Raw genomic sequence first — 70,743 nt, forward strand, 5'->3', positions numbered from 1 at the left:
CGTATTGTTTGGAACTATAGTGAAAGGAAAGAGGTATAGGGTGCGATAGAGGCAGGTAGAGAATAATAGTGGACTGTATGAAATAATAAATAATGTATTAAGAACAAAGCGGAGAGTATACAAGACAGCGGTGCAGTGCAGAGGTACAAGACAGCGGAGAATTTATAGCAGTCGGAGATGTAACGCGCAAATCGTGAAGCGCACGATTTGGGAGAGTGAAGTGTCGTGGAGCGCACGAATAAACGAAAGTATAGCGAGACTGTGATCGAGCGATCGAGCGTGTCTAAAGACCTCGTTTCGCGGTTATCGCGGGTTATTTATATTGTGCGTGGCCACCGGCATCGGAAGGAATAAGGAGTGGGGTTTTTGAAAATGACAAAGGATTTGGCAGTGTCGAACGTTAGCTAGCGCACGAGGGCAATGCCCTAACGGCCGCTACTGCAGGAAACAAGGACGGTAGGTGACGGATTTGATATTTTGGAATATGGGAACGGTGGCTCACGCGACAAGTAAACGTTTAGACGTAAACACAAAGTTTACGTCTGAGTGCGTTCACCCGGTCTCGGCGCCGAGCTCGATCAGCTGGCTATTGTCAACGCCGAGACACGGTCGCACCGAGGCCGCTCGTCTGCAGATTAGGTCGCAAAAACTATGTGGCACGAGAAATGATGTTTGCGTTACCGAGTTTCTCGGTAACGCCTGCAGCGATTTCGAACACGTATAATATTTCGCTATCAGAAAAACCTGAAAGTAAATAAAAGTAATGAATTAATTCGAAAAATCTTTTTTTTTTAATTATTTATAATGTTCAAAACATTCTATAAGTGGAACCATACAATGCTTGTTTAGCAAATTGTAATAATACTAAAATTTATTTTCAGTAACGTTATACTAGCTACACCAATCACTTGTTTTGTAGCAGATCCTTCTGATGCTTGCCGTGCATCTTGGAATTATCCTTTAGTTTTGTTGTCCGATATCAGTTATTTTGTTACAAATGATTGAAAGTGCAATATCTATATTTGATACTACGTGCTCTACATAAAGATATGATCAAACAATATTTTTTCTTATGTGCAAATACTTGTTCTAAAAGAAAATTGATTTTTCTTTTTTTCATACTGTTTTATATGTATGTTATTCTTATGATTTTCAACAAATATTGAAATACAATTAGTGTAGGAATTGTTTTTGGAAAGATGACCAAGCGGTGGGTTTCTCCAGTGAAGTTGGCCTAATGATATTTATTTCGACGTTGACAATTATTACATTCAAGATTTAAACACTCTCTCACGCGTTCTCTCGCTTCCCCCCCCCCCCCCCATCCCAACCATCGATTTCCGACCGCTGTGCGTCATTGAGGTTCTTTGGGTCGCTCGATTCGCCCTATCTCACTCGCTCTCCATACGTCTCCTTCCCTTTCTTCGTCAGGCGATTTGATTAGTGTGTGTGCTCGCCTCGGCCAATACAACGCTCTAGTCGAAAATGCGTACGCCTTCGAAATCAACCAATCGGCCCCGACTGTGAGCGCGTAGGTTCAGTGGATGCAAAGTGGGAGAAGCGTGGTACTTGCACGTACGATTCTGGCTTATCTGTCAGTATTCGATTGTCACTTATGATCCTCGTTTCATTGGGGAAAATCACCCGAATTTGGGGAAAATCAATGTAAGTAATTCATTCTTCGTTTCACTTATTCTTATGTAGTAATCGATTTCGTATGTAATAATTCTTATCCACTTCGTTCTCACAGACGTGTTATGTCGCGCCGCCGATACTGTTCGTACAGATCACAGACGTGTTATGACGCGCCGCCGATACTGTTCGTACAGATCACAGACGCGTTATCACGCGACGCAATTACGCTTCCGCGGTGCCACGAACGTGTACGATACCGTACGATGCACGCAATGCCGTTCGTACGATGGTACACACGACATATGTCGCGTGTTTATTTACATCTCGGCACTGATTGTGGTCTATCGTAGGCAAGAAGTTTCACCGTTCTCTCTTGAATTTGACGGACTCATGTTATCCTACGACGTACAGTGTCAAGCAAAATTAATTGAAACAAACTTGCCTTCCCTTTCATTCAAATCAAATTAGAAATATCGCAAGAAGTAACACTGTTAGACTGCTATAACCTTGGTTTTTGGGAAAAAGTTGGATCCAAATAACAACAAAGAAGGTATCTCATTCAATTTCGTGTGACAAACGGTTACAAATATATGTACTTAAATATATGTACTTACTTTCAGACGACTGTGTTTATCACATAGACCCCACCTAGTGTTCAACGAGGCATACAAAGGCTGGCCTTGATAGATTCCAAAGAATTAATAAATACTATGGGCTGTATAAAATCGTGCCTTAAAAACAAGGAACCAGCTAATATGAAACCACTACTGTATAAGGCTGAGGACAAGGAAGTGAAAAAAGTCATTGCTCAGCCTCTTAATAATGTAACTGTTTTGAAAAGGCCTCCTTGCGACACTCTGCGGAAAATAATGTTTTGTTTCGGGTGACTTTTCGTTGTTGGCGAGAATTGTTCGGATCCGTGACAATTGCTCGTCCTGCATCTGTGCCGACGTTATCCATTCCGCCTCCGTAATGTCCACGTAGGCGATCTCAAGAGCGATTGGTTGAGGATTTCGGCTGAGTGCATCCACATGTGCCATCTTCGTCCCCGGTCTGTACAGAATTTCGAAAGTGTATTCTTGCGCTTCCAACCACCATCGTCCTATGCGTGGCAATAAGTCCTTCTTCGAAAAGGTTGTCCTTAACGCGTTGCAGTCCGTTACGACTTTAAATTCTATTCCCAGTAAATATACCCGGAAATATCGCAGAGCAAAAACTACTGCCATTGTTTCCAATTCGTAAGAATGATAGCATCTTTGGTCCGATGTTGTTTGCTTACTGAAATAAGCAACCGCTGCCAACTTTCCATCTTCTTGTTTTTGCAACAATATTGCTCCGACACCCAGAGAACTCGCATCAGTATGAAGTTCGGTAGGTCGAGCTGGATCGAAGATACATAACACCGGTCGTGCTGTTAATTTCTTTTGCACCCGTCGGAAGGCGTTTTCCTGCGGCTCCTTCCATTGCCATGGTACACTCTTGGGTGTGAGACGCGTTAAAGGTTCCACAAGCGTTGCAAAGTTCTTGATAAATTTCCTGAAATAACTTGCTAATCCCAGGAATTGACGTACCTGTTTTACCGTTTCAGGCGGTGGCATATCTTTTACGGCGTCTATTTTCCGTTGACCTGGCCTTACCCCCTGTTCGCTTATTTCACGACCCAGGTACTCAATCGTCTCTTTGAAGAAAGAACATTTCTCCAACTTAAGGGTCAGGCCATGTGTTCGAAAGGCCTCCAAAACTTTCCGTAATTTTTCGATGCCTTCTTCTACCGTTTTCGAGGGTATGATGACATCGTCCAAATAAGGGAATGCCGCTGTGTCCTTCAAATTTCCCAGAACCTTATTCATTAGCCTTTGAAAAACGGCTGGCGCGTTTGTTAAGCCAAAAGGCTGCGACGAAACGGCGAAATTCGCGTTCCGTCGCGAGCTCGCACAACGGACCCAAGTGGGAGCCAATCCGCAACCGTCCCGAGCGCGAACCAATCAGAGCACGCCGCCGCTTCGCGAACATTTCGCGAGGCGGCGCGCTCTTCGTAGTCCGCGCCTTCCCAATAAATATCGGAGCAAACCGCGATTAACTCGGAGTTGGCTGGGAGCTGGTCACCGGGAACCATCCCGAGATCCTGACCACTCGCAGCCGCGTGTGAACACGCATACTACGGCTTCTTCCGTGTGTGTGCGTGCGAGCACGCTGGTGCCAGGTGGAACGCGTACTACGGCTTCTTCCGTGTGCGTGCGAAACCAGTACCGCGAGGAAGTCTCGAGCGAGCAGTCGGACGGGAGCAGTGCCTCTAGGCACTACTGCTCGTCGCGCGCTCCGGCTCTCTCCCCACTACCCGATTCCTTTCCGTCGATCCTGCGAAATTCGCTTACCGGCCCGCGACCAGGCGTCTCGTCACATTCGTGACAGTCCTCGTCGGATCGCAGCCGCGTTCGGAGCTCGTCCTGTACGAGTGACGACGCTGGTGACGGGAGCTCGTTCTCTGGGAACGTCCGGGTGCGAGCGACCCCCACCGCGATCTGACTGGGGGCGACGGGTGGGGCGTCCCGTCGGTCCGGAGTCGGAGTGGATTCGCGGCCACGGTGCGCTCGGCCGCCAGCGAGGAAACACCAGTTCACTAGTATCTCGCCGAGCCGCGTGGTTCCTACCGACCAACCGTAGATCCGGAATCCCAGGAATCCACCGAATCGGAGAAACGCCGTATTACGATACCGCTCCGCGTTCCCGCCGTAAGAGCGAGTCCTGATCGCTCCGTGTTCCCGCCGTAAGAGCGAGTCCTGATCGCTCCGCGTTCCCGCCGTAAGAGCGAATCCTGATCGCTCCGCGTTCCGCCGTAAAATAGCGAGTCCTGATCGCTCCGCGTTTCCGCCGTAAGAGCGAGTCCAGATCGCTCCGTGTTTCCGCAGTAACAGCAGTCCCGATCGCTCCGTATTTCCGTCGTAACAGCGAATCCCGATCGCTCCGCGTTCCGCCGTAGAATAGCGAGTCCCGATCGCTCCGCGTTTCCGCCGTAACAGCGAATCTTGATCGCTCCGCGTTCCTCCGCTACTCTCGCGTACATTAGATTTAAGATACCATTTATAATAACGTGTCGCCTCCTCGCGCTGATTGCAGCCAGCCGTCGCACCGGAACCCGCCAGCCGGGAATCACCATCTCGACCCGGGGCGAACCGCCGCCGGCAATAAAGCTTATGTTTTCATAAACAGCCTCCGTTATTTCACCTGCCGTCCTCTCCGCCGACCCTGGCCGCTGAGCGAATCCAGGAGAGGACAGAACGAACCTTCCTTTCGCGGTTAAACGCTCGCGTAGGAAAACGCAACCGTTACAAGGCATTCGTAAAAACTCGTAGTGTCCTTCCGGTGTGACAAACGCCGTCTTCGCAATGGAATCTTCTGCAACTGGTACCTGGTAATACCCTGATGCTAAATCAAGACCCGTCAAATACTTATTGCCTCCTAGCTTGTCGATCTGGTCGTCAATGAGGGGTAAGGGATATTTGTCCTTTATGGTTATCGTATTCAATTTGCGATAATCCACGCACAACCTTGTATCCCCTGTCTTCTTCTTCGCCAGCGTGATTGGGCTCGCATACGGCGAATCAGATTCTCTAATAATTCCATTGTCTAATAAATCCTTAATAATTTCGCGAACGACCTTCTTCTCCGGTTCCGCGAGACGATACGGGTGATATACTACCAGTTCGTCCGTAAGACATTTAATTTCCATTGCAGCCGTATTCGTTTTCCCTAAATCTCGCATTGACGACGATATGCAATCGCGAAATTCTTCGATCAATGTGACGCAAAGTCTTCGCTTTTTTTTCCCCAATGTTCCCTAAAAATTTGGGAAACGCGACGCCAACTCATTCACGTGGCGAACCCAATTCTCAATCGAAAGTTCCTCTTTCGATGGATCGTATATCGGGATTAATTGTTCATCCCCGGGACGCACATACTGCGGTGACTTCGCGCGCGACGCGGAGCTACGCGTGTTCAGGCTGTCTTCTTCCGCACGATCAAGCCAAACATTACGCGACGCAGAGCGTCGTCTTTGCGGGCTTCGCGACCGTACTTCGGGGCTACGCGAACGAGAGCTCGAATCCCGCCGTCGGGACACACGCGACCGTGTACGCGAACGAGAGCGTTTTAAAAACTCCTCCATCAGATTTTCCAATTTATTAAGACGCGACTCCAAGGCGTCGGGTGCCCTTTCGTCACCGTCACGGCTACACGATGCACGCTCCATATTCGAATTGTCTTCTCACGTACAAGAAAGTTCACAAAAGTTCAGAGTTCAAAGTTTAAAACGTCTATACTTAATACTAGTTACTCACTAACCCTTACACTAATTGCACACTTTATAGTCTGGAGCACTTAACAGTTTGTACACAAAATGCACGTAAGTGTACTCCAAAAATGCGCACTTCACACACGGTTAATCCCGCTTCTGATATGTAAGAAAAGTACTAAGGAGATAGATAACGCGATATCGTTAAATTAAACAAATGTGGGCGTATTACAAAATACTATGAATCTTTATTCGCGACAACCGTACACGACGACAGTCGGAATAAGAATATCCGCCGTCCCAAAAATCCGCAGCCGTGAGGACGCGCTCGACAGTATGCCTCTGCTGCAGTTGCGAGGGGCAACGCTCTGACAAAAGACACATGGTCTGCCTCGACCGTTTGTTTACTTCGATTTTTCTAACATAAAAAATTAATAAATCAGATGCACTTCACATTTTTCTTTATTATTTAGAAATATCCCTAAAAAATTTCACCTGAAACATCAAATAATCGTGACACCCGCGCGATTGATTCTCGGAAATTTCGAAAGTTGATATTTAAACTTCAATTGCGGCGAAAGCATCTCGAAGTATCTCTTAAAATTTTGCACAAAGCTAGATCAATATTATAACTTGCCAAAACGATTAATTCCAGATCGAAGGTATTCAAAGGATTTTTTGTATTCCTCCATAAATAAAAAATGAGCGTAACGCAAAGGGGCTTCAGGTTAGTCCATATTACTTAATGTTAAACAACTTTTTTTGGAAAATTTTTTTTGCCAGTCAATAGTTGAAAGCATTTGCAATAACCCATATGATTTGTAGACCCCTAAGTATTCAATTATAGACGGAGTAATTACATAACTATCGCACTGAAAACTGATGAATTCCCAGGAGCGAGGAAATGGCTATTTACCATGCGTATATCTCCGTAGACAAATTTTTTTCAAAAATCTGACTTTGGCACATCATGCACGCACTATTAGGCTATACAAAAATAATTTTCTTTAAATAAAAATCGAAAATTTATAAAAAGGATTTTTTGCCGCCTTGGCACCACTGTGCGGCGGCCCGTGGGATTAGTCCAACGCCTGCACGAAGGCAACCGATTTTCGGTTAACCGATTACTACATAAGAATAAGTGAAACGAAGAATGAATTACTTACATTGATTTTCCCCAAATTCGGGTGATTTTCCCCAATGAAACGAGGATCGTAAGTGACAATCGAATACTGACAGAGATAAGCCAGAATCGTACGTGCAAGTACCACGCTTCTCCCACTTTGCATCCACTGAACCTACGCGCTCACAGTCGGGGCCGATTGGTTGATTTCGAAGGCGTACGCATTTTCGACTAGAGCGTTGTATTGGCCGAGGCGAGCACACACACTAATCAAATCGCCTGACGAAGAAAGGGAAGGAGACGTATGGAGAGCGAGTGAGATAGGGCGAATCGAGCGACCCAAAGAACCTCAATGACGCACAGCGGTCGGAAATCGATGGTTGGGATGGGGGGGGGGGGGGGGGAAGCGAGAGAACGCGTGAGAGAGTGTTTAAATCTTGAATGTAATAATTGTCAAAACGTCGAAATAAATATCATTAGGCCAACTTCACTGGAGAAACCCACCGCTTGGTCATCTTTCCAAAAACAATTCCTACACTAATTGTATTTCAATATTTGTTGAAAATCATAAGAATAACATACATATAAAACAGTATGAAAAAAAGAAAAATCAATTTTCTTTTAGAACAAGTATTTGCACATAAGAAAAAATATTGTTTGATCATATCTTTATGTAGAGCACGTAGTATCAAATATAGATATTGCACTTTCAATCATTTGTAACAAAATAACTGATATCGGACAACAAAACTAAAGGATAATTCCAAGATGCACGGCAAGCATCAGAAGGATCTGCTACAAAACAAGTGATTGGTATAGCTAGTATAACGTTACTGAAAATAAATTTTAGTATTATTACAATTTGCTAAACAAGCATTGTATGGTTCCACTTATAGAATGTTTTGAACATTATAAATTGTTCAGGACTCCAACGTTCAAAATTGCCGGTAATCGGGTGCGAGTTTACATATCGATCACGCGCTTCGATCGATAGCGCCGCGTTACGATTACAAACGTTCCTGCCGTTGTCCTTCGTCTTCTTGATCCAGACCGCGAACGATCAACACGTATATTATCTCCGCGCCTATCGCATTCTTGTAACCGTCTCGCGCAAAACCTTTCGGATTCGACGCTTATCGCTACCGTGCCTATCGCGGGATTATCGTCTCCGTAGTGAACGTCTGGTATCGTGAAATAAAAAAGGGTTCTTTTTCGTGACCGAACAAGTGGTAACTCTTTAAATCCCGTATACCGCTGTATATCCTCGACAGGATAGTTCCACTATCCAAATCAACCTCGCTGCACGAGAAAACATAAATAATTAAAAAAAAAAGATTTTTCGAATTAATTCATTACTTTTATTTACTTTCAGGTTTTTCTGATAGCGAAATATTATACGTGTTCGAAATCGCTGCAGGCGTTACCGAGAAACTCGGTAACGCAAACATCATTTCTCGTGCCACATAGTTTTTGCGACCTAATCCGCAGACGAGCGGCCTCGGTGCGACCGTGTCTCGGCGTTGACAATAGCCAGCTGATCGAGCTCGGCGCCGAGACCGGGTGAACGCACTCAGACGTAAACTTTGTGTTTACGTCTAAACGTTTACTTGTCGCGTGAGCCACCGTTCCCATATTCCAAAATATCAAATCCGTCACCTACCGTCCTTGTTTCCTGCAGTAGCGGCCGTTAGGGCATTTCCCTCGTGCGCTAGCTAACGTTCGACACTGCCAAATCCTTTGTCATTTTCAAAAACCCCACTCCTTATTCCTTCCGATGCCGGTGGCCACGCACAATATAAATAACCCGCGATAACCGCGAAACGAGGTCTTTAGACACGCTCGATCGCTCGATCACAGTCTCGCTATACTTTCGTTTATTCGTGCGCTCCACGACACTTCACTCTCCCAAATCGTGCGCTTCACGATTTGCGCGTTACATCTCCGACTGCTATAAATTCTCCGCTGTCTTGTACCTCTGCACTGCACCGCTGTCTTGTATACTCTCCGCTTTATTCTTAATACATTATTTATTATTTCATACAGTCCACTATTATTCTCTACCTGTCTCTATCGCACCCTATACCTCTTTCCTTTCGCTATAGTTCCAAACATTGGTCCTTCGAGCCGGATTCCTTTACGTACCATCTCCTATAAATTCCCAAACTCATTCTCTCACCGTATCACTCTAACGTCATGGACGCACTCGTCGCGAATCAACACGTGTTGTTCGGGCGCATGGCTCGCACCGGCGACAACCTGGAGAAGCAAGGAAAGGCGAACCTCACCATCGGACTCCTCCAGAGCACTCTGGCCACCCTGGAGAAAAGATGGCAGCAGTTCGAGGAGCAAGACGACCGAATTCGATCCACGGCCACCCCCGAGGACCAACAGAGCGATTACTTCACCCTGGACATCTTCACGGAAGGCGAACAGGCCTACTCGCTGCAGAAGGGGCAGCTACTCGACGCACTGGCGCGCCTCGCACCCACGTCGACCCTTGCATCGCCGAGCATCCCGCCTCCTGCAGCGTCCGGACCCAGGGCCCGGTCCTCGCTCCCGCGCATCGACTTACCGGCCTTCTCGGGTCAGTACAGCGAGTGGACGCGGTACAAGGACCTATTTTCGTCACTGGTCCTTGACGACCCGTCGTGGAGTGACGCCGAGAAATTCCACTACCTGTCCGCCAGCCTCATCGGAGAAGCCGCATCGCTGATCCGTCGCATCCCGATGTCAGCTGATAATTTTCACCAGGCCTGGGAGCTACTGGCGCACAGATACGAAAACCGCCGGCTCCTTGTCGATGCCCAATTCGACATCCTCTACGGGACGCCAGCCTGCACCACGCACACCGCCGGAGGACTGAAGCAACTCCTCGACACCAGCTGTAACGTGGCATCGGTGCTGAATGGCCTTGACATTCCCGTCGACGACACGGCCTACTGGATGGTCCAACACGTCGCGCGGCGCCTGGACGCAGAGACCTTGAAGCACTGGGAGACATCGTTGGGCAGCAGCACTGATCCACCCACGCTCTCCGAGCTGCTAGATTTCCTGGAGACGACGATCCGCACCCTGGAGGCCTATTGAGAGTCGGCATGGACACCTCGTGCCCATTCGGCAACCCCCAGCGAAGGGAGTCGAAGCCGTCCACGTCGCCGCCGACCAGCCCTCCACAAAGTCACGGTGCGGACTCTGCCGAGGTACGCACCTCTTGTGTTTTTGTGATGCTTTCAGAAGTAGGACGCCGCTGGACCGCCTCCGGGTCGTGACCTCCAACCATCTGTGCCACAACTGCCTGGAACAACACGCCGTCGCAGCCTGCCGATCCAGCAAGACCTGCCAGCGGTGCACGGAGAGGCACCATACCATGCTCCACGACGCTCTCGCGAAGGGCAGCCGCCCTCCGCCAGTCAACTCCATGCACGTCGTCAACGGCTCGGAACACTCTGAGGAACCGCTGTCGGTGCTCCTCGCCACTGCCCTCGTGTCCGTTCGGTCAGCAGGCCAGACCGTCGTCGCCAGGGCGCTGATCGACCCCTGCTCCGAGGTGTCGCTGGTCAGCGAGTCGCTGGTACAGCAGCTACGACTCCACCGGAAGCCATGCTCACAGGTGGTGGTGGGTGCCGGTGCCAAGGCCACGTCGACCGCAAGAGGGAGAGCCTATATGGACGTCGCCTCAAGACACCAAGCGGACCTCTCCTGCGCAGTGGAAGCGCTGATCCTCCCCCGGTTGACGTCATACCGGCCGCGCTGCCGGACCTTCGCTCCAACCTGGCCGCATATCTCGGGCCTCACTCTCGCAGATCCGTCCTCCACGTCATCCACCCCCATCGACCTACTCCTGGGAGCGGACGTGTACCCGCAGGTCCTGCTGGCGGGCATCAGCAGCGGAGGGCATCGAGGTCCGGTCGCGCAGGAGACCATCTTCGGGTGGATCCTGTCAGGCCCGATGACAAGTCCTGGGCCCTCGACACCCACGGCAACCAGCCACACCTGCACCTTCAACGATCTGGCCACTCCAGCGTCCGAGGTCTAGACCGTGCAGCCCGCCGGTCACCTCCACCACGCCGGGACACCGGACATCCCGGCGGATTGCGCCGTACACGGCACGTCACCATCCCAGCTGCCCAGCCATCCGCTCTGGTGGCTCGGACCTAGCTGGCTTACCAACCCAGAGGGGCCAAGGAGCAGCACACCTCCGACGAGCGCCGCATCTCCCAACGACTCCGGTGCATCCGATGGCGGGCGGCGCCAGCGACGCAGGCACACCTCTGGCGACATCCCTCAGGGTCAGGGACCTCGTCGTCGACAGATCGGAGCTTACGCCCCCGTCCAGATGGCCGCTGGCGCGCATCGTCAAGGACCACCAGGAGCCGACGGACACGTCCGCGTCGCCACCATGACGATACCGACCAGCAAGTGCCAGCGGCCGGTGACAAAGCTCGTTCCCCTGCATCGCGCGGCAGACGCGTAAACGACGGGCTCCTCGCGAACAATATCCTTCCGACAACGTGTACCCCACCGCAACGTAGTATGTAAGCTTACCGCTCTGCATTTCATCGCGTCATTCATTCATTCACTAACGTTCATTAGCATCCCGCTCGCCCGCGCGCGTTCATTTCGTTCGACGATTGTCGAAGGCGGGCGGAATGTTCGAAATCGCTGCAGGCGTTACCGAGAAACTCGGTAACGCAAACATCATTTCTCGTGCCACATAGTTTTTGCGACCTAATCCGCAGACGAGCGGCCTCGGTGCGACCGTGTCTCGGCGTTGACAATAGCCAGCTGATCGAGCTCGGCGCCGAGACCGGGTGAACGCACTCAGACGTAAACTTTGTATTCACGTCTAAACGTTTACTTGTCGCGTGAGCCACCGTTCCCATATTCCAAAATATCAAATCCGTCACCCACCGTCCTTGTTTCCTGCAGTAGCGGCCGTTAGGGCATTGCCCTCGTGCGCTAGCTAACGTTCGACACTGCCAAATCCTTTGTCATTTTCAAAAACCCCACCCCCCTCCTTATTCCTTCCGACGCCGGTGGCCACGCACAGTATAAATAACCCGCGATAACCGCGAAACGAGGTCTTTAGACACGCTCGATCGCTCGATCACAGTCTCGCTATACACTCGCCGAAATTTCTATAAAGTCACTGTGTTTTGTAATGAATTCTTATAATTATACCATTACCAATGAAAAATTTGTATTTGGTAGCATTTCGGGATTACATAAAGAAAGCATACACGCCGATTTCAAAACATAAGTATAACATTTATTGATAAAAGAAAACAAAAATATAATTTTACACAGAACAGACTGCGAAATTTCTATAATGTCAGTTTCGTTTTATACGGATAAAGTTGAAATTAACAATTGTTTTTTTATTATATCTATTTTAATATTTAGTGTAACCTCCATTTTTTTGAATTACATTAAAAATGCGATTGGGCATTGACGAAACTAACTTTTGTAGCGTTTCTGTTTTAACAGACGCCCATGCTTCAGTCACCGCATCCCTTAGTTCGCTAATGGAGTTGTATTGTTTGCAGTTTTTATAAACTTGTCGCGCAATGATACCCCAAACATTTTCAATAGGATTTATGTCCGGAGAACAAGCAGGCCATGGCAAAACATTGATATTTCTTTCAAGAAGCCACTGCTTTGTGTGCTTCGACGCGTGCACTGCAGCATTATCATGCTGATAAATAAAATTGTCATCTTCAATATTTTCTGTAAAGGGTATTAGAACCATGTCTAACAAATCCGTATAATTTTCAGAATTCATTTTGTGTTTTATGAAACACACTGGAGTCCTTTTGTCAGCATTGAACGCAGCCCATATCATTAGGGAACCACCGCCAAAGTTACGACTCATTGTTACACTTTTCTCATTTCTCAGAGCATGCCAATAATATTTACAGCCATCAGGCCCATCCAAATTAAATTTTTTCTCATCTGAAAAAATGACAGACTCCCACTCTTTCGTCCAGGACATGTGTGCCCGTGCGAAATCAAGACGGGCCTGTTTATGTGTTTCTTTAAGGGCTGGTTTACGTTGCATTTTTGTCCACACAAATTGCCCAGAATAATTTAAAAGTTGTTGCCTACGTCTTCTTGTTACTGGGAGCTCCAATTCAGCTCGCAATTGTGCTGCATTTTTCGTTTCCTTAGCCGCAGACCTCATTAATAATGAATGTTGTCTCTTTGACAATTTTTTATTACCACCTTTAAAATGATTTTTTCCGTAATTTTCACGTAAATTGATATAATTATTAATCACAGTATATGACCGATTAATTTTCTTAGCAATTGCGCGATTAGAGCAGCCCATATTTTTATAAGCATCGATCGATGCTTTTTCTTCAATTGTTAGTACTTTTCCTCTCGGCATTGTACTACACGCGAATCAAATTATAAAAAACAGGATTTCTATGAGTTCTAAAACTAATACTTTTAGAATGTTTGCAATTTCCCGTAGTTCTCTGCTCAGAATCCAGAGAAACACTAAGTGACTTTATAGAAACTTCGCACTTGTGTTCTGCACCACGCAGAAATAATTAAAAAAAACGTAAATAGTAAACAATGCGGTCTTGAGTGCGCGGTCCTTCTATCCGAGTGACAACAAAGCACAAGGCCAGATACGATAAAGCAACAGAAATTGTAATATTTTAAAAATATCTATGAAAATGACGATGACTTTATAGAAATTTCGGCGAGTGTACTTTCGTTTATTCGTGCGCTCCACGACACTTCACTCTCCCAAATCGTGCGCTTCACGATTTGCGCGTTACATCTCCGACTGCTATAAATTCTCCGCTGTCTTGTACCTCTCCGCTTTGTTCTTAATACATTATTTATTATTTCATACAGTCCACTATTATTCTCTACCTGCCTCTATCGCACCCTATACCTCTTTCCTTTCACTATAGTTCCAAACAATACGTTTTCCCAGAAAGGAAATTTTTCTTATTGTTAAAAATAAGCTGAAAGGTAGGATAAATACTATCATTCAATATTTGCAGGAGCATATTGTTAAAGGATGCAGTAGGAATCGTGGAGGGAGTTAAGAATCTTCGATGCGAACCCTGTGGTGTTCTAAGTCTATCTAGCGTCTATTTTATTCAAACTTGCGTGAGTCACTTAACAACTAATCCCGACACCAACTTCAGACTATTAGTACAATAACGTAAGAAAACTATAACTAATCGAAGCGCGGAAACCCGAAGAAGCGCAATGAGTTTCCTTTTGTTAAGAGAAAACGGCAAGGCTCAAGCGAAGCGATGCGTGTTAGAAACGAGCAGTTCAAAGACTAATTATAACCGAATTATTGGGAGTCGGTTGCGCTGAAGGTGGTGGGGAGAGGTGACGAGAGGCTCGGTGGTCTAGCGCCTTGTTATGTTTGGGCAATCCCGTCACCTCTCTTGCCCCTGGCCCAGACTTGGGTCTCGTGCCGCCGCGGAGCTCGCGTGATCCGAAACACATATAGTTGAGAAAACTGGATTTTTTGAAGAAGTCACCGATCGGCATCAACCCAGCTATCACCATCCGAACTCCTCAACAAGAATCCCAACTACTCAATTTAGATTATACTGATTTGTAAATATAAATAGTTATTTTTTAACCATTATTTATATTATTCTAGTATTATTAGTTATACTATTATTATGTATGATAATAAAATGGTATTTCTTTCTATTGTTTATCCTTCATTTAATATAATTTTTTAATATAATATAATTTTTACCCTGATTCATAACACTGTCCAACAAAATCAAACTTTTTTCGAGTTTTGCAATACCTGTTGGGTGATTCTTATACACTTTGTCATCCTAAAACCAAATCTGAAAGTAGAATTGCTCCATCACGCAACGTTTTCGAAAAATTTTGGTTTTTGTAAAAATGCCCGATTTTGATACAAAACGATGTGTTACGCAAAAACTAAACACGCGAGAAAGTTCTTTGAGTCAAGAGATGGAGGGGACTCTCCTCTACATATTCATATAGTCAATTATATTTTTATGTACTTCCTAATAGTTGTAACTGGTTGTTAAAGTTTGAAAATGTGCCGACGCGGGTACTTTGTACGCTCTATTTTTGTATTTATGTGAAAAATCCTTTATCTAGCAGAAATTTACTATACAGGAATGCATTCTACAGACATTTCTGGTAAAGAAACCATTCACGAAAAGTATTTGGTTCCCTTAATGTACGAGGAGGTTCAGAAAATGTTAATTGACAGCGTGTGAGCGACGCATTCGCGCCAGACGGCCATTGCAGCCTTTTCGCGACTCGCCAGGGCCGTCGAAACGAACGCTTTTACGAGGGGGCGAAACAATAGTCGCAGTGAAACTTTCAACTTTAAGAATTTCTTCGGCTTGAATCGTGATAGCTGCACGAACCATTTCAACGTAGTATAATTCTGTAGACTCCCCCAAATACAATGGTATATTTTTAAACAAGATTACAGACTTTCAAGTTCGATTAAACAATATTTGAAGCGAGCGCCTTTATGAATGGGAGATCACGAATGATTTCAACATAGTATAATTCTACAAACTCTCGAAAATACCTCAGTGTATTTTCCTGGCAATATGACAAACTCTCTTATAATAAAAACCATGACAAACCTGGTTCGTCTAAGTCGTCTAGTTCCTCCTGGCAAGCCATGGTATCTCAGCCCAAAAAGTCTGCGGTTTAGGCCATCAAGTATCCAATGTAAGAAGTAGCTAGCCTAATCGTATTGACCCTCGATAATTTAGTATCCTGGAGTATGTTCGGCATGCAATCTCTAAGATTCGCGTACGCTTTGCTTATCCGCGAATTCCTCGCCCTTTCCAGTTCACACTGTTTCCTCTTAACATTTTCAACGTCCACCTAGAAACCTCAAAAATTCCATAAAATCGAAGTAAGTTATTTAATGAAATAAAACTTCCAAAAAATTAAATGTATGATGCTGAGTAATCCTCCAACTTTCTTGCACGTTACAGATCCTAATCAAGTTTAGAACAATGAATATATCAACGTAAAAATTCACTTTAAAACCTGCACAAATAATTCCGTCACCCACATATGGATGACGCGGCGACGAACGTGTTAATGATATTGACCTTTTTCTTGACTTTTCGTTGTCTCATCACCAGGCCACCCTCTCTCGTAGCTTCTCTCAGGTGTTGTTGAAAACCGCTCTCGACTTGGCTCATCGCCGAGACACCGGAATAATCGTTGTCCCTTCTGTGGCTTTGGGGATGATGATGATGGTGCAGCAGATGATGATGCGGAACCTCTTGTTGCGGTTGGGGTAGGGTATGGTAGTGCTGGCTTATCGAAGGGTGAGAGTATTGTTGCAGGGGGGAGTAGCTGGTCTCCTGCACTCCGATCTCTTCGATTAGGGGTGGCATTGAAGCGGTTGAGTTTGCTGCTCCGGAACTACCCCCGGAACTCAAAGAGTCCGCGCCCCAGTACGTTGATTGGCTGTCTGCGTCGGACACTGTCAGCGTACAAAAATGGTTCCCGTTTCTTTATTGTGACGTTCTTTTGTCATTCTGTCGCCTAACCGGCTCGCCCGAGACGATTCAACACTAAACTCACCAAGCTAGCTTCTATTCCCTTATAAAAATGGCAACCCTCAATCTATTGAGATTGCCTGTAATTTTCAATACAACAAATGCTCGGACAAGAAAATTTATTCCACTATTTTCCATGAATGAATTTTGATCGTTAATTGTAAAATATAAAACCGGTCATTGTGACCGTGGTGGGTTTATACAGTGATTATGTACGTGTCAAGTATTTTAAGAGATGAGAAAAAAGGCAGAAACTTTGATCTTTAACATGAGCACAGACTGGGAACGCTATACGATTTTTTTACATGGAGTTACAGGCGTACAAAGAGCTTTCACTACACCGTACATCCATTCGAAAATAAATCGCAAATTATTGAAACCCACCGAAATAGCTGGAATTTATCAAATTAGAACGGAACTAATTTTCAACTTACCGCGAAATTTTTTAATACAATTAAATTCACTTCGGGGGCGCCGAAAGTGGAGACCCCACTCTTCGAAATTGTCTATCCATGATAGAACTAATTTTTAACTTTCCGCGAAATTTTTTAATACAATTCAATTCAGGGACGCCGAAAGTGGTGTAACCGTGTCGGTTGCATACACATATACCGCACGTATCGGTCGGCGATACGACCCCACCACCGTACCATACTACGTTGTTCGCGAGTCCGGAGATAGTGAGGGATCGCGAGATATCGCGATCCTTGTCGAGTTGCGCACGCATCGATCCCCACTCGATAATGATCGAAGGAGGTCGATGCGAGCCAGCGATCCAGCACTCTACGTCTGGAAGCGGTCCGAGAAACACGCGTTTAAGAATTGTGTCTGTTCGACGAAACACGGTACCCGTTCGAGGAGTCAAACCGACTCGGCAGAGCAAGGCAAACCGTCCTTCCTGCTCTCAACGCGTACGCGCCTCAAACCGAGGAGTCACGAGCGCAAACCGCGCCGTGACACTGTCGAAACGTTTTATATAAAGCTCCGTGACTCTCGGACGTGACCGCGTAGTAGTCAAACGAAATTACATAATTTTCACTCGCCTAAAGATTGATCGAGAAATGTTTAATTATCAATTCCGAAGTGAGGCGTTACTAGTGTCAGTGTAGATCACTTGCAGCGAGCAAGTCGCGAGTACGATTTAGGAGCGACGGCGAGTGGAAGGCGCCGTGTGTCGGTACGACACGATTTTATAAAATTTAGAGAACTGCGTCGCGCAGCGATAGAAACGCGTCGCGAAGCGTGCGATTATCGCGTCGAACAGACACAGTAGATTCACTTCGTCCTTCAAATATAAATATTAGTATAGGGTACGTATAAGTATTGTTTCAAAGATACGGTACGTACTATACGGGTCGAAGCGAGACAGTCAATCATCGCATGATCGCGGTGGTTCTTCCGAAACCTCAACAGAGCGTACTCTGAGGCTACGAAACGTACCAAAGGGTAAACTCCTGGGTTCCGAGGGACTGCCGAGGTTTTCTGTGAGTCTCGTCTGGATCGAGACTATTTCACTTCGCACAATCAGGGTTCTTCTGCCGTGACCTTAATCGAGGGTACTCCGATGCCACGCACCGTGCCAGAGGGTACTCCTCTGGGTCCCGTGGAATTACCGAGGTTTGGTGTGGGTCTCGACCAGGTTCGAGGCGATTGTACTTCGTACGATCGCGGCTACTCTGTCGTGACCTTATCAGAGCTTGCTCCGAGGCCACGTATCGTGCCGAAGGGTAGACTCCTGGGTCCCGTCGAGCGACCGAGGTTTAGTGCGAGTCTCCCCCGAATCGGTACGAAAGAGCATCGCACGATCCCGAGTATTCTGTCGTGACCTTTGTCCGAGATCACTCCGAGGCCACGTATCGTGCCAAAGGGTGAACTTATAGGTCCCGTGGAATAATCGAGGTTTAGTGCACGTCTCTACTGAATCGAGACGATCGCGCCTTGCACGATCGTGGACGCTCTGCCGTGACCAATATCCGAGAATACTCCGAGGCCATGTATCATGCCAGAGGGTAGACTCGTGCGTTCCGTGGAGTGACCAAGGTTTAGTGTGCGTCTCCACTCAGGCCACTTGTCCGAACATCGTCCAGGTGCCTGGATGGTCTGACGGGTACGACGTCGTTCGATCGCGGATTTCGGGTCAGATAGGAGCGATCGGACTTTGCACGGTCACTGACACTCTGCCGCCGCCTCGCCCGAGACTGCTTAGAGGCCACGATTACGTGCCGAAGAGCAGAATCATGGGAAGCGTGGAGTGACGGCGATTTCGTGTTTGTCTCCATCCTGATCACTCGTACGATTATCCGGCCGAGTGTAGGGACGGTCAGACGGGTCACGAACTGCTTGTCGCGGGGCGCGATCCGTGCTGAGTGATTTTCTAAACCGATTCCGAAAACCGGGCGTAGAGTCGAGCGAGCGTACCGCGAGCGTCTTTCACGCGTTCATAATACTTTGTCGCGAGCCGTCGGCACGGGAGGCCGACCTATTGTTCCACACGGTACCTGGAATTACTGTATCCAAACACACACGATGGTTCTTACGAGAATATATCATCTTTTGTTACCTTATCTGGGCTACGAATATCTCATTTAACTCGTCCATACCTCGCCGCTTTCCAGTGCCTGGAGGCACGAATCCATTCCTGCTCGCGAGCGTGCAAGCTTCGAGAAATTAGGGTAGTAACCGGCCCTGCGAGACGGTTAGGGATAGTCTCGAGACGCGAAATAGAGATACGAGTAACAGCGTACGCGAATCGGTAGAAACGGTAGGAAAGAACGGTTACAGTGGGGACCCTTCAAAATAGTCTACCCATCAAGGTCAATGCATATCTCACAGGCCAGTCCGGCCGGCGAATTTTCCCAGTTAATATAATTAATTATACGAATTTTGGGGTCCAACACAGCCACTTGAGAGCGTTTCCCCTGCTACCAGAACCCCTGGCGTTCCCAGGCCAATGCCAGAGCCTGACGGCTCGTGGCGTAGTGGCGCGAAGGCAGAATGAACATGCTGTATTTATTTAAAAAGCTATCAACCAGAACTTTTCAAAGTTCGTAGTGGTAATAGATGGGGAATACGTTGTCAAGGAATTTAAACGTTATATGAAACAAAATAACAATTTATTACTATGCTAACAAAAGAAAAAGAATATCATCTGACAGTCTGTGCGGTGAAACAATTCGTCATAGCGGGGAACTGTCAACGCGCTCTCGAAAGGCCATGTGGAGAAGGCCCGACAGGCCAGAGAAGAAATTCGGTTTCAAAGCCTGGCACGGACGCCGGCCCCTAAACGCTACGGCCAAAACCAGGGTTATGATGCTGAGCCGGCCGGACTGGCCTGTGAGATATGCATTTACCTTTAAATAGACAACCCATAGAGATTTAGGGTAACAACTCACCGTATGGTTGCTGCGTGACATAGTTGTCGGGTTGATCCCACTGTGGATAATAATCGGGCTGCGTCTCGTAGCCACCCAGCATCATCTTTCCCTTCGATCTTCTAAAACCACCACAGGAATCACAAAAACCAACTGCAACTCTCCCCCTTCAACGAAGACGTCAACCAAATATAGTTCAATAAAAATCTTAAAACAATACTTTTAAATCCCCAAGAGATAATAACTGCGAAAATCTCCAAAGACAGCCCCGTTTCAAAAAGATCTTTTTTTTTGCACAATGCAGAATCAAGGAACCATGCGTCTCAGCAATTTTTCAAGGTTGATATATTTTTGGAGGCTCGAACGGCGATTAGGTCGCGAGGATGACGGTGCAGGACACGCACGACACTGCAATGCGGGCTCGATGCGTTTCCGTATGCGGTCCAAGTGCCACTGACAAGGGTGATTTCGATTTTGACGGGGTCGCACGTGGCACGTGTTGCTCTCGCGTTCGTGGTGGGCGGGGCCAAGGCGTGAGGGGGGCAGGCGCGCGACGGGCCACGCCCACCCGGGCTACGAGCGACTCAATTAGTAAATTGAACGGGAATCGGTGTCGGCGACCCATGATTTAGGGTGCAGCACCGCCATCCTATCCTCCGATTCGCGATACACCGCGAATCCCTCGATCTCGACGCTCTTAGGCCAATCAAATACCACCTGCCTCTTCTCCCGTCTCTCTCTCTTTCTCCGATCAAGTTCTCGATGAGCAGATTATGGCATTCTCCGCACGGTGAGTAAGATTCCCTTATATGGGGCTGCGGTTTTGTTTTCGTTCAGATGAAGATCTTGAGCTTTCATGCGAGGCTGTTGATGTTTCAGGGTTGTTGAGATTATTGTCAAAGCGATAATCATTTTGTAGCGAAACATTTATTGCTGGAGTGTGTACAACATTTTTTTTCTTAGCATTACGTGAGGATAAGTTTTCGATGTTTATTATTTCATTACGTAGATTAACCCTTTGCACTTGATGCTATTTCCGTTCTAAAACTAAATTTTTCTTCCGTCAGAATATTTTTTATTTATTTTATATATTTTGATCCGATTTTATATAATATTTAAATGCTTAGTAATCTATTAACAACGTATTTCAAGGTCATCAAAATCGGTGAGGAAGCCCCTAATGTAAATGTTTACCTTCAAATCTAACTCACACCTACTCGGATCACTTTTTGAGATGTTGAAACTTTTTTGCGAATATCTCGGAAACTAAAGCTGAGCGGCGGTAACATGTATAGGAAAAAGTTGTTCAGAATGATGGCCTTGACAACATATTTCAAGGTCATCAAAATCGGCGGGGAAGCCCCTAATGTAAATAATTACCGTTATATCTTTTGTATTTTCGTTGAAATAATGCCACAACAATTTCTAGTGGTGCTTCATTTTCTGTTCAAAAAAATTCTAAATTGGAGGGTAACAATTTTTGACCGATTTATTACGGATTTGTGTACGTGTAACATTTTCTATTCTAATTGAGGCGTCCGAAATGTCGTGAGACCGTATGCCGGACTCCGCGGGGTCGTAAATCCCGTTTCGCTTGCTCGCGAACGATATTCAGGGCCGTGACGAAGTTACGGGGTAATCACGTCTATTTAAGTAAAATGAATTGGGTGCGAAGGGAAAGATGGTCTGAAAAATGAAGTGTTTGTATATGGCCCTTTCAATGGGCTCGCTCATGGTCTCGAAGTGGTGTCCGGGTCTACTTGAGACCGAACACTAATTTTTGTGTAAATCATAGAAAGTTTGTTCGGAAAAGTTTGGGACACTCGGTGGATAAAATGATATAAATCTTAGAACGATTGTGGATCGATGAGAAATTGTGTGAAACGGTGAATGTGGCTCAGGATAAAGGTCGCCCCAAACAAGACGGGCAAGATGCCGAAGTTGTTCGAACGGCCGCAGTCGCTGTCCATAAGGACCGATCGTACTGACAGGCCACTCGAGAGTCGCTCGAAGGTCCTCGCAATAAAGGCCAAGTGCCGAAAACCGTAGAACTGTTTACTCCCCTCTACACCCCCGAGATGCCTATGCTGGAGCGTGTTGCCCACGGGCAACCCACAGACAAGATTGAGCAGCGTTAGAAATCTCTGCGGATACGGACGCAGTCACGGTGCAGAATTTACTGGAAAAATTCAATATTCGTGTATATCACGATATTAAATACATTCCTTCTGCATAGAATGCGTATGACACTAAATGAGTATGTATATGAGAATGGAAATTGTTATTAATAATCATAATAATAATTTCTATGCATAAACAATTTTGCAATAATAATATGTCAATCATTTTTATTTATTCTTAATTTGCTTTTACTATATGTTTCATACCTATCCGAAAATAATAAGAATGTAAAGATAGATCCAGATTGTTTGGAAGAACGTGAACAGGGATCACATTGAAAGTACTGAGAATGAGTCGGATAGCGAATAACATTCATTTATCATTAATTTCGTTTTGAATTTGTTAGTTTTCAAAAATAAATTTTGTTATGAAAATTGTTAATTTCTTGTCAAGTATATTAATTATTTTGGTAAATTATTTATATATGTGTAATTATTCACAGAAAATGAAATTATTAATATACAGGTTGTTCACGCTATTACTAGCCAGCATTTTTCTCGTAAATAGTGAATAATAGAAAAAAAAATGAAAGAGGAAAAAGTGGTACTGTTTTTTATATGCTGTTCGGGATTTACGCGAAGAGGGGTTCAGCCGCCAATAAAGATACGCGCAGAAGACAAACATATTTCTATGTGCACTCAAGTAAAACACGATTTTAATGTTATATGACAGAACCGTATGTACATGTTTTCAATAAATCGGCTCTAACGACTAGATCGACGGCGCGTGCGCGACGTCGCCCCTGCGTCGCACCCCGCGTCCCGCGAGCCACCGGGTGGATCGAGCAGCTTGGTGGACCTCGCGAGCCGCGCGGGGAACGGGAGGCAGGAGCGATCGAGACAACGGTCGATCGTCGCAGTCTTGTCTGTTCAATCGACCATCGGTGTTTTTCTTTACGTGCGTTCCTTAACCCGTATAGCTTTTCCCGATCCGTCGGCTTCTCTATTTCTTCACAAGATCTCAGAGAACTTTCAGAACTCTCTCAGATCATTGAGAGATCTGCATTGTTCGAATCATTTGGTCCTTCGAGCCGGATCAACGTGCGAGCGGGCTCTTGAGCATCGGCAACGATCCACCCCCTCGTTTATTCCGCGCCCCTGTTTTTTGTGCTTCTCTTCACGCGGCTCGTGCTCCAGTCGGCGTTCCGTCGGTTTTCTCGTCTGGAAACGAAGCAACAGTGAGAAAAGTGCCGAGTTTTTCCGTTAAGAACGTGTTTCGAAAACGGTTAGTTTTGAATCGTCGACGGTTGTCTCCTTTGGTGACCCGTACCAAGGCGAGCTCGTCCGTCCGACAAACAAACAGTTGGAGCGTTTGAGGTTGCCCGCAAGGCCAAACTCGGTGTGTTTCGGTTTCAACTCACCTTCAACTATCTTCGGTCATATCGTGCGCGTGTTCGAATATGTCAACGAAAGTGACAGAGCTCGTGGCCGCGCAAACGGATCTCGGCGGTCGCATCTCCCGCTTCCTGAGCAACCTGCGAAAAAGCGGAGCTGAGTATCTGACTCGACCGAACCTCTTGAGGCGAAGGGAGTTGCTGGAGAGCTACTGGAGACTGTTCACCGAGCGCCATGCAGAGATCACTCGCCAAGCAGAGCCCACGCTCCCGTACCTGTTCACCGACCTTTTCTCCGAGGTCGAGGAGGCTTACATCGAACACGGCTCTGCAATAGACGAAATGTTAGAGGCCAAACCCGCCCCTCCCACGCCCGTGCCGGTGAACACGATGCCGGCGGAGTCGGAGGTGGTGCTGCCGCCGATGAAACTGCCTTCCTTCTCGGGGGACCTGTACCAGTGGGAGAGCTTCCGTGACCAATTCTGCTCTCTCGTCCACGAGTCCACCCGCATCCCTAAAGTGAGGAAGATGCAGTATTTAAAGTCCTGTCTGACAGGTGAAGCCGCCAAAATGTTGGACCTCACGCCCATCACCGAGGCCAATTACGACGGTGCTTGGACGGCCTTGGAGCGGAGGTTTGGGAATCAACGGATACTCACTGCAGCGCACATGAGACGCTTGATCACTTACCCGACCCTGGCGAAGGCCCAGCCGTCAGAGATCAAGCGTCTGCTAGACGAATTTCGGCAGACTCAGCGGGCGTTCCAGGCGTTAAGGAAACCGGTCGCGGAGTGGGACGAGTGGCTGGTGTTTCTCGCGTCGGAGAAGCTCGACCACACGACGAGGTTGGCGTGGGAGATGTCTCTGAGGGACCCCACGGCCACGCCGTGCTTCGACGACTTGGAGAGCTACCTCGAGAATCGCGTTCACGCTCTAGGGTCGGCTCGGCCTCAGGACCCGCCTGCTCCGGTTCCGAAGGGTGGAGGCGCCGTGATCCGACCCATCCCATCTTCTGCGCGTAACATGTTGGCGGTCAAGGTCGAAACGAAGCCCAAACCTAAGGGAGGACGTCTGTGCCCACTGTGTTCTGGAAGTCACGCCCTTAGCGCGTGCAAAACGTACAAGGCTCTCTCAGCTGCGGAAAGGAGACAGTTCGTGCAGAAAAAGGGCCTCTGTCTCAACTGCCTCGCGTCCAGTCATCAGCAGACGCAGTGTTCCTCGGAGTACCGCTGCTGGGCGTGCGACGGGACCCATCATACCACTCTTCACGACTCCTTCCAGCGGGGACAACCGAATGAGGCTACGACGTCGTCCACGTCGGCGGCGTACGCGGTCAGCACCAACCGGGTCACCCTTCTCGCCACCGCCAGGGTCTCCCTAGAAGCGACCAACGGACGGACTCTCACCGTCAGGGCTCTGCTTGATTCTGGATCGGAGTCGTCGTTCCTGTCAGAGTGGGCGGCTCAGTCCCTCAGGCTGAAGAGACGAGCGGTGCGAGTGGAGCTGACGGGATATCAGGGAGCGAACGTTGGAACCGCACGATCCGAGGTCCAGGTAACCCTCCGATCTCCTCTTGATCGTACTTTCCAGGTGGCCGTAGATGCCCTGGTTACAAAGCGTCTCATCGCTCCGACGCCGGCGCAGCGTGTCCTCCCGGGAGACTGGCCTCACGTACAGGGGTTGCCTCTGGCGGACCCGCACTACTCTGAGCCAGCACAGGTAGATGTCCTGCTCGGTGCCGACGTCTGCGGGATGCTACTTCTGGAGAAGAGATCGGGGCCCGCTGGCACACCCGTCGCTGTCCGAACTCCGTTCGGCTGGACTCTGCTAGGGCCCGTCGAACAGCCGGCAGCCGCAAGATCGACACGGATCCTCCACGTGAGTCGTCAGGCCTCGTTACCGGACCTCCAGCTGTTCTGGGAACTGGAGGAAGTCGCCCCGTCGTCACCGATGTCACCAGAGGATCTACAATGCGAGGAATTGTTCAGCCAGAGCACGCGACGCGACCCCACCGGGAGGTATGTGGTTCGCTTACCTTTTAGGGGGGAGGAGCGCCCGAAGGTCGCGTCCTCGAGAGCGGTCGCTCTGAGGATGCTACTCAACGCCGAGAGGAACCGATCCCGCGACCAATCTCTTCGCGAGCAGTACGTGGGTTTCATGGAGGAGTATCATCGTCTGGGACACATGGAGCGGGCGCGGGAATCGCTGATGAACCACGAGCCCGGCTGCTACTTGACGCACCATGCGGTCTGGAAGGTGTCAGACGGCCGCAAGAAGATCCGGGTCGTGTTCAACGCCTCGCTCGGGATGGGTTCAGGAGGCTCTCTGAACGACTCGCTGCTCGCTGGCCCGAAGCTCCAGAGTGATCTGTGGGCGGTGATCACCCGTTGGCGTCTGCATAAGGTGGCATTCTCGGCGGACATCGTAAAGATGTTCCGGCAAATTCTGGTCCACCCCGAAGATCAGGATTGGCTCCGAATCCTGTGGAGGAATGATCCTGGTGAAGCGGTTACTGATTTCAGGCTCTCGACGGTCACCTATGGTACTGCTCCGGCACCTTACCTCGCAAATCGGGTCCTGAAGCAGCTAGCCGTCGACGGGGAGAGTCGATTTCCGTTAGGAGCACGGGCCGTCAGGGAACATTCGTACGTGGACGACATCCTGACTGGCGCAGATGACCTTCAGCGAGCGTTGGAGATACGTCGGCAGTTGACGGACCTCCTCTCCTCCGCGGGTTTCCAGCTGGATAAATGGGCCAGCAACGTCCCCGAACTCCGCGCTGCGTGCGTGGAGGAGAAGGTCTTCCAAGACAAGGAAGTCCACGGCGCTCTGGGGCTCTGCTGGGACGTCCGGGGGGACACGCTAGCAGTCCGCGGACCTCTTTTCTCGGATGCCGCTGCGTCCAAGTGGACCAAGCGGACCGTGCTCTCCGAGATCGCCCGACTGTTTGATCCCCTTGGGTGGCTAGCTCCGGTCATCGTACGAGCAAAAACGATACTGCAGGACCTCTGGCTCGCTGGAGTTTCGTGGGACGAGCCTCTGGACGCGTCGATGGCTGCACGCTGGTCACAACTAAGGATCGAGATTTCCTCATTAACGGTCGTCACGGTACCGAGGTGGGTTGGGTTCTCACCGTGCATGTCAGACGTGGAGCTCCACGGTTTCAGTGACGCCTCAGAACGAGCGTACGTGGCGGTCGTCTACCTCGTGGTCCGGCGTAAGACGGGATCCTGGTCGAACCTTCTGATGGGGAAGACGCGGGTGGCTCCTATCAAACCGCAGACTATTCCCAGGCTGGAGCTGTGCGGCGCGGTTCTGCTCGCACGCTTGTTGTCGTCTCTGCGGTCGGCTCTGAACTTCGACGAGGTCACAACCCACGCTTGGTCCGATTCGACGGTGACCCTGGCATGGATCCGGACGCATCCGTCGAAATGGAAGACCTTCGTCGCCCACCGGGTCGCGGAGATCCAGAACCTCCTACCTGGGGTCACGTGGCGGCATGTGGGGACACTGGACAACCCCGCAGATCTAGCCACCCGAGGGATATCAGCTGAGGAACTGCGTGCCTCACCTCTCTGGTGGCACGGACCCTCCTGGCTGACCGCCGCACCTGGCGAGTGGCCTGCGACCACTACGCTCAGCCCATGCGAGGTCGCACCGGAACAAAGGTCTGTCGCCGTCGCGCAGGTGGTCGTGGCACCGGAGGAAAACTCGCTGGTCCTCAGGTTTTCCTCACTCTCAAGGCTGACGCGTGTCTCAGCCTATCTCAGACGCTTCATCCACAACACCAGGAGGCCAGCTGTCAAGAAGACCGGGCCACTGTCGGTTACTGAATTAAAAGAAGCGCTAACCTGTGTGGTCCGTGTGACGCAGCGCTGCACGTACTCACAGGAGATCAGAGCACTCACCCAAGGTAAGGTAATCCCGACTTCCTCGTGCCTCAACACTCTGGTCCCGTTTTTAGACAACGACGGGGTCCTGAGAGTCGGAGGGCGCCTACGGCTGTCATCGTTGCCGGAGTCACAGCGGCACCCAGTCCTCATCGAGAGGTCGACCCACCTGGCGACGTTGATCGTACGGGATGCACACCAGAAGACTCTGCACGGGAGCCTCTCTACGACTCTGGCCTGGGTCCACAGGGCCTTTTGGATACCCAGGTTGCGACCAAGGGCGAAGCAGGTCCTACGTGACTGCGTCACCTGCACACGGCTCCGGGCAGAAGTGGGACAACAACGCATGGGAGACCTTCCGCCTTCCCGGGTATGTCCGTCAAAGCCCTTTTCTGCAACAGGTGTGGACTATGCAGGGCCAATCCAGATTCGCACCACCAAGGGCAGGGGTCACAAGAGCCACAAGGGATACATTGTGGTGTTCGTCTGCCTGGCCACCAAGGCGGTGCACCTAGATGCAGTGACTGACCTGTCGTCGGAGGCCTTCGTGGCAGCGTTCCAACGGTTCGTGGCGCGTCGGGGGCGATGCAGCAGCTTGCTCAGCGACAACGGGACCACCTTCAAGGGAGCTGACGTCATGCTGAGGGGAATGTTCCGGGAGGCATCGCAATTCCACGCGGCTGTTTCGGAGGAACTGGCCAACGGCGGGACGCAGTGGACCTTCATCCCTCCTTACTCTCCGCATATGGGGGGCCTGTGGGAAGCGGCGGTCAAGTCGGTGAAAAACCACCTTCGACGGGTGATAGGGGAGGCGACACTCACCTATGAAGAGATGGCCACGCTGCTGTGCCGGGTCGAAGCGTGTTTGAACTCACGACCTCTGACCCCGCTGACCGACGACCCACAGGACACTAGTCCACTCACTCCCGGGCACTTCCTAGTCGGCGAACCACTTCACACCCCCCCCGAGCCTCCCCCCGAGGCAACCGCCTCGTCTCTGACCGCGCGGTGGAGATTAATCCGTAATCTCCACGACCACTTTTGGCGCAGATGGAGAACTGAGTATCTTCACCAGCTGCAGCAGCGTCCAAAGTGGCAACGACGGCGAGAAAACATCGGTATTGGCACGCTCGTTCTCGTCGCCGACGAAGTCACCCCGCCAACCCGCTGGCCACTCGCACGTGTCGCCGAGGTGCATCCCGGACCCGATGGGCTCGTTCGTGTGGTCACTCTACGACGGGGAGACCGCACCTTCCGCCGGACCGTCGCCAAAGTGGTCCCATTGCCGGTCAGAGACGACGAAGGAGGAGCTCAGGGGGAAACATAGTCGGTACAAAATCCGATACGCACGAGGTCACTACGCGGACTTGTCATGGCGGGCGGCGCCATTCATCGTTTACGCGACTGAATTAACGCGTAGCGAGGTAGAAACCCCCCACTCCAACTCGCATCGACACATCGATCTCGCGCGCCATCGAACGGTGAAACATCAACGTCGAACAATCGACGTCGAGGCGGGCGGTATGTTCGGGATTTACGCGAAGAGGGGTTCAGCCGCCAATAAAGATACGCGCAGAAGACAAACATATTTCTATGTGCACTCAAGTAAAACACGATTTTAATGTTATATGACAGAACCGTATGTACATGTTTTCAATAAATCGGCTCTAACGACTAGATCGACGGCGCGTGCGCGACGTCGCCCCTGCGTCGCACCCCGCGTCCCGCGAGCCACCGGGTGGATCGAGCAGCTTGGTGGACCTCGCGAGCCGCGCGGGGAACGGGAGGCAGGAGCGATCGAGACAACGGTCGATCGTCGCAGTCTTGTCTGTTCAATCGACCATCGGTGTTTTTCTTTACGTGCGTTCCTTAACCCGTATAGCTTTTCCCGATCCGTCGGCTTCTCTATTTCTTCACAAGATCTCAGAGAACTTTCAGAACTCTCTCAGATCATTGAGAGATCTGCATTGTTCGAATCATATGCAACACAATGGCGTGTGTAATTTTTTTTTGTTTATACTATTTTGCTAGATATGAAAGCGACCTTCAATTTTTTAAATGGATTGCTGTATATTTTTTTGTATCGCACGAAAGCGCCTGTCTAGACGAATTCATCCGTATACTGCACAGTGACCTTCAAGGTCATGCAAGGTGTGTGTGTAAAACATTATAAGTACTGTATTACTTTTAAAAATGCTGTTTCACCGATGTTTTTCCTATTGATGTCGAGAGTGAAACTAGAACTTTTCGGAGTTGGTCGTGATATCGGCACGATGAAACAATTTGTCAAAGAAGTCAAATAAACACGGCAGAAGTTCGGAAAGATCTGATTCTTTGTCCTCCTGAAACACGTTGACGGTGGACGCGCAGAGAAATATGTTACCAAAAAATTGTCCTTGGAACGACAATAAACTAATAGATACCTTCGATGTACACGCCATGGCGACCCTCACGTGCAAAACGGCAAATCTGGCGGCCAAATGTTTTATTGCAACCCGCACGCCGACAGCAACCTACAGTAAATCAGAAAGGTCTCCGAACACCCTTTAAAAATATACAATTTGCTTGCCACTCATCTGGCCGAGGAAGTCCCACCCCCCTAACCGGTTGTGTATTTAAGGGCTGTGAACCAAGATTTCAGCACCATTTTTGGCCAAAAAACACGACCTTTAGCACGCGAGAACGAATATCCAGCATTCAGACAAAATGCCGAATTCTGTAGGATTGGTAACTGTGATGGTAAAATTCAGTGGGCTACTGCTCGCGTTGCGCAAACTGAACCAGCAGCGCCAGTCGGAACAGGAGGCAAGTCGGGGAGGAAGAAGGCGCTACGGTGTCCACCCGCTGTGGCAAAATCGAGCCATCGAAGGAGAATTCGTTCTATTCAGACAAATGCTGGATCACGAGGAAAAATTTTACGGATATTTCCGTATGAATCGTGATTGTTTTTATGCCCTACTTGGGAAAATCAAAGATGATTTGACAAAAACTTGTACGCCTTGGAAAACACCAATTGCGCCAGAGGAACGGTTGGCAGTTTGCTTGAGGTAAGTGAGCGTAAAATAATTAATCAAATCCTTATAAAATTATTTTTATTTAAAACGCTACAAACTACATGTTATACAATTAAATGCTATCAAAAATTATCTTAGCCTAAATTATCTTTATATAAAGTAATCTAACTTAATCTAACTTAATCTAACTAAATCTAACTTAAGTACCGCCTAGGTCTCTTCCGACTTTTTTTGCCGCAGCCAAACGCTCAATAATCTCCATCTTGAATCGCTCCTGCGTACTTCGCTTGAGGTTCGAAGTGGCCGAGCATATCCACCGCAAGAAGTCTTGCAATTCTTTTTGAACCCCATCTTCTTCTCCTTGCGACACTCCGGGGTTGCCCGATGTCGCCGCCTCCGTAGCAGTCTTGAGCTGCTTGGCACACTCCAAAACTTCATTATGTATCGCCGCATAGCGATCCTCGTTTTCATCATTGCGGTATTCATTCTGTTGTCGTCGGTGACGTCTCCTCTTTTGTGGAGGTTGCCTGTCCTGCGGCTCTTCCCCCTCGCTCTCATGCGGGGGTCCGCTGACGTCCCCATTTTCTTCTCTCGTACAATAATTAGAGTCTCCACTAAAACTGACGGAGCCGAGAAAAATAATATTTAAATTAGTCCCCGGCAGGCTTGGAAAAACCAATGTCCATTGTACTATGGATGGCATTAACCTTTACTGTACACACGGAGTGCACAACACCCTAACAGCAGTTTAGGTAAAATATGTAAATGACCTTCCCCGTGCTCTTCTTTTCACTACGTGAAAATTTTTATTTTAGGGCAGACGCTGTCGACCCTCACTTCAAAATGTCTAAAGAATATCCAGCAACTTAATGGACACAAAACAATAAATAGTTCGGGAAAAAACGGAATTTCAAACAGGAAGAATCGTAAAATGTGGCCATATTTTTTCAAATTTTTTAACACTTCAACCGATGGTAAAATTTGCAAAACAAAGATATTAGTAATATTTTTGCATTAAGTAATCACATTCGAATATAAAATGATGAATTATTTAAAAAGAACAGTCTCTTGCGATGATGATTAAAACAAGAAAATGTTTTTTATCTTTAATAATAACTGTGGTATAAAATGTGTTGTGTATGCAGTTTTCGTAAAACTCATCCCAAATAGCAAACTTTGATGGTCCGTATCCTTTAAACAATTTCGAAGATTACAAAATGATGGCTCAATCTTTCAGTTTCATCCAAATTCGAAACATGGTCCAAAAAAAAAAGATTTAATTCGCATGGAATGACCCCCTTCCTAATTTGGATATTTCCTTAAAAAAATTGTGTAATTCACGTATAACATAAGGATGTGTGATGCTGTTTCACCAAGCGACAGGCACGATTCCTATCCCCATGATATTGTAGAGGAGAGATACCGATAGTTTACCTAAGGAGCTGTGGAGCCCCTAAAAACATTTTTTTTGTGCCATACACAGTAGGGGACGTGTCAACGTGCTCTCGAAAGGCCATCTGGACGTTCAAAGTTATGGCCCCAACGACGTCGGGGCGACGCCGGAAAGATTTCGAGCACGAAGACCAATTCCTGACCGGCAAATTTCTAGCCCGTGTTCTTGAATCTGGCCGCCCAAACAACTTCGGCATCTTGTCCGTCTTGTTTGGGGCGACCTTTATACATATTCTGAGAATTTCATCAAAATCGGTCATCGTTGCAATGAGCTACAGATGTTTCAAAATGATCACATAAGGGCGAAATTCCCTGAGAAGTCCAAAATTCTGCGACTTTCGCCCTTAAGCTTTCATCGTTAAACGTTTGTAGCTCAGTGCAATGTTGACCGATTTAGATGAAATATTCAGAATATGTATAATTGATACAGATGTACAAAACGTACTTTTTAAATGTTTAATATAAGCCCGCATAAAAAAGTTACAAACTACAACTGTTAGTACTTTCTCTGCAATTTCGACCAATTGTAATTTTAATCAAACATTTTTTTCACGTTATGTAAGCGAACCAATTGTTCCAACTTCTGAAAAAAATTCAAGTAGTATACTCCAATATTGATAATGTTATGCGATTTTTAAGAGTGTGCCAATATTAGTTGGAGTCACTGTATGTCTATGGAACAGCATTGTATGGAATACTACGAGAAGAAGACTCGTGCAGTCCTAGTAACAGGTTCTCTGCATACTGCGCAAGTTGCCATTTTGGGAGCACACTTAACGCAAGCTACTATATGTCCACATTTTAAAAATACTAATCCTAATTCTCCGTTGTAACAAATTTTGCACATCCTCGCATTGCTATCGTTATTGTTTTGCGTTTTCGCATTCGATAGATCTTCTATGCTTCCTTTTACAGATTCTGTGACAGATCCAATGCTTTCTATACGACTGTCTGTGGAACAGAATTGAGAACTTGGACCAGGATTACTTTCCACATCTTTCTTCATTTTTACGTTCATCCATATAGATTGAACTTTCTTAATAAAACTTCGTTGATTCATCTGCATTGTTGTCTGGAACAAAATAATATAAAAACAACGATCTATATACAGAGATAATCGAAAATTCAACATTTTTCCACATACCTCTTTGGATGGCGGTGATATGTGCTGACCCGTTACTTTATTAACATAGTATGGACCTTTAACCATCCACAAATAATAACATTTCGAGAACCATATTGCGTGTTGTTCCCAGGGATTATCTCCTACTGCCCAATCTTTCAAACCACCGCCACAATAATAACACACAGTTTGATCACCTTTACCAATATAATAAAAACCAGCATCCGCTAATTGTTGTTTTGTTTGTGTCATAGTTTTTGGCCATGTTTCAAACGTCCATAGTCTAGCATCTTGACTGGCATATTCAGGATGTACTGGTCCGTTAGGTCTTTCTAAACCTAAACAACTTAGTTTTGCTGTACTTGGTAATCGTAATTCTGATGTTAAATTATGATTGTCTGGACCAGAGGTAGGTCTATATTCTACACCATAAGGGCTTTTACTCTTTAGCCTTGGTGATGAAACTGTATTAGGATCTAATTCGATTGGGACATTGCCACAATTAATTTTTCGAATAAATCTGCATCTTGCCCACCAACGTTGATGATCAACCATCGGATTATCACCTTCTTCCCATGGACAGATTTTCACGTTACATTCAAAGCATCTTACTTTATCGCCTTCGCCTGTGTAATAAAATCCGGCAGCTGTCAGTCTTTTTGGTTCTATAATATATGGCACAGGCCAATTTTCAAAACTCTGCAGTCTGGCTTGTTCAAAACGATAATCAATGTTATCTACTTCATCATTTAACGAGTGAGTTGTAGAAGATATTGGTGGTGTTAACTGTGAATTTACTAAAGGCATAATACACGAATCACTTCCCAACTCTCTACGACATTCAACAATACTATTCATTGTGTTTAAGATGTTGCCTACTATTATCAGAGAGGAATATTATGACCTCGACGAAATTGCTCTAGAACCACCATGAATGAACGAACGGCCGCTAGAAGAAGCTAAATAGTAACATTTTCGTCCAGTATGGGGAGCTGGGTACGCTTTCCACGTTCAGTGTCGAGTGACGTTCACCCTATGTATGTCCGTTGATAGGCCAGTTCCGGCCTAATGCGTAATAAATAACAAAAAAATACTGTGTCACCGGTAAGTTAGGCTTCATAAGAAAGCATGACGTCATAATATATCTGACCATGACGCAATCGCTAAGTTCGAGAGAGAGTGCGCGGCCACTCACACACCGCCGCACAGTGCGGACAAGTCGGCACATCTCACTACATTTTTATTTGACGAAGCACGAAAATTTCCTTTGGCAGAACTCTTTATTAGCAGGAAATGCATATTATTATTCATTTAAAAATCATTTAACAATTTTTTTTATGCATAAAAATAATTTTTTTTCAACTTATTCATTTTATTGTTAAATTTAATTTTTTGTGACTAATTACCATTGCATATGCATTAGTAACCAAATTTAGATTTTTGTAAAAATATTTGGCAATGGAGGCTGTCCGATTCGTCGCAGACGGTCCGCGTATTTCCGGCCGTGTGGCAATCGAGGATGCCACAGCTGCGCGAAGCATGCTCTTTCGTCCCAAAACATATTGCGCAAGGAGCCCTTTTCCGATTTTTGTCCGCCCTTCGACTAATCACGAAGAATGCTAATCCTTGAGTTGCCGCACGCGAGGCGCTTGAGGGTTCGAGCTGATGGCATTGGAAAAGTGGCCATAAGTCAATCCGTACGACCCTCACTCCGTGTACCGTCCGCGAGGTACTTGAGGGTCCCGGATTCGGACACAGCGGGCCTTATGGCCCACTACACGCGGCGGCCAAGGGGTCGTAAATCCTCTTCCGCACGACGCGAGGTACGCTCGGGTTGCGCTACAACCCCAAGAACCGTGTCTCTGGTTTTCGTCAAACGGACGAAAACCAGAGACAGTAAACGCACGTTTTCCAGCCCCTTGGTCTTCGTCACCGGACCTCGGCCAAGGGGCAATAAATTAGCTGCTAGCCACTTGGCTAGCACGGCGTACGGAGGCCACTCGGGCCCCAACAATACCCAGCCACTTGGCTGAAAATACATGCTGCTCCGAGGTACCAATAAACGCGCTTTTTGGGGAATTTCCCGAACATCGGCCTAAGGTAGGGGTTTCTTCCACCACCAAAGAGGGAGGTTCCAGAAGATCCTCTCCCTTAGGCTGATCAACAAATCAGGAGAGTTTTACTCCCATCATGGGCCCATGCCCAGAATTCTCACCACCTACACGAGGTGACGAACGAACTGACCTCGGAGCAGCAAAGCAGAATCAATCCAACTGGCAACCAGTCAACCAAAAAACTCCGACTAAACGTAGACGTGCACATACAAAGGCCTCGCTTTGTTAAATCCGAAATCGCGCTAAGTTCATACCGCGCTAAGTTCACACCGCTCCAGCCCACTGTTCCGTGAATTAAAGACTCATCTAATGTTAGTTCGGCAGATGAGATTCAATAAGTTGTAAATAGTGTGAATAAATAGTCTATTGCGCAAAGAAAAAGACTGCAACATTCATTTACAACCACAAAATTATCCAGAGGCACTCTCTAAAGTGCCAAAAATCGAAAAATGTTATATTAACTGTAAATGAGTGTGCAATAATAATTCTGTGTAATGGAAAGTTCTTACCAAGGAATATGCATTCTTTATACATTTAATAAAGTAGATTTATTTTTTGTACAACTTTTTCAACGGTGGTTTTATTTGTTAATTGCATATAAAACTTCAAATTAACATAAAACAAAAACGGCAAAATATATCCTGAGATTTGTTACGAGCCAGGGCTATGAGCAGCGCGAGAGGCCGGCGAGGGGATTTTTACCCCAGGAATATGGTTTCAATTGTTAGTTAGGTACGCGGACGCACCCGATGCGAAATCGAGGAGCCGCTAGGATAGTTGACGTCGAGGACGCACCTGATGCGAAATCAGGGAACCTCTGGGAGGTTGGTGTCAAACGCAGACGCACCCGATGCGAAATCGAGGAGCTACTAGGAGGATGAAACTTCGTGCACGCACCCGATGCGAAATCGAGGAGTCACTAGGGAACACGCGGCGAACCCGATACGAAAGGAGGTTGTATAAGAGCGCGGACGCACCTGATGCGAAATCAGGGAGCTGCTAGGATGCGGAAGAACCCAATGCGAAATCGGGGATCCGCCTAGGATGGTATAATTTCGTGGACGCACTCAATGCGAAATCGAGGAGCCACTAGGTTGGAGAAATCTTCGTTGAATCGAATTTAAGTATTAGTAAGCCTCGTAACTTCTATATAATTTAATTGATACAATCCGAGCGGTTAGATTGTATCGTGTGGGAACGTTCAATTATTATATTAGGATTTTAGGCAATAATTAAGGGTACGCGAGTTAACAAACAAGACAATTTATTCTGAATTGAAATTACTACAAGTGTTGTTGTTTGTGTCGCGAATGAATATAATAAATGTACAATTAGAGGAATTGTTTACCTATGTTGCACGGTGTTGACGCACTGGCAATGCGGGGTTAGATGGCGATTGTTGAATGCCAAATAGAGTATATACCGAACTAACGGAATCTATAAGGTTATGAATTGATTCGAAAGGGACTTTAACCCGATCTCACTAGACTTGACGCGACGTGACTGCACGAGTACTGAACCGCGTCTGAATCTTGACTGAACCGCTTCTCGACTAACCGAAGAGGATGAAAACGAATGGGTTTATATACCTTGAAAATGAAAGGGGTACTCTGTTTAAGATTTGATATCGCGTAGGGTCACAGTCACATTTTTTGTCACTTCTAATGAAAAGCAGGGCTCAGTTAGATTTTCGTTGAAAGGGGTTAATGAAGGTTATCCGGGCTATTTCCTATCAGAATATTGATTAACGGATGCCAGAAGGGAGTGTTTAGAGATTTTGGTATAAAGAAGGCATACAGTATCTTTCGTTAATAAAAGGGGCCTGTTGGGACGCTTTTCGTTCTCAGAAAAGAGATTAGAAATTCTAATCGAAATAAACGTGGAGAACGTCTCCATACGTAACAGATTCATGCATATTCGGATACATTACTTATTATAGTTTAAGAATTTCATAGTTTTGTCTGCGACTTTTTGCGACTCTCAATTTTATAAACTTTTCAAGAAGTGTCCATACCTTTCCTTTAGGATCCATCGTGGAAAATTTGTTATTTTCTTTTTAATTGTATTAGTTATATTGTTAAATTTCATTTTCTGTGAATAATTAACAATAAGTATACATTTGTAAACAAATTTGGTTGTAAAAAATTTTGCCATTTGGTTGCCACAGTTACAGTGGGGAATTTACTGGGAAAGTTCAATATTCGTGTATATCACGATATGAAATACATTTCTTTTGCAAAACATGCATATTAGGATGGAAATTGTTATTAATAATCATATAAGCTTAGCTCGGCTCGATCGTGCGAGTCGAGTCGAGTACTCGCACGATGCGAGCTACTCGCACCGATGCGAGCTACTCGTGCCGATGCGAGCTATCCGCACGGATGCGAGCTGCTCGCACCCAAGAGAGCGGCTCGAAATAAAATCAGGCGTAAAATGACATGATGCGAGTTACAGCGGGAAGATCAGCACATCGATATTATCAAGCATTTTAGTATATTGAGAATGCTAAATGTTTGCGATGTTTTATTATATATTTTGATAGTGAAATGTTGATTCAGAATTTGTATAACCCTTATTGAAAATAATTCGCCGTTCACCGTTTGGGTTTTTACAATTATCTAAAAATCAAGACCGAATCAAAAAAAGTGTTAGGGGTTGTTTCATTTGGGGTCCTCTATAGCTGGTTGACGTTTGGCCGTTTAAAATCGGATGACCCGGTATATGCAGGCCCTGTAAGTGCAGGCGCGTAGTTGTCTGACTGGCTACGCGGAGGCAGCACCTCCTGGACGGTGAATGTTCCACGTTTGGTGGATGTGGTTCCTCGGGTGGCCGCTCGGAGCAGCACCTCCTGGACGGTGAATGTTCCACGTTAGGTGGATGTGGTTCTTTGACTGGCCGCGCGTTGCAGCACCTCCTGGGGAATGAATTCTCGCCGTACGTGTAGAGCGAAATTGTTATTTTTGACATGGTATAGGCCTGAAAGCTTATTAGCAATATGCGGAATTGGTACGCAAGTATGTAACATATAAATAATAACGGAATACTTTGTGTGTAAAATAACGAAGTTATGAGTAATTGCCATAATAAATATGATTATACATATAAGAAAACGTAACTAAATATATAAAAAACGCAATAGTATGTACGTACGTATTAATAATATAATCATATAGTGAATAATAATAGTATTATATAAGAACGTCTATTGAACCACCTCTGGCTTCCGAACGGCAAAAGTTTTCTGAGGCAAAACGTGTCGAGCCTGTTCGTCGCGGTGATGGCCGAATTGCGACGAATTTTATTTTTTTCTCCGAGAAAATAGAAATTATTCGAAAAAAATTGAAAATATCCGAATAAAATTCGTCGCAATTCGGCCATCACCGCGACGAGCAGGCTCGACACATTTCGCCGCAGAAAACTTTTGCCGTTCGGAAGCCAGAGGTGCTTCAATGCACGTTCTGTAGCATTTGAGGCTCTCTTCAACAACTATAACCGCGCGAGCTCGTTCCGCGGGAACCGATTGGTCGACTGCGCAGGTACGGTCGGTCCGTACGGTCAACTGCGCATGCGCGACCAATGAAGCGGAACGTGCCTGCCTATATATATATGTGTCTTGAGCCAGCGGAGTTCATTCTCCTATAACCATGTGTCGCTACAGGAAGGATTTTTTGGACCGCCCGGAGCTTTATGAAAAATTTCTATTGGCCCTGGTGCCATATTTAGATCGCCTGAAAGAGGGCGATCCGATACCGGCGGTAGACGTTAAAAATATATGCACGACCGTATATGTAGTGCCGCCGGTACCGAAGCGGAAAGAGGAGATACGTCTCTTAATTCGACGACGCCGGCAACGGCCCATACATGACATTGAAAATGTCATTAAAAACGTATCTCCTCCTCCTTCTCTTACTCCTTCTCCTCCTCCTCCTTCTCCTACTCTTTCTCCTGCTCCATCCGCTCCCACCTCGGATGCTGCATTGCCGCGGAAGCGGAGGATGCAGGTGGAATTACTCCTCGCATCAGCCGCCGCTGCTGACCTTCCAACCCAAAGCAGACGGCGTATTAATTAAGTTTTAATTTTAAGAAATTAGTTGGTAAGGACAAGTGGGACTTTCCCACGCAAAATAAATTTACTTGCTTTTTTTATTATATTTCCAATTTTTCTCGAATATGTTCTATTTTCTTCGTATATTTTCTATTTTGTTCGAATATTTTCTATTTCTTTCGTTTATTTCGGATATTTTCAATTTTTTCGAATAATTTCTATTTTTCTCGGAGAGAAAAAAATAAAATTCGTCGCAATTCGGCCATCACCGCGACGAGCAGGCTCGACACTTTCGCCGTTCGGAAGCCAGAGGTGCTTCATGATACGTTCTATAGCAATTGAGGCTCTGTTCGACATGCAAGAAGTCCCATGTCGATCTTTCTATTTTTTTCGGAGAGAAACGCAACCCCGGGGAGAAGCAGTTTTAACTGCTACATATTTAATTAATTTAACCCCATCGAAAGCTTTAAGTGTAGATAAAACCCCATTTGAATTGTGGCATACTAAGAAGCCCAAATTAAAATATTTAAGGGTTTTTGGTTCAACAGTATACGTCCATAATAAAGTTAGGAAATCGAAATTGGATGAAACATCCTACAAGTGTATACTGGTAGGATTTGCACCAAATGGTTATAAAGTATGGAACGTAGAAAATGGGAAATTTGAAATAGTAAGGGATGTGATCATTGACGAAATTAATTACTTAAAATCTCGGCCTGTAATAAAGAAAAAAAAATATGGAAAGTGAAACTGATGCATCTCGAGAGGTGCCGAAATCAGTAGATATACAGTGTGGTTTTAATAAATCTGATAATGAAAAATCAGATGTGTTAAAGAGGATGAAATCTGATAACAATAAATCAGATATACTAGAGCCAAGAATAAAAGTAATGGTAGATCACATGGAAAATAAATCTGTAACTGAAACAGATATAGCAGGAATGCCGGGACCAGAACAAAATGAAATAGTAGAATTAAAGGATAGCATTGAACCTAGAAGGAGTGATTAAACAACGACCGTTTATTTCGTATGAAGAATTTGATATAGACGATGATTATCTTTTGTGTGCCCAGTCAATAGTTTTAAAAATTCCCACCTCTTTTGAAGAGATTAAAATGAGAGAAGACAGGATTAAGTGGGAACAAGCTATTGCTGAGGAAATAAACTCATTGATTATTAATAAAACTTGGGATTTAGTACCGAGGCCAAAAGATAAAAACATTGTCGACTGCAAATGGGTTTTTACGATCAAAAATGATGAATCCGGAAATCCATTAAAATACAAAGCTCGACTAGTGGCTCGTGGTTTTAGTCAAAAATATCTAGAAGATTATAATGAAACATTTGCGCCTGTAGCTAGAATGTCTAGTTTTAGATTTCTTATAGCTTTTGCAAATCAATATGGTTTATTAGTCGACCACATGGACGTAAAAACAGCCTTTTTAAATGGTATGTTAAAGGAAGAAATTTATATGCGAATTCCTGAGGGTGTCAAGTGTAACAATAATAATAATCAAGTGTGTAAATTGAATAAAGCTTTGTATGGTCTTAAACAATCAGCTAGATGCTGGTTTGAGATGTTTGAAAAAGCTCTTGTAGAAAAAGGCTTCCGGAACTCATCAGCAGATCGTTGCATTTATATTTTAGATAGAAAGAGTATATTAAAGAATATACAGGGTGGCCCACATAACTCTGAACAGCTCAATATCTCGAAAACTGTGCAATCGATTTTAAAGTTCTTAGTCTTAAATTGCATGGAACTGAAGGGCCTTTCTGACTACATAAACGTGAAGTGGCCTCCCTTCCCCTTTAACGGGGGAGGGGAGGTACCTTTGTAATTTTAAATGGAACCCCCTATAAAATGTTACATATTTAGATTCTACCGGAAAAAACAAGTCAATTTTGTCTGAAACATTATTTTGTCAGATACTTCCATGATGAGATATAACAGTTTGAAGTTTCGAGTTGTAGGTACTTGAAGCGCTTGGAAATAGCGTCATGGAATTATACGCTCTTGAGTCCTTTTCTTATTCATGAAGAAACACAAACAATAATATTTACAATTCTTGAGTTTGACTCACTTGTGTATGAAAACGTTTTCAGTTTAGAGCTGTTATTCAAGCAGTAACAGTGTGATTATGGCTACTTTTGACACAGAAGTGAATATGTTATTAACGTTAGGTGAATGCCAAAAAAATTGTCGGCGTGCAGCACTGATGTTTTTTGAACGTTATGGGATCAAAAAATGTCATGCAACATTTCTTAATTTAGAAAAGCGGCTTAGTAAAGCTGTCACTAATGAAAATAGTAGTGCCAGTATTGTAATCGCAAAACTTCTTTATTTATTCTCGCCCATACATGTTCACGTTATTTATTTGTAACGGGTATATCTAAGGCCCGCGACTTCCCCGCCTAACACCGCGCCTTCCACCGCCCCACTCCCAGCAAGCGCGCCGCGAGACCACGGCCGAGCATAGCCTCCCGTCGCGGCCGCGAGGTGGCCCCCGCGACGATACGGCTGCTCGCGAGTGGAAGTGGTCGGTGGGAGGAATAAATAGGCCACGAAAACAGCCAAACGGGGCAGTTGAGGCAAGGCATCCGATGCGAGTCCGAGAACCTATCTCCGCCGAGCACCGCTACCGCCACATAAGACCTCCGCTGTACCTCCAACCCGACCGCCCCCGTTCCTACCGAAACCACCGTTCCCGCCAGACACCCTCGTTCCCGCATCCGAGCCTGCACCGTGCAAACGGGCAGGAATCCCTCCCCCGAGGGGCGCAAGCCTACGGGAAACTCGTCCGAGCCGGCACCGTGCAAACGGGCCGGAATCCCTCCCCCGAGGGGCGCAAGCCTACGGGACCCTCCCGCTAACCCGACCGACGCCCCGACACCGAGGCGATACCGCCGCGGGACCGTTACGAGCCCGCGCCGCCACCGCGCGCCGCGATACCGAACCGCCGCCGCGCTACCGAACCGCCGCGATCACACCACCTGCTGGCGACCATTGTACAGAACCAGAGCACCGACAATAAAGACACGAGTTATTACACCAGAAACCGCCTAGTATTCATTCCTCCTCGAGGCACTACCGACCCCTGGCAGCCGGCTGAGTCGGCACGTCCTCCACCCCGGCGGATCCCCGTCACATATTGTCTAGACGAACTGCGCCGCGGACCGTGGCCGCTGATTGTCAGATTGCGTCGTGATCGTCGAATTCCATCGACGTCGTCGCTGCCCTGCTACCCCTTGTGGCAAATCGTGCGCTCGCGCGCTTTACAGTATTCTTGCTGCAATTACATTAAATCCTCATATTAGTCAACGTACACTTGCACAAACATCACATATTAGTCGTTCATCAATTCAACGAATTTTTAAACGGCAAAAGTATCATCCATATCACATGGTTTTATCACAAGAGCTTTCGATAGCAGATTACGATCACCGCGTAAGATTTTGTGAGTGGCTGCAGGGTGTTGTGGAAAACGACTTTTTGTGCAAAATACTTTTTTCCGATGAGGCCACTTTTATGAATTCAGGGCATGTAAATAGATATAATCTGCATTATTGGGCCGTGGAAAACCCAAATTGGATGCGATGTGTTCCCTTCCAACATAGATGGTCTTTAAATGTTTGGTGGGGCCTAATAGGAGATTTTGTGATTGGACCTTATTTTTTTCGAGAAACTGTAACATCTGCAAGTTATTGTGATTTCTTAAAAAATCATTTGCCTGCGCTTTTGGAAGATGTGCCACCACACGTTAGAAGAGAAATGTGGTTCCAACAAGACGGCGCTCCTCCACATTTTGCAATCATCACCAGGCAATTTTTGAACGAAAAATTTGGGAACAAATGGATAAGTCCTGGGGGACCTCGTCAATGGCCTCCTCGATCCCCCGATCTAACACCATTAGATTTTTTCTTATGGGGATATGTAAAGGACAAAGTTATGTTTGAACCACCGACGACAAAAGAGGATATGCAACAAAGAATACGTGACGCTTGAGCTTCAGTGACTCCCGAAATGTTAAAAAATGTTAGAACAACTTTGATGTTTGGAGTAAATAAATGTTTACAAGCCCGTGGTGGACATTTTGAACATTTAATTTAAAGTACATTTTACTTCTTCACGAATAAGCAAAGGACTCAAGCGCGTATAATTCCATAACGCTATTTCCGAGCGCTTCAAGTACCTACAACTCGAAACTTCAAACTGTTATATCTCATCATGAAAGTATCTGACAAAAAAATGTTTCAGACAAAATTGACTTGTTTTTTCCTGTAGAATCTAAATATGTAACATTTTATAGGGGGTTCCATTTAAAATTATAAAGGTACCTCCCCTCCCCCGTTAAAAGGGAAGGGAGGCCACTTCACGTTTATGTAGTCAGAATGGTCCTTCAGTTCCATGCAATTTAAGACTAAGAACTTTAAAATCGATGGCATAGTTTTCGAGATATTGAGCTGTTCAGAGTGATGTGGGCCACCCTGTATACGTGATACTATATGTGGATGATTTAGTAATAACTGCTGAGATTTGCAACGAGACGTATGTGCCTCGTTGCGAGCGAGTTTGTACCCAGGCCCGCACCAATCACCGGCTAGGACCAGCCGCGCGCCAATCCGCGAATCCAGCCCGGGCGCGGACCAATCGGTGTGCGCCGAAGATTCGCGAACGAGCACACGAGGTCCGCGTTCGGGCTATAAAGATCGCGACGAAACCACCCGAGAGCGGAGTTGGTCTGGAGCAGCTCTCGGACGAACACCCGAGCCCAGATCCTCTCGCAGCCGCGCGGAATCGTGCTAGCCTCGGTTTACTATCGGACGAACACGCCGAAGCGCTGGGATCGGCCGAGGCGTACGTGGTTTTACGTCCCATACGTCGAAACCGAGACCGCGAACAGGTTCTGGGAGGCAGTCGACCGACGGCCTGCTCTTTTCAGAGCACCGTAGCTTCGACACTCCGGACCGTCATCCCCACTCCTCGGACCCGATCCCGCGCTCCCGTCCGAGATTCCGCGCCGCGCTCCAGACGTTTAGTCTCCAACCGACCGCAGCAGCGTGTGGTGCTCGCCTCACGGTATACTACCGGGGACGAGCGACCTCGCCGGTTTCGAGTCGTAGAGATTAGGTTTACGTTTGTGCCTACGTACTCGAGCCGCGGCCGCGCGGGGACGACAGACGGAACGTTCCGCGAATCTCGCACCCCCTCTCCGCGCCCCGCGAGACCAGCCGACGCAGGAAACGTCATCCATCCACGATCACTTGCTGGGCCGCGGCCGTTACGACCATCTCGCTGAGGCGACCGCTCGACGAGGATTGTGGGGGTTCGGGACCGCGCCGAGAGCGCCGGGATCGCCGTACCGACGCCAAGCTAGCTCGGCTCGCCCCGCGCTCCGCGCACCACCGTACCGCGCACCGTACCGAACCTGATTCCGGTTTTCCACCGCCGTCCACCGACGGACGGCGTCCACCGCGATACTCCGGACCACCGCGACCAGTTCTAGTACCGGAGATACCGACGCTCCGCTCGTAAGATAGGATTAAGCCGCGTGATAGTAATTAAGGGCATTAGATGTAGGTATGTTATCAGATAGAATTAAGCTCGCGTGAGTCGATCGTAGTTTAGGTCCGCGCCATTACCGGGTGTCCACGCTCACGGTTCATTTCTTTGTTTTTTTCTTTTCTTGTAACCAGGCCGGACGAGAGACTGGCCCCCGCCGAGACTCCGTCGCCGGACGAACGGGGAATCCGGCCTCCGAGAACATTTAGAATAAAGCATTATTATTATTTCTTCTCTTCATAACCGAGCGTTTTCATTCAATCACCTCGTTTCCCCTCCCCAAAGAACCCTGGTTGCTGAGCCAATCCGGGGAGGGCTCACACGCCTCGCAGCGCTTCCCGCAACGAGGCGTGTACCGTTACAGATTGACGCAATAAAAAATTTCAAAACTTATTTGAAAGATAGATTTTGTATGAAAGATTTAAATGAAATCAAACTATTTCTTGGAATAAAAGTGAATAGAACTAATGGGAAAATAACATTAGATCAGAGTGCATATATTAAGACTGTGCTTGAGAAATTTAATATGCTAGATTGCAAACCAGTTAGTACACCTCTTCCAAGTGTATTAGACTACGTAGCTTTAAACTCGGATGAACAACACAATGCACCTTGCCGTAATTTAATTGGATGTTTAATGTACATAATGATTTGTACAAGACCCGATTTAAGTATTGCAATAAATATTTTAAGTAAATATTCAAATAAAAACAATAGCGAACTATGGCAAAACCTTAAAAGGGTTCTTAGATATCTGAAAGGGTCAGCTAATATTAAACTAACTTATGTTAAAAACGATTCTAAAAATCTATTGAGTGCATATGTAGATTCAGATTGGGGAGGCAATGAACATACGGATCGAAAGAGTACAACAGGGTATTTGTTCAAGATGTATGAACAATGTACAATCTGTTGGAATAGTAGAAGACAAAAGTCAGTAGCAGCCTCATCCACTGAAGCAGAGTACATGGCTCTTTTTGAAGCTGTGAGAGAAGCACTATGGTTAAGATCATTGGCAATAAGTATTAATATAAGTGTCTCTGATCCAATAATAATATTCGAAGATAATATGGGTTGTATTAATATTGCGAACAATCCGAGCAGCCATAAACGGTCGAAACATATAGATATGTGGCGCCTCAGCGATGCGTAGTTTCTCCCGCGTGCCGTCCTGGCGCTTCGAACGCTCCGAGAAGGAGAAAACAAGTCTTGAAGCCGCGGCCGCTTTTTCTCATTGGTCACTTCTAAAGACGCTTACCATTGTTTGCATTTGAGGATGCACCCTAATCGCGGCCTTCTTGTTTCCTCCTTCTCTTTTCTTGTTTAATGTTGTTTGTTTAATGTTGTCTACGTAATCTAAAAATTCATTCATTTTTATTACAATTTGTTTCTCGTTGTTCATTCCATCTGTACATGTCTGATAATTATCACGTACATTTCTCTCTCAAAGTTTTTATTTTGCAAATAAACCATTTTTAACATAATTTTACTAATTAATTAATTTAATTATTGTTACCACTCAGTTAACGAACACGCGAACTCTAAAGATGTAAAGTACCATTTCTCAAGAGAGCAAGTTGAAAAGAATGTCATAAAACTTGAATTTATTCCCACAGATAGCCAACTAGCAGATACTCTTACTAAGCCATTGCCAGCACCTAAATTTAAGGAATTTAGAGCAAAGATGGGCCTGGAATAAAAAAAAAATATTCAGTAATAGTAGTAATAATATAGAAATAAGATTATAATGAATATAGAATTATAGTTGTGATAGTATAAGTTTTTTTTTATATGGTCTGATTAGGTTTTTCTGGGTTTCCCTAATCCTAAGCAACAAATGTTGGACCATATGTAATTAGCACCAGACGAAGCACAAGGAAGACATGTCTTTACTAAAATAATAGATTTATTTTGAGGGGGCGTGTGGGAATTTATTTCATAAACAGAACAAAATGAATCTGTTATTTCTGTAGAAGGAAGGATCGTTTGAATCGGCTTTTGATATACATTGTATCTGCAGTTAATATACATTGTATGTTGTCCCCGGCATGGGACTCTCGATCCTCTGATGTTCATATTGAACTGTTGCTCCTCTGTTTCGTTTTCTTGTTTCATTCGCGACGTTTCTCTTAAACCGTAAAGACGTGTCTGACGACGTGCTATTAGAGAATTTTTTGAAATATAATCTCTATTCCGTGTGCTGTCAAAGAGTGTGCTTTCATTATATATACACCCATATCCCATTATAGTGAAAAAACTGCGGAACAGAACAAAAGTTCTTAGGGAGTTGAGATCGGTCGGACGGCCCGGACACGCCTCAGGGGTTTGCAACCTAGTGGGGGGGGGGGGGGGGGTCCGCCGGGATCTACAATTCAATTTCCCGTAAAATTGGGTCGAAAAGTCTCAAGGGGAAGAGAAAAAACCCGATTTTTGGTAGTTTCAGTTTCCGAAACCAATCGGATCCGAACAAAAATTGGAGGGTAAATCGGGAACGAGTTTAAAAGCCTGCTCCAAAATTGGAAAGTACCGGAAATAGAAGGGGACGTGAAAAATCGCGATTTCTGTATTTTCAGTTCCCGAAACCACGCGGATCTCAATAAAAATTGACGAGTGGGGAGGCACGATGCCCTACTACCCTCTCAGAAATTCTGAAGTACCGGAAACAGAAAATTTTCTTAAAAATGGACTTTTTAATGACAAGGGAAGGTTTTAAAGGAAAATGGTCTAAGTCTGGGCTATGTTAACAGTAGTTACTGTAAACATAGCCCAGAATTTTACCACCCAGCGCTAGGGGGGTCGAAGAACCCGGAACTCGTATTTTTTCGCCCTAGCGTTAATTTTCGAACAAGGGACCAATTTTTCAGACTCCAAAAGCTGATAGACTTAAGCGGTAGGCCAAGGAGGCTCTGGCGACCGGGGAGCCAGGTGCAGGATCCCTTAGGGAACGGAACGCCTGCACAATTTGCGAATATTAAGTAAGCAAAGAGTCGGTACGGACGAAGTTGCTAGATTTAAGAGGACATGGGCGAGCATAGGAAAAATCTCTTGTTTATTCCTAATCCTACCCAACCCCCACCCCCCAACCTTTTTTTTTTTTATCGTGAGGAAATGTTTTATACATACCCCGACTCCCTGGGGGAAGCCGGGGTTATGTGGGATTCTCCCCGGGGGGCGAGCCCCCGGAGACTACCCACTAAAACCTCACGCCCACCTAAGCTACACAGGAGGTGCCTGGATCACGCGAGTACTCAACAGGACACCCCCCAGCTATCATCATACCCCGGGGGAGGGGTTAACCTCCCCCACTGCCTACGCTATAAGACCCCGGGCGGAGGGACCCGCCCGGTGTCCCCATCCCTGGAGCCTTCGGATTGGGCTTCCCGAGCCCCAGCTCGGTCCACCCACAGCTCCCGGAGTCTTCATGCCCCGCTCGGAGCCGGTATCCCGAAGGAACCAGCCCCGGCCGAGGCAGGAAGACGCCGCCACCGGAAGGAAGGGCCGTCGGAGGCGCGATCCGGCACGCCCCGACCCTTCCTCACCCAAATCCCCCCACGAATCCCCCTCCCCTAAGGGAGGGACGGAACGACACCCCCCCAAACCGGGAAATTAACCCGGGGGGTGTCGTCCTATCACGGGGGGAGCTATGCTCCCCCCCCGGGGCCCGGGTCAGCTCACACCCCGGGCCCCCAAGTACACCGCCCCCAGTTGTGGGGGCATCACAGGGCGCGGGGAATCTCCCCGCGCCAACCCCACTCCGCCCCCAACCACCGGGGTCACACGTTGGCGCGGGGGAGACCCCCGCGCCCTCCCTACCCTCTCCGCCCCCTCCTGGGGGGCACACGTCGGCGCGGGGGTCGTCCCCGCGCCCACACCCTCCTCGCGGAGCCCGGGTCCCGTTCCCGGGCCCGCTCGGCGGCCTCCTTCTGCTGAATAACTTCATCGCAGAAGGAGGCCACCGCCTTCCACGACCCCACGCTGCCGACCATGTGGTCGACCACGGTCGACAGCGCGAGGTCCCACCCTCCCACTGCGGCTCGCAGGACACGGCGCGGCCCGGCCCAAGCAGGGCACTCCTCCAGGGTATGCCGCGCCGTGTCTACATCTTCGCCGCAGTGGTGGCACTGCGCAGTCGGCTCCCGCCCCATTCTCTGCAGGTACTCTCCGAAGCAACCGTGGCCGGAGAGCACCTGCGTGAGGCGGAAGGTCAACCTTCCCCGCCTCCTGCACCATATATAAAATATGGGCAGGAGGGCCCGGACAATCGGACGTGTGGAGGGCGTTAATATCGCCCTCCACTCCGAAAGACTTTCCGTCCGGGCCTGGCGATTCTGGCCCTCGAGCTCCAACTCCTCCTCGCGCGTGAGTTCCACCCCCGGCGGGCGGCGGAAGGAGCGGGCGATCTGGTATAACTTCGCCCGCTCCGCCGCCACCACAGTGAAGGGTGGAATCACGGCGAGGATTCCCGCCGCCTCGGTGGAGATGGTGCGGTACCCCCGTATGACCCGCAAGGCCAGCCGCCGCCGCACTCTTTCTAAAAGTTTGCGGCTGGGCGTGCTGGCCTCGAGCGAGCGGTGCCATACGGGGGCCCCATACAGGGCTATAGACCGCACCACCTCCGTGTAGAGGCGGCGCACTTTCAAATCCGGCCCCCCGACATTCGGCAGCAGCCGCGCCAATGCGGCTGCCGTCTTCTCTAGTCGGGGGGCGAGGAGCTCGAAGTGTTCTTCGAATCGCCAGCGGCCGTCTATGACCAGGCCCAGGTACCTCATCCTGGGCCCGATCTCGACGGAGGTTTCTGCGTAGCAGATGACACCCGTATCCGGGGGGAGGACAACCCGCAGCACCGCGTCGTAAGCCAAGTTCCACAGGAGCGGTCCGAGGACCGACCCCTGTGGAACGCCGCGGTGCGTCTCCCTCGTGTGCACGAGGCTATACCGGCCGGTAAACATCACCTTCCTGCCGCGGAGGTAGTCACCGACCACCTTCCGGAGATAGGGGGGCACCTGGAAATACTCCATCGCCCCCACTATCTCCTTCCAGGGCAGGGCGTTGAAGGCGTTAGATATGTCTAACGACACCGCCAACAACGCCCCGCCCCGAGCGACAGCCCGTTCACGGAGGAGGCGCAGACGCTCCAGGGCGTCAATTGTAGAGCGCCCCCTCCGGAATCCATACTGGCTGTCGCTCAGGTCGGGACCACCCCGCGACAGGTGCTCGACGAGGCGGGCGGCAATTATCCTTTCGAACAGCTTGCCCGCCTCGTCGAGTAAACAAACCGGCCGGTATGCAGAGGGAGACTCTGCGGGTTTCCCCTCCTTTTGGAGGAGAACCAGGCACGCTTTTTTCCACTCTTTGGGGAAGACTCCCCGGCGCAGGCTCGCGTCCATGACGCTCCTGAACGCCGGGGCGAGGACCTCCAGAGCTAAGGCCATTATACCACCGGGAACCCCATCGGGGCCAGGGGCCTTCTTGCCCCCGGCCCGGAGCTCCCGGACGGCCCGGTACAGCTCCCACTCGGTGACCCGGAATTCGTCCGACCACTCAATGGTCGGATCCGGGGCGCGTTCCCTCCTCCCCTCGTTCCCATCACCAGCGGGGAAGAGGGTGTCAACGACGCGCCCCAGAAATTGCGGGTAACCCTAACCCTAACCCTAACTCTAACCCTAACCCTAACCACAAAAATAAAAATTCAGATCCAAATTTAACAGGATTCCAAATCATATTTAACCATACATTTCACAATATAATATCACCATATGTAGACTTCGAAAAGCAATGATTATAAAATTTACTCGGGGCCTGCACGCCCAGCCGCAAACTCCTAGAAAGAGTGCGGCGGCGCCTGGCCCTGCGGCTCATACGGGGGTACCGCACCATCTCCACCGAGGCGACGGGACTCCTCGCCGTGATTCCACCTTTCAGTGTGGTGGCGGCGGAGCGGGCGAAGTTATACCAGATCGCCCGCTCATTCCGCCGCCCGCCGGGGGTGGAACTCACGCGCGAGGAGGAGTTGGAGCTCGAGGGCCAGAATCGCCAGGCCCGGACGGAAGCTTTTTCGGAGTGGAGGGCGCTATTGGCAGATAGATCACTCTACATCTGGAAGCGGTTCTAGCCGAACGCGTTTGCGAAGTGTCCTGTCGGCGAAACACGGTACGCGATCGAGGGGTCAAACCGACCCGATAGAACAGACAAACCGACTGTTCTATCCTCGACGCGTAAGCGCCTCAAACCGAGGAGTCACAGGTGCAAACTGCGCCGTGGCATTGCCGACGATTAAGACGCAGTTTGTGTTCTGTGGCCGCGATCGCGGAGTTGTCATAGATTATTTAGAATTGGTAAATCGTTCGTCGTAATCGTGGTACCGAGTGGACACTTCGTCATCGTAAATTTCGTGATTCTCGTTCGAAATGCCCATAACTGCTCCGGTAGGATTCGCACGGTCGTGATCATTCTGCCGCTATCAACAAGGAATACGTTCGGAGGCCACGTATTGTGCTGAAGAGCATAGTCCTTGGTAGCGTGGCGTGACCGATGGCTTGGTGTGCGTCTCTATCCATACCACTCATACGAGTATTCGGACGAGTGCATGGATGGTCTGACAAGTCCACAATCGTGCAGTGCGTAGTACGCATACGGATTGTTCGAACGAACTCACAATTTTCCTTGGGGTCGAATCGATACGACCGAACCCTGCACAATCCTTGTCATTCTGCCGCTACATACACGGAGATTGCTCGGAGGCCACGTATCGTGCTGAAGAGTAAACTTCTTGGTTGCGTGGAGTGCCAGGGATTTTTAGTGTGTGTCTCCAACCGGACTACTCGTACGTATTTGCGGCCGGGTGCACGGTTGGTTAGACAGGTCACGAATTCGCATATCGCGAGGCGCGATCCACATTCAAATCGTTAAAATCGTTCATTGAAAAACCAGGTGTAGAGACAAAGCGAGCGAACTGCGTGCGTCGTAACACGGTATACACTGCGTGTTTACGTGTTACGAGAATTCGGTGCGGATTATCGATACGCGGTATTCAGCGCGTCATCATAAAGGAATTTATTGCCCTGTACGTCGGGAAAGATCACGGGCCGTCCTGAAAACAAATAGCTCATTTCCGAGCATATCGGAGAACTCGCTCTTCGAAAAGTATAAATAGTTCTTCCAAGAGTATACTGCCCTTTTACCAGAAATTTGTCTACAAGCTTTATTTGTCTCGTCCAAACCTCGCCGCTTTCCAGTGCCTGGAGGCACGAATCCATCTCCTTCGCGAATTGACACGCGTAGGGAATTGGGGGTAGTAACCGACCCCCGTGTCATAGTATAAATAACCCTTGAGTCGTCGAGACAGGGATAAAATCGAATTAACGCAGTCGAGTAAGGAATGTACGGTTACAAGGTTGACCTTCCGCCTCACGCCGGTGCTCTCCGGCCACGGTTGCTTCGGAGAGTACCAGCACAGAATGGGGCGGGAGCCGACTGCGCAGTGCCACCACTGCGGCGAAGATGTGGACACCGCGCGGCACACTCTGGAGGAGTGCCCAGTGGGGGGTTTTGGGGAAAGGAAGGGTCGGGCCGTGCCGGATCGCGCCTCCGACGGCCCTTCCTTCCGGTGGCGGCGTCTTCCTGCCTCGGCCGGGGCTGGTTCTTTCGGGATACCGGCTCCGAGCGGGGCACGAAGACTCCGGGAGCTGTGGGTGGACCGAGCTGGGGCTCGGGAAGCCCAATCCGAAGGCTCCAGGGATAGGGACACCGGGCGTGTCCCTCCGCCCGGGGTCTTATAGCGTAGGCAGTGGGGGAGGTTAACCCCTCCCCGAGGGTATGATGATAGCTGGGAGGTGTCCTGTTGAGTACTCGCGTGATCCAGGCACCCCCCTTTAGCTTAGGTGGGCGTGGGTTTTTAGTGGGTAGCCTTTGGGGATTTCCCCCAAGGGCAGTCCCACATAACCCCGACTCCCCCCAGGGAGTCGGCGTTTGCGTAAAGCATTTTCCCACGGAAAAAAAGGGTTAGGGCTGCCCGGGAGCGTGACCCGAGCTCGGCCAGGAGTGTGCAGAAGAGAAGGTGGGGTGAGGTGAGGTGTGTGTCTATGGAGAATCGTGCATTATTCGCAATTTATGCTTTTATGTTTTTAATCAGAACAATATTGTTAATACGAATGAGTTGTAGAGCTTATCCCGATAAAAATGAGTCCAAACACGACATCATTTGGACTGTCTTTAATGAGATTGTAATTTTTATCGTAACATTACGTATCAGTGAAACTTGTTCGATTACACTCGAATTTGACCTCATTTTCATCAGGAAAATCCCCTCCATTCGCTCGTCACAATTTTATGAGGATATGTTGAAAAATCTAAAAATTTAAATTTTCATCGTGCGCGATTCTGCATCCGCTTACATTGTATGCCGTTTGGCACTCGCTGGGTCTTCGACGTTCGGCGCTCGTCGGTCCTCGTCGGCCGTCGTCGCCGTTTATTCGTCGTGCTGGCAAAAGTTATCCGAAGATTTATTCGAAACCTTCGAATAAATCTACGGATAAAAATGCTAAATACAGTCCAATTTGTACCGTGTTTAGTGCCATTTTAATCAGAAGAATGCCACGAATTAGTTGGCGCAAGTCCCATAAAAAAATCATGAAAAACAATGAAGTTTTGCAATTGGATTGGTAGTTGTGTCATACAGATATCTCGCGACAATACGAGCTCGGAACTTCAAAGACCAGCGACCGACCAACAGCCTACATTGTAATCATATGGAGAATCGAGCATTATTGGCAATTTATGCTTTTATGTTTTTAATCAGAACAATATTGTTAAGACGAATGAGTTGTAGAGCTTGTCCCGATCAAAATGAGTCCAAACACGACATCATTTGGACTGTCTTTAATGAGATTGTAATTTTTATCGTAACATTACGTATCAGTGAAACTTGTTCGATTACACTCGAATTAGACCTCATTTTCATCAGGAAAATCCCCTCCATTCGCTCGTCACAATTTCATGAGGATATATTGAAAAATCTAAAAGTTTAAACTTTCATACGTGCGCGATTCTCCATCCACTTACATTGTATGTCGTCTGTCGTCGCTGGGTCTTTGAAGCTCGGCGCTCGGCAAAAGTTATTCGAATAAAAGATACAGATAAAAGATGAAAAAATTATTCGAAGTTCGAATAAATCCGCATCGAATAAAAAAATTATCTTTATTCGTCGGATAAATTCTCGTCGAATAAAATTATTTATCCGATACTCGTCGAATAAAGATACTTTTTTATTCGAACCTTCGAATAACGAATAAAGATAAAGTATCTTTTATTCGAATCGTTATTTAAATAATTTTTTATCTAAATAATGCCCAACTCTGCTTTTGACCATCTTATCCGACTTTGGCTTAAAAATCAACAAAAAAAAAAAAATGATGTAAAAAATATAGAACATATTTTAGTATACGCCATTAAACCCGATCTTTAAAAAAGATTTCTAGTCCAAATTTCGCATTGATATCTTTTTTAGTTTAAAAGTTTGTAACGATCCTGTCCTCGACGCGAGCCTTCCCCTGACCGCGCGCCGGCGGAGACCGCCGTGGCCGATCACACCGTAGGCGCGCCGCAGTACGAACCGCGACCGCGAGAGGGCCAACGCCGCGACGGGCCGCTCTCGCAAGTAAAGGTGATCGGCCACGGGGATAAATACCGCCACCGGGAACGGGGAAAAGCAGTCCGAGTGACGAGCTACATGGTAACGTGAGTGGAGTACATGAACGACCAGCACGCTCCAACCTCGAGACTGCTCATTCTCCCTCTCTCTCCTCCAACGGGTCCAACGGTGACCGCGGCGAGTGCCGCTCCCGTTGAGCATAGCCCGCTCCCCGCCAACCCTCTGTTTACGGAGTGCGGAACGGCGACCCTCCCACTCTGTCCGGTGCGCGGAGTGCTAACAGGAGCACCGGACGCCGAAAGTATCTAGGCCCGAACCCTAGCGCAGGCCGTTGAGGCCCCGGGGTGTCGCGACGCCGCCGTCCCCCACTCCCGTCCTCGGGCAAGTGCCCTCCTGATGCCCGGCGCTCCCACCGGGCACCCGACCGCTCGGCGCGTCCGCCGAATATCCGTAGCCGTAGTTTGTAAGCCGTAGTTTGTAAGCCGTAACCATAACCGTAGTCCTGTAAGCCGCGACCGTAACCGTAGTTTGTAAGCCGTAGCCGTAACCGTAGTTTGTAAGCCGTAGTTTGTAAGCCGTGGCCGAACCGTGGTCTTGCAAGCCGTCACCGCAACCGTAGTCCATAAGTCGTAGCCGTAACCGCCGTAAAGATACGAAAATAAAGCAGTTTCCCAGCCAACACACGTCTCGCTTATTCGCGGCTCAGGAACCCGGACAACCGACTGAGCCGGCACGATTCTCCCGCACCGCCGACCGTTACAAGTTGTAGCAAAATGTGCGCCTCGCCGAACCGGGAATCGATTGCGGCTCAGGCGCTCGAAACTTCGGTAACGTGAATTCGGCGGAACGCGTCGAACAGTCGAGCTGGCAGCTCACACGGACAGAATAGAGGTACGCTTGTGTGTAGCACGTGCGTAGTAGAAGCAACGTAAGGAGACGTACTGTTGCCTTCGTCGTTTATTTTCTCACTACAAACGTGAAAGAAAATAATGCAACTACGTTCTCAGTCAGTAGTGAAATAGATTGACATCTTGCAAAAAAGATCAACTACATAATTATTGATTAATTAATTCTTAACTCTTTCGAATTTTACAACTATGATTCTTTAAAGCTAAAGTTTATGTTTTTTAAATGAAATATACATAAAAATATATAGTAAATTTCAATTTAATTTCTTTTTCAAGTTCAGTTACAAAATATATTCAAAATGGTTGTGTTAGCGACAGTTTGTTTTTGAAAGAAATCGAAGGCAGATAGCCCGACGCTAGTCCGCTTTCGGTTAATTTATGGTAGGGTCGAGGGTTCGCGTAGCCTCTCGAAGCTGTAGTTCCTGTCGACGGACAAACCCCAGATGATGTCTGGCAACTCGAAGTTGTTCAGGTACTCGATGGGGTGCATTCGTTGACATATGTTTGGAAAGTTAGGAATCTTTAAGTATGGCAGACGCCCCGACGTCGTGCTGCTATATTAAAAAACAAAGATAGTCCTTATGAAGGATCTGGCCACGGAGTGGGGGAAGGCAAGGGTGCCTTCTGGTAAGAGGACTGTGTTAGACCGCTCAGCACTTACCCCAGAACTTCGGAAAAGGGCAGTTCATAAGAATTTTCTAACAGTTGCGTATTAATAGTGTTAAAAAATTGTAGAAATGCGAATAATAATTATACGTATGGAGAATTGTTATTTACGTTCAAGGTTTATGAAAATTGTATTTCTATAATTTGGAAACGTAGTATCTATATTTATTAATATTGTATTGATAAAGATAATTGTAGATATATAACATAATGACATCAAATAAAAAAATATAATTTGAATCTATAGTCATAACATCAGATATGTACATAACTCGTCAATCATTTGTATTTGACCAGATTTGATCATTTTTGTGGATCTAGTTCCAACATTTATCGTTCGTGAGCGTAGAAGGCGTAAGAAAACCAGTTGTTTACATGTGAGACACGAAACCCCATAGGGTGTTTGGTCTACTCCTATACCTCGTCTGTTGTATTTCGCTCGCAATTCTCTTAACGCTCGCTGTTCGCCCCTATCTACTCGCAGCCTTTCTTACACTGTACTTTCATTTTATCCTATCTTCCTATTTTTCTAGTTCTTTTTACACTTTCCAAACCTTTACTAATTCTAACTTACGGTTTTCTTTCTATCCGTTTCTCTCTATTACTTATTCTCTTATTTCAATACATCAATAAATAAATAACTAACTACGTACTAGATATGTAAGTAAGTACCAATTACTCTTTCTCTAACTTACACATTTCTTTTTATCAGTCTATCTCTCTATTATTTCTTCTTTCCTTACCAATAATAAATAAATAAATACATCAGAAAATAAGTACATAATAAATTAGCAGATACGTAACTAGCTATATATAAGTAAGTATCCATTTTGTTCAGGATTCAAGCGTTGGAATTCGGCGGCTATTGTCTTAGCTGGCGACCGCTGTTTCATACGGTTTTTGTCTCGTATGTCAACACGCGGCAAGAACGCGTGTCGCCGTTGCTCGACACCGCGTAGCAACAGTTTCGTCTCTCATTGGCCGAATTTCAACGCTTGAATCCTTCAAATCGAGACAAACAAGGATTATCCGATTCGGGAGCACCAATCACGGTGCTCCACATTCGATGGTCCTTGTTATTTAAGACACCTGCGCGTGCCTTCTCGCTCTCTCAACGTTCGTCAATCGCAGTCGCTCAGGTAGATTCGAATCGCATAGTCGTATTTCTCGCGCACATTTGTTGATCGCTCTTGTCTCGCTCAGAGTAGATTCCGCTATCTCTCGCTCTGAAACTCTCGCGATCTCAAACTCCGTAGTTCGCAGTATTTTCTGCAATCTTCCGCGCCGCGTTACGTGCATTCTGCCGCGCGTTGAAGATCTCCGTCGCCCGCGTTGAAGATTTCCGTATCGCGGCGGCACGCGTTTCGTACCGCTCAAGATTTCCGCTTCGCGATCCGACGGCAGAAATCTGCACGCGCAAGATATCCGTTCATCCGCCGGCTCGCGATTCTCGATCGCGCTTTCTCTCTCTCGATCGTGGGTACCTCGCGACGTTCTCGTTCTCTAGCGCTCGCGACGTTCTCGTTCTCTCTCTAGCGCTCGCGACGTTCTCGTTCTCTCAATCGCTCGCGAGTGACCAGCCGTTTGTGCTGCCTGTGCGGGGTCCGCCAAATAAAGTGCAGTTTAATATCAGCTCTCTCTCTCTCTGTCTCAACCTCTTACTGACCCATCCTGTGGATTCCTTTGCGCGCTCAACTCTGAGTGGTCCCGGCATCAGGCTGCTCTGACCGTCGGTCGACGCCGAAACACATTTACTCTTTCTTTTAGTCTTACTATTTGGTTTCTCTCTACTTTTTCTTTTAACTTTTATTATTATATTCAAGCTTTTGGTTTGCTCTATTCTGCGCGTCTACCTTCTACTTTCTATTCGTCCATCTTTGCTTCTATTCCCCTGAATTCGCTTAAAGTAGCCCTCATCTATTACTAGTTTGCTATCGCTTTTTGCTCGTTATCACAATTACTTCTTAATGAAACGCTTCTTCGCTCCATCCATGACCAGCCTCCCCGGTCCAGAAGGAGGGGGTTCCGCGAGGAAAGGAAGGGAGGTCGTCGGTGTTGTGTACGGGTGGGCGTCACTACAGCAGCTCGGAGTGGCATTCCTGTTTGCTGCTATGACCTGTTGTCCTCCCAGGGGGCGATCTTTAACGGGATCTATTCCTCTCGTATCAGTCCTCTCGTTCCACGATCTAGACCGGCCCTGCAGATTCTGCTTCTCCTCAGGCTTCGATGCGCAACGAAGGGTCCTTCCCAGATTTTCGTTCCCGCTTCCTTTTTACTTTTCCTTCGTGCCTCTCCTTCCTCCTCACTCCCCTCCTCCTCTTCCAGGGAAGCTGAAAATAAATAGAACTACTTGAGCTTCGGATCTTGACCCTTAGCTTTACGAATGCCTGTCCAGATTACTACTTAACTTTCATTTTACACGTCAAACATCCTGTCTGGATCTCCAGATTCTAGGTCGTCCTGAGTTCCCCTCATGATCGGGTTGTCGATCCCCTCCTTTTCTCTCCTTCTTTCTTCTGCCTCCTTCTTTCTGATCACGGTTCTGCAATAACTCGCGAACGCCTTCCAGCACTTCTCCTGTCTCTGGGTCTCGGTCATTAGTCTTACTGGTGTCACTTCCTCCTCCCGGAGCCCCATTTCTAATCTCATTTTTCTCCTTTCTTCCTCCCAAAACTGGCAGTCAATTAAGGTGTGGTGAGGGGTGTCGTCTGTTCCCGGGTGGTACCAGCATTCATTACTGCTTGCCTTCCCGATTCTCCTCCTGAAACTGTTAAACACCCCGTGCCCCGTTATCATTTGCGTGCAGTAGAAGTCTAGCTGCCCATGTCTCCTACTTCTCCAGGTTTTTATACAGGGCATAAGATGGTGGGTCCATCTTCCCACGCATCCCTCGTTCCATTCTTTTTGCCACACGAGGTCTGTAGCCTCCTTCATTTTATTTCTTATATGTGTTTTGGCACATCTTCTGACTTTTTCATCGTTTTCAAGGTTTTCTCCTTCGATTTTCAGCCCATCTAGGACCTCGTCAATTTCTCCTAAGTCACTACCGTCTCTTGCCGCCTGTTTCATTCTACTTATCCTTTCCTTTTTCAATATTTTTTCCTCCAATTCGAACTGCTGTTTTCTTTCATCTATCTTTATATGCTATGGTGTTATACCAGCTAGAACGCAAAGGTCTCGTTTGGCACTGACCTGTACGCTGATACAACTCTTGATAGGCCGATTCTCTGTGTCTTCTTTATAATTGAATAGTTTTTTTGGATGCTGGCCGCATCCGCCCACACGGGGGCGCCGTACATAACTATTGCTTCCAGTGTCATGTACCAAAGCCTCCTCGTTGCCTCCGATGGCCTAAGACCATTTGTCATGAGACTGCTTATTGCCGATAAAGTCCTAACCGCCTTGTTCGTCGTTTCAATAAAATGGTTCTTAAAGCTCTTGTCGTCAAACGTGACTCCTAGATATTTCAGCTGCGAGGTCGGTTTGATAAATACTCCTCCAATTTCTATTTTAAAATCTTCGTCAATTCTTTTCTTGTTTAGCATAATCATTTCTGTTTTTTGCTCCGCTAAGGCGAGACCTTTTGACATCATCCAGTTTTTGGTATCCTCAATCGTTTGATTCGTTCTATTTTTAAGTCTACTTTGGGTAGCTGCTTGTATAGTTAAAATAATATCATCTGCCAAGGCGATCCTCTTTGTCATCGGCGGTAGCGGTCTTTCTAATAATTGATCGTATACAATATTCCACAAAAACGGTCCTAGGATTGATCCCTGGGGAACCCCCATCGTCATTTTCCTCCAAATTGTTTTTCTTTCAGTCGAGTAACAAACTTCCCTTTCGCTGAAATAGTCCTTCATTAAATTAATAAGATACGGGCTGAACCCCCTTTCATTTAATCTTTCTATTATCTTTGTTGAGAAATATAGGCAGAAGACTGAGGCACGGAGTGACTCAGGATCGGTAGGAAAGTGATGTAGGCAGGTGACTGGAGAATGGATGCGGAGAAGGTGCTGGTAGATCAAAGTACGTGTGTAACGGAAGATTAAGTATATTAACAAAATAGTGGTTGAGTACAAATGAAATAACAATGAAACGAGACGTCGTCACGAATGTACAGAAGATGCGCGAAGTCCGCGAACACAAAGACTATAATACAGCGATCAGTCGATCGTAAGAAAAGACGCGTGAACTACGGTGATCAGTCGATCAGAAAATTGCCAACGGACCCCGCGCTGGGGTTGTCGCGGGTTATTTATACTGTGCGGGGCCACCGACAGCGGAAGGAATAAGGAGTGGGGTTTTTGAAAATGACAAAGGATTTGGCAGTGTCGAGCGTTAGTTAGCGTACGAGGGCAATGCCCTAACGGCCGCTGCTGCACAGGAGACAAGGACGATGGGTAACGGATTTGATATTTTGGAGTATGGGAACCGGTGGCCCACGCGACAAGTAATCCGTCAGACGTAAACATAAAGTTTACGTCTGCGTGCGTTGACCCGGTTTCGGCGCCGAGCTCGATCGGCTGTCTATTGTCGCCCGAGAACCGAGGCCGCTTGCCAGCGGATTAGCGCAAAAACTTTATAACGGGTCTATTTGTGTCGAGCTGTTTCTTGCGTTACCGGGGTTCCCGGTAACGCCTGCAATGATTTAGAACAATCTTCGTCCATCTTAGTGAGTTAAAAGCGTTCTTAACGTCTAATGCCACCATGACTCCCAACCTTTGTTTTTCTGAAGAGGTCATCGCCTCCTTTGCTACGTTCTCCATTGCGTGGGTCGTCGATTTTCCTTTTGTAAAACCAAATTGATACTCATTATATTCATTTCCTCCAATTTCTTGGTAGAATCGTTCTCTGACTACATATTCAAGAAGCTTGACTATTGCGTCGATTATGTATATAAGACAATTAATTGAGGAATTTCAAATAATAATCAACTAGAATTTGTTTCTCTGAAAATCAAAGTTTTTCGTTATTTATTTTTTTGTACATTAGGTTACTATTTACATTATTTACACGCTCACCTGAAAATCAAAGAAACGACAATTAAAGTTAATTAATTTATCTTTCTTTGGTCTTCTCTCAACTTCTCTCTAATAGTTTTACCCTGAGTTCGACTCACAGTTCTACTCGCCGTCAGTTTCTCACACGTGCCCTTATATGGCGTGATCTTATATGTCTCTTCTCTCTATCTCTTTCTACCGCTCAGTCGGTATCTCACTCGCGCGAGACTCGACGCATTCGGCTCAAGAAAGTACACTTTCTTTACATGTATATAGGCCTATAAGCCGCCGGAGTAGCTGGGTCTTTTCCGGGTTTCCTTAGTAGAATCGTTCTTGCCTTTTTCCATTCTCTGGGTATTTTCCCTCTTTTCAGTATACCGTTCATTAATGCCGCGAATGATCCTGGGATCGCCTGTCCCAGTTTTTTAATGATCTCCGGGACCATTCCGTCGAGACCTGCCGCCTTATTAGGTTTCAATTTATCTGCTGCTTCTACTATTTCCTTCTTGGATATCAAAGGAAAACTCGGCCTTTCTCTGGCTCTCTCTGTCTTTTCCTTCTCTTCTCCCTTTTCCGTTTCTATTTCATCGTTTCCTTCCGGTAGTCTGTCGTCAGTTTCTTTTTCTTTTTCTTCCTCCAGGAATAATCCCTGCAGTACCTTTACTGCTAATTCTATTGAAATAGATGCCGGTGGTGTATTTGGCTTTACTTGCCTCATTATTATTTTATATGGCTTCCCCCACGGGTCCTTATCCACTGTCTTGCAGAGTTCCCTCCATTTTTATCCTTTTCCTTGATTATCTTCCTCTGCAGCTCTTTTTTCGTTCCCTTGTACAAGTACTTTGTCACCTCCTCCATATCTTTATTCTGCCTCTTTTTATATCTCTGAATTCTTCTCCTCAGTCTTTGAACCTTGTTCCTTAGTTCCCTTATTTCCTCATTCCACCAAACGTTGTTTCTTTTGCTTTTCCCTCTTCTTTCTCCCTTATTTTTACTCAATGTTTGGTCGCAAATAATCGGAATTTCTTTCGTGAATGTTTCTTCTTCTTTCTCGCTAAAAATTTCTTGGCAATCAAGTTTTTTGCTTCTGACTTTCTCCGCCACAGTATTTGCTAATTTCTCAAGTCCTGATTTGGTAATTTTCTATCTAGAAATAACGCTATTATTAGTTTCGTCTATGTCATATACGTACCTCAGTTTTGTCATTAAATATCTGTGATCGGAAGCCGACTCCCTCCTCCAACAATTCTTTCGTTACTGCTATAAAATCTATATTTGATCTTGCTGCTCCTCTTTCGAAGGTGTGTCCTCCCTGCGGTATAATTGGAGTCAGTCCTCTGTCTATAAAACAACCTAGCAGGATGCTTCCCCTGTCGTTTTGTATGTCCGAACCCCATGCTGGGGATTTTGCATTAAAATACCCGCCAATCACAACCCTTCTCCCTTTGGATCTCTCCTCGTCAATATATTCCGAAATTATTTTTATTCTGTAAGCAAGTTGGTCTATGTCAATATTCGGTGATAAATAAATACTTACGATCGTCTCTCTCCCTATTTTAATTGCGACGAAATCGTCCTCGATCAGGTCTCCGTCCTCCTGCTTTTTATTTCCTTTCAGTTCCCTTATCCAGATCGCCGCTGATCCCTTCTTGGAGAATGGTTCTCCTAATGGTTCCGATATAAGCACTATATTGGCCTTAAGCTCGACCGCTGCTTGAGTCAACATATAATGAGCCAGTCTACAATGATTAAGGTTAATTTGTAATATATCCGTTATTGTTATTTAATTCCTCTTAGTAGCTTCCTTCGGAAAGCCCTGCCACGTATTTTTTATATTGCGGGCAGCTTACCGCCCCCGCAACATGTTCGGCTTTGGCTGCCGGAACTCCTGCTCTAATACATAATACGCAATTTTTAATCGTCTCGCATCCGTTAATTTGATGCCCCAGTTTTCCGCATCTTCTGCAAAGTTCTTTCCCCTGGAAGTCCAACTTACAATTATAAGAAAGATGCCCGAAACCGTGATATTTGAAGCATCTAACCAAATTCTGAGTTCATTTTATTTTACAGTACACGTAAACCCTATTTTGATTCTGTTCATTTCTCCTATTGTTTCCACTTCTCTTGTAGGAATCGTGATTATGGCTGTTTTGGTTCCCCCAAACCCGAATCTAATTGTTTTAATTTCTATGTCCGTTATATTTATGTTAAGACTTTTAGATAATTCTTCCCTGAGTTCGTCTTTCTCGAGAGTGGGGTCAATGTCCCTAATCTCGAACAGAATTTTGGGAGCCATCCTTTTAATTCTGTGTTCTTCTCCTAAGACTTCTTTAACCGTTTTTTCCATGTTGGATCCTTCTAAACCCCTTTCTAACTCTATAATTAAGTCCCCCACTCTCGATTTCCTGATTGTCTGTATCCCCTCCATTTTATTACCCGCCTTGTCCTTACTCTGTTTAAACAAATCTGCAAAGGTTTTTTGCTCGGTGGTATTAATAATGACGGCCTCGCTTCTCGGTCCTTCAGGGAATTTCTTTTTCCTTTCTTTTTCTTCTTTTTCTTTTTTCCTATTTAAAGCTTCTTCTTCCTCTTTTTTCTTTTTCTTCATTAATCTCCTTTCCACTTTTTTTCTATTATTCTCCACTACTTTCTATTCGTCTTTTTCCCTCTTTCTTTCCCCCTCAGTGTTTTCCGCCTCGATTCTTCCTGTTTCTACCTCGAAATCCGAGTCTTTCTCCTCCCCCCTCCTACCGTCTTTTGTTTCCCGGAGATTCTTATTCTATTACTCGGGCCCGCTTCTGCGATATCTTCCCTCTGTTCCCCCTTGTTCCCCCTTCTTTCCAGGCACGGTGAACTCTGAGTTCCCGTGTCCCTGAGTAGAAGCGATCTTTTTAATTTTTTGTTTTCTAGTGTTCGTGGCTGGATCTATCCCAGAATGGGGGATTTCTGCTCGCGGTTGGTCGAACCAAAAATAAAACTAGCTTTTTGAAAAGTGAACACGTGGTGTGGTCGAGTCTTTATTATAAGTCACGCGGTCGCGCACTTAATGTGAACGAATGTAACTGTACGGTTGACAATAAAGGTGGTTGGAATAACCGCTGGGTTTAATGAAACCTTAAGAATAGAATTGTCGGTCCGCGTGCGTGGCGCAAGACAAAACGAAAAAATATAACTTGGTCGCACGTGGTTTCTCTACAACGACAGAGACGGAAATGAGAGCGAGACGAACGCGTAACGAGCCGACGTTCCTCTTGCCTAGTCTTGGGGGAGGGGATCACCGGCCTAATTAATTGGCACGTGTGTGTGCGGTCGCACTGGAATCGCGAATTACGAAGTCGCGGACTCGGCCGAGTCGACGAATCGCGTCATTACGTTCGCGACGGCTGATCCGCGAAACCGGCGCGATGTTCAAATCTGAACATCTAGCATCAGACCAACGTTCATAATTTTTGCAACAGCAACCTCCAGTTGTCTGTTTGCTTGCGCCGCATGTTTTTAATAAAAATATATTTGCCTGCGTCATTTTGGTCTACTAAATAACTCCTAACTTCTCTGGTAGAATTTCTGGTTTTCCTCAGCAGAATTTCAATTTCTTTAATTGTACTTATAATGTCATCATCTCCCTCATCATTATCCCCACCTCCCGTTCCTAAGATAATACACTGTATTGTGTTGTTTAAATTGTCCTCAAATATCTTTTCAAGTTTCTTCCTTTTGGAGCAACTTTCTACATTTGGCGTTGATTTTGTCGAAAGGAGATCAAAATCTCTGTCTTCTTCATTACTTCCTTCTCTCTTTTCTCCCGTTTTGCCCTTCCTTCCTGCCTGTTTTTTCTCCTTGTCCCTATCTATATCACTTTTTCTTCTATTCTATTCGCGGTCGGGGATTCTATTCGCGGTCGGGGGACCCTAACCCTTTTTTTTCGTGGGAAAATGTCTTTACGCATACCCCGACTCCCTGGGGGGAGCCGGGGTTATGTGGGACTGCCCTTGGGGAAGATCCCCAGAGGCTACCCACTAAAAACCCACGCCCACCTAAGCTAAAGGGGAGGTGCCTGGATCGCGCGAGTACTCAACAGGACACCTCCCAGCTATCATCATACCCCAGGGGAGGGGTTAACCTCCCCCACTGCCTACGCTACAAGACCCCGGGCGGAGGGACCCGCCCGGTGTCCCCATCCCTTTTTTTTAAAGTTCATTTGTCTCTATTTCTTATGTTAAGTTATACAGATGCCACCTATATTACTTATTTCTTATCGTAGATTTGTTTCTCGCTCGCAGTGTTTATTCTTATTTCTACTCTATCTTATCTATTATTCTATTCTACTTTAAAATTAAACGCAATCTACTTTACACGCAATATTTTTTATTCAACTATTATCTTTTAATTCCCTACCATCTCTTACTACTAGTAATCGCGCTTCTTCTCCTCTTATTATCGGCCTATTTCTTTTTGCACGGCGGCGGCCCCTTGATTTGAGCCGTCCTGTACACTCGCTGAACGGTTATCGCGTTCCGCAGAGCCGACGCGCTGCTATTCTCTGTCCTCGTTACGCCAGTACCGTTAGTCTATACAAAACATCGTTGCCCTTGGCCACGCCGTTCGAGCTCTACCACAATTTTCACAGCTCGCTGTCGCTTTTCTTCGCCTGTATATCCCTATTAAATTATTTCACTAATTTCTTTTATTTTTTCTTCTTATCTTAGTAGTATTCCCTCTGCTATTGTAACGAGTCCGTTTCCCGGCGGATCTCGTACAAACGGTTCCTCGCGGCCGGATTTGGCTCGCCGTGCCAGGGTTCGCGGCGGGATAACGCGAGGGTTACGGCGGGACACGGACGGTCGGGCACAGGTGGTTAATGACGCGACTCGGCTAAACGTTCATCACTGTCCCGGCTTCGCGGTTCGGAGGTCGGCGGTCGCGATTCAGGTCTCGCGCGCGTGTCGGGTCACGGCGGGGTCTTGGCCGTACGCAGCGGCGTTTCCGGACCAGGGCAACTTCGGCGGACGGAGAGCCCGTGCCCCTGGACGGCCGGCGTTTCGCCGGTCGCGGGTGGTTCGCTCTCCGAGGGTGTAGGGTGGAGGCGGAGACGTCGGGTTAGCGGGAAAGAAGGGTACTTACCCTGGTTCCGGTCCTCGATCGCTCGGCGTTCGGGTCGGCTCTCCAGGCGGTCCAGTACACAGCGGCGTATATCGGGGTTCGCGGGTCGCGGGAGATTCGGCACACTCGCGGTTCGATTTCCGCGGATTCAACAATACTCTCGCGAGTCGGGTCGGCAGGCGGCTTCTCGGCGTCGTGAAAGCGCGAGTCCGGTCGTATTCGTGCGGTCGGTATCGGCGGCTAGAATTACGGCTCGGGAAAAACACGTCCTGTCACGGTGACGGCGGAAAACCAAAGAGGCCGTTTTCTGGCTCGTCTTTCTCGTCTTGCTAGGCGAGGGGGTGCGGTGCGGTACGGTTCGCGGCCGGCTTTTCCGGTGTCGTCACGCATCCGGCGCGACGGTGTCGCATCATGGCGGGTTCCGGTTGCCGCCAAGATCGGTTCGGTGGTGCGGGGCTCGCGGGGGGCGCTCGCGGGTACCGGCGGATCTCGGTATCCGTCGGTCGCGTTCGGGGGTTCGAGTGCGGGGCGCGTACAGCTAGGAACAGGCCTGGCGCAGCCAGGTCTGTTACACTATTCTTAATCCTATCTTCTAATATTTATTTGCACCTACTTAGAGTCTAACGTTACCGCTGTTCCGCTGATTTTTAAATACTAACGCTGTTTCGCTGATTTTTTATACTAGAACACCTTTAAAAACTATCCTATTTATTCTATTCTATTGCTATTTAAACTCCTAGCTTTTTTGAGAGTCCGAGCAGCAGGGAAGTGGGGTTTTTTTAATGGTAACGACCCACTTTTTCCTGTTGAATTGGATAGCCCTAAGGCAACCCATAAATCGGCCTATCTTGGGTTTTCTCCATAGTCGCTCCCTTCACCTAATAGATGCCTATATTTCGCAAACGGGGGGGGGGGGGCGGAGTGATTTTTTCGTCAAGGGGAACCACTTAGTTCCCCACCCCGAGCTGCTTGCCCAAAATCACCTCCCTAACACGCCCACGCCCTCAGATTTTTTTCCCTCCGGGCTACTTTTTGGACACCCGTTATAGGCTCACCCTCAGAGTGCTCCGATTTACTCGTGCGACGGCTCGTTGGATAGCCCTTGCCCAGCCCTACGAATTCCTCTGGTCACTTTCTCTATATGTCTCTAAAACTGACCTCCTCTTGGTGTTTTCTCGCGAGGGAGTGGGGATTTTCGAAATTTTTTCGCAGGGGGGAGAAGATTTCTCCCAATTCCCCCCAATCTGCTCCTCCCAATCTGCTCCCCCAATCTGATCGGACAACTTATCGTTTTTTCTATCCTACCTTATATACTAATTCTTAATTTTTACTACTTATCTAATCTAAATTAAACTAAATTACCTCGGTATTTTTCTCCTCTCGGTCCGAAGTGGAGTGGTATATTGCTATAATTTAATTACTTCTTTTCTATCCCTCTCTATTAAACTAAGAATGTATTTCTAATCTATTTTTTATTTTATTTTTTTTTCTCTTTCTTCTTTCAGGTATACTGCTGATTGCCGTACGCTACGACTATCAAGGAAGTTATTTCAAGACTGTATGCGAAGCTCTTTGTTTATTTTCATACTATTTAATCTATTTATTAATTTATTAGCTATTTATTATTGTTGTTGTACTAATGTAAATTTTTTGAATTATTTTCTACTTTATAATCACTCTGTATCTACTCTAGTTATGCCGCTGCGTTATATAATTAATGTATATGTATGTATGTATGAGTTCGGTACTATTTATAATTAATTAATATGTATGTGTATGTGTCAATTATTATTTTATACTACGAGTACTACTGTAAAATGTACCAAATGTAAAATATGTAAATAAAATGTAGAGAATGTTAAATGTTTTAAGTGCCGTTTTCTACAATATAGATAATTTCAAAGAAGTAAATTGTTTATTTAATAAATAAATCTTCCGAAATTTGAGGGCGAACCCGGTGGATATACTCCTTCGGCTCTTGATTTTATCCCTTTTACTTTAATGAAAGAGCCAAGAGTCTTCCGTTTCTACTCCCTCTGTTACATATTATATATACACTTTATACTTTCTGGTCTGTATATATTTATGTACTCTCTAATATTTTATTTTATTACGAGCACAGGGGAGGAAAGGCTACGGTGTTAGTAAAACTAATCTTTCAAACTTACGTTAATTTACCTATCAATAAACTAAGTAAATTCCTTACCGTGCCTTCACTTTTCTGCCACGTGCTCTCTGTTCCTACTCTTTATTGCCTCCCTTCCTTCAGGGTCTATTTCCGTATTGTATTTGTTCCTTCTACTCCAATTTTTCTCCCCTTGTCCGACGTGAGACACGCCGTTTAGGCGGCTCGGCTCACTCCTTTTCTTATTTTGTAGAAAACTGCACTATTGCACTATTCCTAGTTTGTCTGTGAAAACTCCGCGTACACTCTTTATCTTCCTTTTATTTTATAAAGCTTTATACCTCTACTAGAAATCTATATGGCACGCTATCGCGCTTCAAATCTAACTGCTTCTCGGAACTCTGTTCCTCCGCGACCTGCGTCGGTTACTTTGTCCCCCTTCCACCTTATTATTCTCGTTTTTCAGTTCTTAACCTTGCTCGGTTGTTCGCCCGTCGCTTTTTCTATACCTATGTTTCTAATTTAACCGTCTATCTTACCCTTGGGGATTCCCGGCGACCTCGGGGTTGCCGTTGCTCTTGGTCTTCCTCTTTCTTATGTGTTTATTATCGAGGTTATTCACCTCTTTTTAAACCTTGTCCGTTAGCTCAGTTCCTTGTCGTGGGAAACGGTTCTTATCATCCTGTGCCTCCCATACGCTTAGAATATCTGTGCCGATTCACACTATTATTTAATCCAACGTTTTTATTGTATATTCTGAAATCTAAAGTTTTAATTGTTTTTTATCTTTTTCTTTTTTCTTACTGTTAGAATGGCCAATCACCGATAGCTGTTTCGGATTGTCACATGTTAGTGATGCCGAGTTATGGACAGAGGTCGCTTACATATTAAGTTTTATTATACGCTTGGGTGTGCGTTCTTGAGTATGTTTGGTTATGTCCGCATGGCGACATCGGAATGTCTTTGTCTTTACACGCGCTCCTGTTAATTTATTAGTATGTAATAACTTTTTGCTTTCACATTAAATATAAAGTGTACCAAACGTTTGTGTGGAATCTTCCCTAAAACCTCAACACTTACTTTGCAGTTTCTTTTTCCCTTCTTATGCACGATTAAATATCTCTCTCTCGGATTTCGAACCGTTTTCCATGACTGTTACTATCTACTTCTTATTTCTTCTTTCCATATATTTCTATATGCTTGTTTGCCTAAATAACTACACATTGCAAGCGGTTCGTCTTGTCTTCAGAGGGTTCACCTATTCCCTTTGCTTACATGACTGCCTTTTGCACTGTGTCCCTTGTTTCCGATTGTCAAGATGCATAGATGCTCCCTTCAGTTGCAAGCTTTTCTGAATTCTATTCCTACTTTTACTATTATGGATTTACAAATTATTTCTTATCACCTTTTATCATTATTTCTGTTGGTACTTTACCTTCTTAGCTTTCAACTAAGGGAAACATCTTTACATCTTTTCCCTTTCTTTAATCTACTTCTGTTTTCGCGACTTCCTGTCATATTTTCTCTCCCCCTTTCCCTTTCTTGCTTTTCTGTGCTTCGTTTTCCGTTTCGTATGTCGTTAAGACTTTCCCCCGTGTTAAAGGCTTATTTTGGATTCCCAGATTGTTTTTAAGTACATTTACTTTCTAATTTTGACTCACTTTCGACTTCTACTCCTTCTTTTTTATTAGCTACATTTATATTTTGTATATCAAACTGTCTATTATTACTATCCTCTACTATTTTCATTAAATTTTTTATTTAACTTTTGGTATTCCTGCCTTTAACATTGGTCTGTGTCTTTTACATATTTCTCTATACGAACTCTTTATTTCTCTTTATGCATTTAATCTAACTGTTCTTATTTCAGTTTATTACTTGGATTTTCATTTCTTATATATTAATATCTCTGGTAGAATTTCTCTCGGGTCGTCGACTAGCACCATACTCTCCCGTAGTGTTCTGTTCGCTCGATCTCGTACCTCGCGCTCCCCTTTTTCCTCTTTATTCCCCTTTAATTTCTAATTTTTTCCTCAGGTTTTTTGAGAATCTCTCTTAATTTTTCTTTCTCTTCTTTTTGGATTTTTTAAAAAGTTATCTATTTTTTCATTAAATTTTTTCTCTCTAGATCGTCTTCAAATCCTATTTTTTATGGTGCTAATCGCTTTTCCCTTGTGAAATAGTTATCTATACCGAATTTTGTGTCTTTCCGCGCTCGCTTTGTTGTTGAAATTGATATAATAACATTGCTGTTCTGCACGCTTTCTGTCCGCCATTTTATGTAACATCTTTGTTCTGGGGCTCGCTGGACTCCGCCTATACCTCAGCCCGCCTTACTTGATTTCCGCTCTTAATTCACGCCTCGCTCGCTGTATGCCCCTAGCTGCTATCCTCACTTCTTACATTATCTTATACTTTCCTTTTCTCCGCTGTTATTCTTCTTCTAGTTTTGGTTATATTTGATACCTTCTGGTATTTCTATCTACTTTTCTCTCTTCCTGTCGTTCGAGTTCCTCTTTCCTATTTTTTCTATTCTATACCCTTATATTACTTGACCCTACTATTTCAGTTACTTCTTCCTCTGCTTTTATCTCTGTGT

At 46.7% G+C, this 70,743-nt stretch overlaps 6 protein-coding genes across 6 annotated transcripts; 2 read left to right on the top strand and 4 right to left on the bottom strand.

The window, feature by feature from the left end:
• Positions 1-10,144: 10,144 nt before the first annotated feature.
• On the top strand, positions 10,145-11,085 carry LOC143363387 (uncharacterized). The gene is made up of 2 exons (XM_076803985.1): positions 10,145-10,200; positions 10,284-11,085. Exons 1-2 carry the CDS (start codon positions 10,145-10,147, stop codon positions 11,083-11,085), a joined length of 858 nt encoding a protein of 285 aa, XP_076660100.1.
• Positions 11,086-15,740: 4,655 nt separating this feature from the next.
• Positions 15,741-20,086, bottom strand: LOC143363407 (uncharacterized). The gene is made up of 3 exons (XM_076804005.1): positions 19,995-20,086; positions 16,166-16,562; positions 15,741-15,899 (listed from the first exon to the last, which is right to left on the bottom strand). Exons 1-3 carry the CDS (start codon positions 20,084-20,086, stop codon positions 15,741-15,743), a joined length of 648 nt encoding a protein of 215 aa, XP_076660120.1.
• A 4,431-nt stretch (positions 20,087-24,517) lies between these two features.
• On the top strand, positions 24,518-27,684 carry LOC143363388 (uncharacterized). The gene is made up of 2 exons (XM_076803986.1): positions 24,518-27,407; positions 27,521-27,684. The coding sequence occupies exons 1-2, from the start codon at positions 24,518-24,520 to the stop codon at positions 27,682-27,684; spliced, it is 3,054 nt and encodes a 1,017-aa protein (XP_076660101.1).
• Positions 27,685-32,547: 4,863 nt separating this feature from the next.
• On the bottom strand, positions 32,548-33,831 carry LOC143363413 (death-associated inhibitor of apoptosis 1-like). Its single transcript, XM_076804008.1, has 2 exons — positions 32,995-33,831; positions 32,548-32,922 (listed from the first exon to the last, which is right to left on the bottom strand). Exons 1-2 carry the CDS (start codon positions 33,829-33,831, stop codon positions 32,548-32,550), a joined length of 1,212 nt encoding a protein of 403 aa, XP_076660123.1.
• Positions 33,832-47,556: 13,725 nt separating this feature from the next.
• On the bottom strand, positions 47,557-49,465 carry LOC143363389 (uncharacterized). The gene is made up of 3 exons (XM_076803987.1): positions 49,164-49,465; positions 48,569-48,926; positions 47,557-47,649 (listed from the first exon to the last, which is right to left on the bottom strand). The coding sequence occupies exons 1-3, from the start codon at positions 49,463-49,465 to the stop codon at positions 47,557-47,559; spliced, it is 753 nt and encodes a 250-aa protein (XP_076660102.1).
• An 8,670-nt stretch (positions 49,466-58,135) lies between these two features.
• On the bottom strand, positions 58,136-59,470 carry LOC143363390 (uncharacterized). Its single transcript, XM_076803988.1, has 4 exons — positions 59,318-59,470; positions 59,112-59,270; positions 58,341-59,063; positions 58,136-58,249 (listed from the first exon to the last, which is right to left on the bottom strand). Exons 1-4 carry the CDS (start codon positions 59,468-59,470, stop codon positions 58,136-58,138), a joined length of 1,149 nt encoding a protein of 382 aa, XP_076660103.1.
• Positions 59,471-70,743: the final 11,273 nt, after the last annotated feature.

This window comes from Halictus rubicundus, unplaced genomic scaffold (genome assembly GCF_050948215.1).
Source record: "Halictus rubicundus isolate RS-2024b unplaced genomic scaffold, iyHalRubi1_principal scaffold0045, whole genome shotgun sequence".
In the NCBI taxonomy this organism is placed as follows: Eukaryota; Metazoa; Arthropoda; class Insecta; order Hymenoptera; family Halictidae; genus Halictus; species Halictus rubicundus.

Bases quoted from the DNA above. Each gene is read 5' to 3' on its own strand.
- LOC143363387 (XM_076803985.1), top strand. From the start codon at position 10,145: ATGGACACCTCGTGCCCATTCGGCAACCCCCAGCGAAGGGAGTCGAAG. The intron at 10,201-10,283 runs GTCGCCGCCGAC...TGATGCTTTCAG, and splicing joins AGGGAGTCGAAGCCGTCCAC to AAGTAGGACGCCGCTGGACC.
- LOC143363413 (XM_076804008.1), bottom strand. From the start codon at position 33,831: ATGAATAGTATTGTTGAATGTCGTAGAGAGTTGGGAAGTGATTCGTGT. The intron at 32,923-32,994 runs GTATGTGGAAAA...ATTTTGTTCCAG, and splicing joins TATCACCGCCATCCAAAGAG to ACAACAATGCAGATGAATCA.
- LOC143363407 (XM_076804005.1), bottom strand. From the start codon at position 20,086: ATGATGCTGGGTGGCTACGAGACGCAGCCCGATTATTATCCACAGTGG. The intron at 16,563-19,994 runs GTTACCCTAAAT...GTCACAATAAAG, and splicing joins CAGCAACCATACGGTGAGTT to AAACGGGAACCATTTTTGTA. The intron at 15,900-16,165 runs GTCAAGAAAAAG...GAAAATGTTAAG, and splicing joins TGGTGATGAGACAACGAAAA to AGGAAACAGTGTGAACTGGA.
- LOC143363388 (XM_076803986.1), top strand. From the start codon at position 24,518: ATGTTGGCGGTCAAGGTCGAAACGAAGCCCAAACCTAAGGGAGGACGT. The intron at 27,408-27,520 runs GTAAGGTAATCC...CCGGAGTCACAG, and splicing joins GATCAGAGCACTCACCCAAG to CGGCACCCAGTCCTCATCGA.
- LOC143363390 (XM_076803988.1), bottom strand. From the start codon at position 59,470: ATGATTATGCTAAACAAGAAAAGAATTGACGAAGATTTTAAAATAGAA. The intron at 59,064-59,111 runs GTCAGTGCCAAA...ATAACACCATAG, and splicing joins AGAGTTGTATCAGCGTACAG to CATATAAAGATAGATGAAAG. The intron at 58,250-58,340 runs GTGTAAAATGAA...ATTTATTTTCAG, and splicing joins ATCCAGACAGGATGTTTGAC to CTTCCCTGGAAGAGGAGGAG.
- LOC143363389 (XM_076803987.1), bottom strand. From the start codon at position 49,465: ATGAGGTACCTGGGCCTGGTCATAGACGGCCGCTGGCGATTCGAAGAA. The intron at 48,927-49,163 runs GGCGGGAATCCT...CATATTTTATAT, and splicing joins CGCACCATCTCCACCGAGGC to ATGGTGCAGGAGGCGGGGAA. The intron at 47,650-48,568 runs GTGTGGGCGCGG...CAAATTGTGCAG, and splicing joins ACCCGGGCTCCGCGAGGAGG to GCGTTCCGTTCCCTAAGGGA.